The sequence below is a fragment of the Gorilla gorilla genome, chromosome 14 (genome assembly GCF_029281585.2).
Source record: "Gorilla gorilla gorilla isolate KB3781 chromosome 14, NHGRI_mGorGor1-v2.1_pri, whole genome shotgun sequence".
In the NCBI taxonomy this organism is placed as follows: domain Eukaryota; kingdom Metazoa; phylum Chordata; class Mammalia; order Primates; family Hominidae; genus Gorilla; species Gorilla gorilla.
The window spans coordinates 31473870-31540707 of NC_073238.2; the positions used below are offsets into that span (position 1 = coordinate 31473870).

At 41.9% G+C, this 66838-nt stretch overlaps 2 protein-coding genes across 6 annotated transcripts in view; both read right to left on the bottom strand.

The window, feature by feature from the left end:
- The window catches only part of LOC129526434 (tubulin alpha-3 chain), an 8827-nt gene extending 5994 nt beyond the window's left edge, over positions 1-2833 (bottom strand). Inside the window, exon 1 of the mRNA XM_055360610.2 lies at positions 1968-2833. Coding sequence (XP_055216585.1) covers positions 1968-1970 — 3 coding nt within the window. The 5' untranslated portion in view covers positions 1971-2833. The remainder of the gene's footprint in view (positions 1-1967) is intronic.
- An 18806-nt stretch (positions 2834-21639) lies between these two features.
- Positions 21640-60519, bottom strand: LOC129527240 (paraspeckle component 1-like). Of its 5 annotated transcripts, none has more exons than XM_063697149.1 (8): positions 60401-60519; positions 59734-59984; positions 47525-47721; positions 39902-40060; positions 31170-31247; positions 28781-28838; positions 24641-24810; positions 21640-22135 (listed from the first exon to the last, which is right to left on the bottom strand). In XM_063697149.1, exons 4-8 carry the CDS (start codon positions 39923-39925, stop codon positions 21950-21952), a joined length of 516 nt encoding a protein of 171 aa, XP_063553219.1. In that variant the 5' UTR covers positions 39926-40060; positions 47525-47721; positions 59734-59984; positions 60401-60519; the 3' UTR covers positions 21640-21949. The 5 variants fall into 5 exon arrangements, with proteins under 5 accessions (XP_063553219.1, XP_063553218.1, XP_063553220.1 ...); XM_063697148.1 differs by adding an exon at positions 59340-59581 and having other exon boundaries at positions 59734-60500; XM_063697150.1 differs by lacking the exons at positions 28781-28838; positions 31170-31247; positions 39902-40060 and having other exon boundaries at positions 60401-60505.
- Between the last annotated feature and the right edge of the window lie 6319 nt (positions 60520-66838).

A 66838-nucleotide genomic window follows, 5' to 3' on the forward strand; every position in this document is an offset into this window, starting at 1 on the left:
ATGTTTGCCACTACACAAAAATTAGATTATTTTAAAACTTGGAAGCCATGTAATATCAGTAATCAAACCCACATTATAGCCAGTCACAGTAATTCTCTGAAGAATACATAGCAGTTTTTGATTATGTCCTATCAAAGGATAAGGTAATGGGGTTGGGTAAGGAAATAGAGAGTAGGTCCCAGGTCACTGTGGTCCAAGCCCAGGTGTTCAGTATGTGTCCTCTCTCTGCACCCCCAGATCTACCCTCCATCATTCACCACCCGCCCTGTGCTCTCCGAGGCTGACCCATGAGGACAGCATCAGAGGCCTTCCTTGCTCTCTGGCTTCGTGCTCGTTTGTTCAATGACAGGCAGCAGCAGGAGACCAGGAGGCTGGAGGAGAGTGGCGTCAGGGTACTCTCCCCTTGGCCCCTTCCTGCTCTACTTTCATGGGCGATACAAATCCCTCCATCAAGGCCACACTTTTGGCAGGTAGCCCTCTTCATAAAGTTACCCTCTCAATTTTTCGTAAGCACTCCCTCCCCTCCACCCCTTGAAGCCTAGGAGTGTAATGGCTCCCAGACGTCATCAGTACTGGGACACTGCACTGTCCTTTGGTGGTTTCTTTAAGCCCTGCCAAGCCAGGTGTGGTGGCTCATGCCTGTAATTCCAGCACTTTGGGAGGCTGAGCTGAGATCGCTTGGGACCAGTTTGAGACCAGCCTGGGCAACTATGAAAAAAATTTTTTTTTTTTTAAACAGAGTCTTGCTCTGTCACCCAGGCTGGAGTGCAGTGGCACAATCTCAGCTCACTGCAGCCTCTGCCTCCCGGGTTCAAGCAATTCTCCTGCCTCAGCCTCCCATGTAGCTGGGACTACAGGCCACTATGCCCAACTAATTTTTTGTATTTTTAGTAGAGATGGGGTTTCACCGTGTTAGCCAGGATGGTCTTGATCTCCTGACCTTTTGATATGCCCGCCTTGGCCTCCCAAAGTGCTGGGATTACAGGTGTGAGCCACAGCGCCCGGCCGAAAAATTTAAACATTAGCTAGCTGTGGCAGCACACACCTGTAGTCCCAGCTACTCAGGAGGCTGAGGCAGGAGGATTGCTGGAGCCCAGGGGTTCAAGGCTGCAGGGAGCCGTGATCATGCAACTGTGCTCCAGCCTGGGCAACAGAGCTGTTGTTGAGCCGTTTCAAAAAAAAAAAAAAACATACTTGACAAACCACGGACACTGCTATTCGGACTTGGGACTTGGAAATCTATTCTTTATGTGAATGCGTTGGTTGCTTTTTTTTTTTTTTGGGGGGGGGCAGGGTCTCTCTCTCTCTGTCGCACAAGCTGGAATGCAGTGGCACCATCATGACTCACTGCGGCCTCGAAGTCCTGGGCTCAGCTGACCCTCCCACCTCAGCCTCCCGAGTAGCTGGAACCACAGATCCCCGCCTCCACCCCGGGAATTTTTCTATTTTTAGTAGAGAAGGGATTTCGCCATATTGGCCAGGCTAGTGAGGAGCCCCTGACCTCAGGGGATTCCCCGCCTCCAACTCCCGTCTGAGCTTTAATTCCTGATCTGACCAATGTCCACAGCCCTTGCCTCCATCAGCAAGGCTCCTGGGGCTCCTCAGTGGTTTCCAATAGGACAGAGACGTTTGGAGACCGGAAAGCGGGAGCAGCGCCCTTCTGTCTTCAGGAGGCGGCACCACCACTGTTTGCTCTCTGGGGGACAGGACACGGTCAATGCTCCCCGTCCACTGACTCAAGGCCGGCAGCTTCGTCTAAAACAAAAGCTGCCGTCCCTGCCCTGGAGCCCGCAGACCCAGCAGACGATCCCGTGTCCTCGTGTCCCGCCCTGAGCCCCGCATCCTTCTCTGACCTCCTCTCTGCACCCTGGCCCGCAACAGCATCCCTCCATCCAGCCACCTCAGGAGGCCAACTTCGTCCACCCTCCAGCCTGGGCGTCTGCGGGGTGGGAGTGACCTGGCCTTACCATGTCGAGCTCCTCCGCTGCCGCAGCCCAACGCTACTACTTGACCTCAACCGCTGCTGCAGCTGCGCACGTCCAACGACAGCCTCCCGCCGTGCGCTGTCTGGGATTGGCCTGCTGGTGCCAGGCCACCATTGGTCCGGATCTCCTGGGAGGCGGGCCAAGGCTCGGATCCTAGTTTCGATTGGCCGTTGTGCAAACCACGTAGTGGGGGCGCCCTCTGATTGGATGCAGGATTGGCGGGAAGGCAGCGGGCTCAGAGAGGGCCCTCTGACTGGATGCAGGACTGGTGGGAAGGCAGTGGGGTCAGAGGGCAGTGCGTGGGCTGAGACGTTTCCGGGGGTCCTCTGACCCGGGTTGGAGCAGCTACTGCATCTTTATAGGTGGAGGAACATTGCTTTGTTAAGTAAGCTCCCAGCCTTGCAGTGGCTTGACCACGAACTTGTGCCGCTGCCTCCTCCCCAGTTTCCCCAGGCCGGTTCCTCTGGAGGTGCCTTATTCAGATCTTTGCAAACATGGCCGCCTTTGAGAGGCCTTCATGGCATCTACCCAAGTCACAGCAGCACGGCAATCACCGCACCTTCCCACCCAGCACCCGGGAAGTGGCGGGATTCGATCACTTTTGTGATCTAAAAGGAAAAAGTGAGTGGGTTTCGGTGGCTCACGTCTGTAATCCCATCACTTCGGAGGCAGAGGCAGGCAGATCACCTGAAGTCAGGAGCTGGAGACCAACCTGGCCAACGTGGTGAAATCCCGTCTCTACTAAAAATACAAAAACTATCCGGGTATGGTGGGCGCGCCTGTAATCCCAGCTACTCGGGAGGCTGAGGCAGGGGAATTGCTTGAACCCGGGAGGCAGAGGTTGCAGTGAGCCGAGATCGCACTGCAGCCTGGGCGAGACTCCGTCTTAAAAAAAAAAAAAAAGAAAAGAAAAGAAGAAGCAGAGGTAAAATTAATATAGGTGGAGAGGTTGGGCCGGGCGCAGTGGCTCAGGCCTGTAATTCCAGTGCTTTGGGAGGCCTCTGCCAGAGGATTGCTTGAGGTCAGGAGTTTGCAACCAGCCTGGGCAATGTGGTAAGACCCGTCCTGCCCCCGTTTCTACAAAAAATAAAAAATGAATAAAATTAACCGGACATGGTGATGGGTGCCTGTAATCCCAGCTACTCGGGAGGCTGAGGCACAAGAATCGCTTGAATCCGGGAGGTGGAGGTTGCAGTGAGCCGAGATTGTGCCACTGCACTCCAGCCTGGGTGACAGAGGGAGATTCCGTCTCACAAAAAATAAAAAATAAATACAGTTTATTTGGGCCAAGTTTGCGAACTGCAACCTTGGAGATGCAAGTTGCCTTAATATACACTCTAATTAGCCGCAGTTACAAATGGGTTTTTAAAGGAAAAGAAGGGGCAGTTTCTAAATTGTTTACCAAGAATTTTACAAATAGAGACAGAGTCTTGCTGTGTTGCCCAGCCTGGTCTTGAACTCCTGGCCGGAAGGGAGCCTCCCACCTTGGCTGGCCTGGCCAGAGGAATGTATATGAAAATAACATAAGCTATTTATTGGCTCTATATTGTCTTTTGTATCACAAATTCTAGTAACAGGAAGATAAAGCTAGTCAGGAACAAAATGCCTTTACACAGCTGCTGGGGCATGGGTATGAGGTGTGTGACTGAAGTCCCATATTCCTGTCTCTCTGGGCCTGATACATTCTGCACACCTCGCATAACTCAAAGTGCTTTGAACACTTTTTCTTTTCTCTCTTCTTTAGTGAGAGGGACTGGGTTTATGGCCACCAGGAAAGGGGAAGGCACAGCCCTGTCCTGGGAAGAGCAGAGTAGGGACACAATGCCCATTTTGGAGGAGTCTGGAACAGTCACCTGATTCTTCCTTATTTATTTATTGCTTATTTATTTATTTTTTGGACACTGGTTCTCACCATGTTGACCAGGCTGGACTCAAAACCCCTGGGCTCAAGTGATCCTTATGCCTCAGGCTTCCTTGTAGGCTGGGACTACAGGCGTGTAATTCTTCCCAGTTTGATTCTTCCATTTCTAAAGATCATCTTAACAGTGTGTATTCAGTTCTGAGAAAAGGCCTGGAGGAGACTTGCTGGCTTACCCCCAGCTCATCACCAGGATGCAGCACCCCATCATGGCATCTCCCTAGAGGGTGGCCAAGCAGGCTCTTAACTTTCCCTCCTGAGAGGAGAGCAGAGAAGAGAGAGGGAGCTCCCCCAGTGGGATGGGACTCACGAGGTCCAGGAGTTGAGACTTTTCTGTGGGCTTTGGGGACCTCTGAACAGTGCAATCAGGTCTGCCCTTAGAAGGATGTTTTGGCACAAAGAGGAAGAGCAGGGAGGGAGATATGTGGAGAGCCAGGGAAACCAGAGGAGGCCTCTTGCCTCCTGCCTCTTCTCCCCAGAAGGGTGAATCCTTCCATCTTAGTCAGCTCCGGGTGCCCTAAAAAAATACCATTGACTGAGTAGCTTAAACAACAGAGTTTTATTTTCTCACAGTTCTGGAGGCTAAAAGTCCCAGAGGCCTCTTGTCCTGGCTTGCACACAGCCACCTTCGCACCATGTCCTCCCACAGGGTGGGGGAAGGCAGCACTCAAGCTCCCTGGTCTCTTATAAGGACACGAATCCTACTGGATCAGGGCCCACCCTTATGACCTCACATAATCGTCATCATTTCCTTATAGGCCCCATCCCCAAATACAGTCACATTGGGGATCGGAGCTTCAGTGTCTAATAATGGGGGGACACAGTTCAGTCCACAGCCCTCCCCTTCCTCAGGGCTCCAACCACATCATGCACAGAACTCAGCTGTAGCCCATGTCACCCCATGCTCTTCAGTACAGTCATGCGTCCCTCAGAGGCTGGGATACGCTCTCAGAAAGCCATCATCAGGCAATTTCGTTGACGTGAGAACATCATAGAGTGTACTTAGATCAACCTACATGGAGCAGCCTACTGCACACCTAGGCCACATGGTACAGCATATTGCCCCTCAGCTACAGACCTATACAGTAAGGATTTGTGTATCTAAACATAGAAAAGCTACACAAAAAATAATGGTATTATAATCTTATGGGGCCACTGTTGTATATGCTGTCTGCTGTTGTCCAAAACATCATTATGTGCCACATGACTGCAATATTTATTTTTCTGATTATAAAAGTAACACATATTCCCAGTAGAGAGTGTGGAAAATTAGGAACAAAATATTTATTCTACTGTAAATAACAAAATAAAAATTGAGTCTTGGACGTGCCCATTTTTACTGTAAGTTATGATTCCGTAACTGACTTGTAGTAAACAGTATTTCTGGCCTGTAAGTATTGCTGCCTTCTGTATTTTATTTAGTATACAGTACTAAAAAAAAAGTGTTGTCAATTATTAAATCCTTGCAGTAAGCCAGCTAACAAAGTTTACATATAGTCACTACACAGAAAGGAGCACAAATTATTTCCTCTTTTGCTCAGATTCAAACAGGCTTGAGTGACAACTTGAGGACAAGGACACTTTGCCAAGATTTTACGCAGCGGCTGGCAGGGCCAGAGAGGCAGCATGGTGTGGCAGGAGAATGAGGACCTGCGCAAGGTAGGTGGCTCAGTTCTGGGTGAGAAAGGCTTATGAGACTTTGCAGAGTTTTGTAAGGTTGAGTTCATACAGATTTTTAAAGACCTCCTTGGGACTCCTACTCATGGACTGTCCCTGCTGCATGCAGGACACCAGGGCCAAGCCTGGTTCTAGGGACCAGCCGGTTGCTGCATAGCTTGTGTCAGCTGGCTGAGCTTGGCTCCCAGTCATGGCTACCTACTAGCGCCTTGCCTGCAGCAGGCACCCACTTCACAGTCATCTGCCATCTCCAGTTCAACCCCACAAAGTAAGCAGCAACTCCCCCACCCCTGCCAATTTTGAATGAGGAACTATGTCTGTGTTATCTGCAGTGACACGCTGCGCCTGACACCAGTGACTCCCCCTTCTCTCTCTACCATGTGATGACAGGGAGCTGCAAAAAAGACCATTTGTTAAAATGTGGGTAATTCCCCCATAACTTCTTCATAAATTTGGTTTTTAGTAAGATGTGTGAAACTTGATGTTCAAATGCCAGTATAGTAGTAATAACGCAAGTAGGTTCTGTTTTCTAAAATACATTCATTTATACACTTAAGTCCTTGGACCTATAGTTTGTGGTCTGTCCTCTAAAATGTGCCAGATTGTAAACCGAAATTGCTACTTAAGATCATCTGTGGTGTCATTCACCTGCATGACTTGTCTGGGACTGCAGTGTGGGCTGGGTGGTGTCTCATTGCTTAATGTAGTCACAATAACTCTGAGCCGGGCAGAGAGGCCTGGGGAGGCCTTTCCTCCCCATGCGGGAGCTGCCCTGCCAGCTTGCTCCACCTCTCCTCACTTCCAGTCACAGTCCAGCAGGTGTGACAGTGACTAAACAACCACATTGTTGACCAGATTGGCTGCGGGGAGGTCAGGGTCATCAGTGCAGCAAGTGGTAAGGTTGGGTTGTCAGTACAGCTGACCTCACGGTAAGTCCAACTGTGGCTCTCCACCCAGGGAGATTTTGATTTAAATCTTTTTCTTCTTAATTTTCTTTTCTTTTCTTTGTTTTCTTTTCTTTCTTTTCTTTCTTCTTTCTTTCTTTCTTTCTTTTCTTTCTTTCTTTCTTCCTTCCTTCCTTCCTTCCTTCCTTCCTTCCTTCCTTCCTTCTTTCCTTCCTTCCTTTCTCTCTCTTTCCTTTCTTTCCTTTCTTTTCTTTCCTTTCCTTTCTTTCCTTTCCTTCTTTTCTTCTTTCTTTCTTTTCTTTCTTGAGATGCGGTTTCACCATTGTGCCCAGGCACTGGTCTTGAACGCCTGGGCTCAAGTGAGCCTCCCACCTCAGCCTCCCAAACTGCTGCAATTATAAGCATGACCCACTGTGCCTGGTCCGATTTAAATCTTAAGTAGTGTGTGTGTTTGTGTGTGTGTGTGTGTGTGTGTGTGTGTGTGTGTGTATTTATGTTTCCGTTCATGTTTAAGTAACTAGATTGAGCGCCCAAATGCCTTATTCACCTTTGCAATTGTGTAGATGACATCAGGCAGAGGTTGACGTTACAGAGCCAGGTGTCCTGCTGTAAGCTATTCCATGCAGTTGCAGGGTCTTGCTTGGTGTGGAGTTGGTGCTCATCACCTGAGCCCAGGTGGTCTTCCCATTGAATGTTTGGCTGGGGTGAGGTGACCACAGGGCTTTTTCCAAGCAGGGGATTTCTCCGATCTTTGGCTTTAATCTGTAACCAGCATTGGCTGTCACTTGTAACTCTTTAATATAGTGTAAGACTAAACCTTCCAGGCCTTTGTTAAGCAAACATAAAACATCTATAATTGTGATTTTTTTTTGAGCAATTGGTTGAAGCCTCAGAGTTATTGAAATCCCAGGCCAAAGAACTCAAAGATGCCCATCAGCAGCAAAAGCTGGCCCTGAAGGACTTCTTGGAGCTCGGTGAGCTGGTAGCAGAGCTCTGCTCCCAGAGGCAGAATGTGTGGGACAAGGAGGGGGAGATGGAGGTGGCCATGCAGAAAGTCAACACGATGTGGCAGGAGAGCTGAAGATCCAAGAAGCTCAGAAAGAGGAAGCTGTTTATATGGTTCAGTGATGGTATTGATTGGACTTTTTAAAATGTTTCATTATTACACTTTAAGTTCTGGGGTACTTTGTATGACCTTAATAAAACATCTTTGAGGCCGGGCGCGGTGGCTCATGCCTGTAATCCCAGCACTTTGGGAGGCTGAGGCAGGCGGATCATGAGGTCAGGAAATCAAGACCATCCTGGCTAACATGGTGAAACCCCAGTCTCTACTAAAAATACAAAAAAAATTAGCTGGGCCTGGTGGCGGGCGCCTGTAGTCCCAGCTACTCAGGAGGCTGAGGCAGGAGAATGGCGTGAACCCGGGAGGCGGAGCTTGCAGTGAGCTGAGATCACACCACTGCACTCCAGCCTGGGCGACAGAGTGAGACTCCGTCTCAAAAAAAAAAAAAAAAAAAACTTTGAAAACTTGAGCTGTATTACGTAAATTACTTTAAAATGGATCTTAAGTTTTTGTGAAACCAAGTAAGTTGATCTGCCGAGCATTTATTTTGTTCTCATCCCTCAATATCTGTGAAATTATTAAAAGAGGTTCCTGTGGTACTAAGTTTTAAAAATTCCCTTGTGGCCGGGCATGGTGGCTCACGCCTGTAATCCCAGCACTTTGGGAGGCTGAGGCGGGCGGATGGCCTGAGCTCAGGAGTTCGAAACCAGCCTGGGCAACATGGTGAAACACCGTCTCTACTAAAAAATACAAAAAATTAGCTGGGCATGGTGGCGGGAGCCTGTAGTCTCAGCTACTCGGGAGGCTGAGGCAGGAGAATGGTATGAACCCAGGAGGCAGAGCCAGCAGTGAGCTGAGATCGCTCCACTGCACTCCGGCCTGGGCGATAGAGTGAGACTCCGTCTCAAAAAAAAAAAAAAGAAAAGATTTTGGGGGACATTTGAGAAGGCCTGATTGTATTTTGCAACGTAAGGACATGAGATTTGTGGGGGGAGGGGGCAGGGGCTGAATGATATTGTTTGGATATTTGTCCCCACTGAAATCTCTTGTTGAAATGTACTTCCCAGTGCTGGAGGTGGGGCCTGGTGGGAGGTGTTTTGGTCATGGGGATAGATCCCTCATGGTTTGATGCTGTTCTCAGGCTAGTGAGCGAGTTCTCATGAGATCTGGTTGTTTACAAAGTGTGGCGTCTCCCCTGCCACTCTTGCTCCCCCTTTGTCTGCTGCCATGATTGTAAGCTTCCCGAGGCCTCCCCAGAAGCAGATGTTGACACTGTGCTTCCTGTATAGCCTGCAGAACCATGAGCCAATTAACCTGCTTTTCTTATAAATTATCCAGTCTCGGGTATCTCTTTATATCAATTCAAGAACCACTTAATACACTGCATACTACATAGAGATACAAGCATATGTACTAAAGGTTTGAAGTATGATGGTTATAAACCCTAATTTCATGGTGGTGTTTATCTGTTTGTGGGAAGGTCAATATGCAGCCTGGGACTGGGTCCCCAGAGGGCTTCCAATGTACTGATAATGTTTTATTTTTTCCATTGGATGGTGGATGCACAGTAGTTCATTGAATTTTTCTATATCCCTTGTGTACATTTTAAATATTTCACATTATTTCCAAATAAATATTGAATTACTTATAAAATGAAAAGCAAAAAGAGGAAGCAATAAAGGGAACTCCAATTTGGATTTATTGTTGATCTATGAAGATGAATTCTGTAAGAATCTTGGCAGAAAGGAAAATTTCAGAACAGATTCATGGTGCTGACCATATGTACATATACCCTAGACTTTGGGGAAATAAATTTTAAAAAAGAAAATATGTAAGGGTTACGTTGACAGAGACTCAAATTTAAATTACAAGTATTCAAGTCCAAGGGATGTAAAATCCAACCAAGTGGTCGACACACAGCCCTTCTCCAGTGCCCCTAACAACCCCTGGGGGTTTGTGCAGAGCTTGGATTTTACAGGCCCTCTTCATAAGATGGAAACAGGGCATCACCAAAAAGAAGCAAAACAGAGGCAGGAGCGACAGAGCAAGAAGACTAAGCCGAGAATAAGCTGATGCTCGCCAGAATACTGGAGCCCACAGAACATCCCTGCAGAGCAGAAAGCCTCCTTAAAGGCCCTGGCACCTGCCCGGGGTGTGGGAAGGTCTGGTGACCTCCAGTAGCTCACAGAGGCTGAGAGCGGTCACCTGGCTCCTGGTGGCCCCTGGGGAGCTCTTCCAGCAGAGAGAGGGCAGAGTCTTCAAAAGCCCATCACCAGCCAGCTGGCCCGAGAGACAGCAGTTCCTGAGTGGCTGTCTGCTTTCAGGAACTCAGATCAGACGGCACGGAAGGACCTCACAGCAGGATCACGCTGCTGTCATCTGGATACCAGGGGCCAGGACATGGGCCAGGAAGCTGGTGTCTGGCAAGTGTCATTTTGTTTCAAAACAGGCAAATAAAAAGAATGTAAAAATTTGATTTTAATTTTTTGGCAGAATCCTTTCTCCCTTCTTCCTGTCCTTTTTTCCTCTTCCTTCTTTCCCTCCTCCCATCCTGTCATCCTTCCTTTTTCCCCTTCTCATTCCCTTCCATCAGCACTTTCTGTGCCCAGAAAATGACAGCAAGCTGCCATGCACCACTGTGCGAGTCCTCTTGCTCCTTGCATTGTCAGCTGCATTTCCATATCGTATATCTAGACTCCCAGTTATAGACCCAGTGCTGTTTTTCTGTATTATCTCCAGTATCTGGCACAGTGCTAGTCATGAAATACACTTTCCGAATATGTTTGTGGAAGGGAGGGAGGGAGGGAGGGAGGGAGGAAGGAAGGAAGGAAGGAAGGAAGGAAGGAAGGAAGGAAGAAGGAAGCAACCAACCCTCCTGGGGTTAATGCTGCCTGTGCTCCCTGAAGTTCATGAGGCTATGAATAAAGAATGAGGACCCCCTGTTCCCCACCCTCCCAGCCTTGTAGTGGTGGCTGGGTGTGCACGGATGGAGGCTGTGTCTTTTGCAAAGTGTCCTCCACCCAAGGGCAAAAACTACGTCATAAGTCAAAACCAGCAGGGGGGCCTCCTGAGCCATCAGTGCACGTAGCTCCATGCAGTGCTCTGTGAATGCGCCTCTGGATGTGTGCAGGTGCATGTGATGGAATCCATTTGATGCTATGAAGGGTGGTAACATTTGAAAAGGGATGAAGGGGAAGGAGAAGAAACACCTGTACTCCTTTGTAGAAGAAGCACCCTGCTTCCTTTGTAGGGGTAGTTTCAGAGGAGGCTGCTCAAACTGAAGGTTTAAAGAAGACCCAGGATCTCATTATACCTAAAATGTCCAAAATATAATAAAAAATCATCATACCAAGAACCAGGAAAGTGTCCATTTGAATGACAAAATACAAGAGGCACCAACCCAGATGTTGGAATTATCTGACAAGCAGCCTTCATAAAAATGTTACAATGAGCAATAACAAACACTCTTCAAACAGGTGAAAAAGAAAATCTCTGCGAAGAAATCAGACACATAAAGAACCAAATGGAAATTTTAGAACTTAAAAATACAATAATCAAAATAAAAACACTTAATGGATGGGCTCAACAGAATGAAGGGAACAGAAGAAAGAATTGATGAAGACAGAACAATAGGAATTAGTCTAAACAACAGAAAAGGCTGAGTGGGGTGGCTCACCCTTGTAATCCCAGCACTTTGGGAGGCCGAGGTGGGTGGATCACCTGAGTTCAGAAGTTTGAGACCAGCCTGGCTAACATGGCAAAACCCCGCCTGTCTCTACTAAAACTATAAAAATTAGCTGGGCATAGTGGCAGGTGCATGTAATCCCAGCTACTCGGGAGGCTGAGGCAGGAGAAACACTTGAACTTGGGAGGCGAAGGTTGCAGTGAGCTGAGATCATGCCATTGCACTCCAGCCTGGGTGACACAGGGAGACTGTGTCTCAGAAAAAATAAAATAACATAAATTTTAAAAATGGCAGAAAATAGACCGGGCATGGTGGCTCACGCCTGTAATCCCAGCACTTTGAGAGGCCAAGGTGGGCGGATCACGAGGTCAAGAGATGGAGAACATCCTGGCCAACATGGTGAAACACCGTCTCTACTAAAAATACAAAAATTAGCTGGGCGTGGTGGCGCGCACCTGTAGTCCCAGCTACTTGGGATGCTGAGTCAGGAGAATCACTTGAACCTGGGAGGCAGAGGTTGCAGTGACCTGAGATCGTGCCACTGCACTCCAACCTGGCGACAGAGCGAGACTCTATCTTAAAAAAAAAAAAAAAGCAGGAAATAGACCTGTGGCTAGGGATGGTTGGAGGTTGGAGAACATAGCCTCCAGGGACCTGTGGGACTGTAACAAGAAATCTAACATTCTCATCACTGGAATTTGAGAAGGAGCAGGGAGAGTGGGAGCTGAAGAAGTATTTAAAGAAATATGGTTGAAAGTGGAGGCTTACACTTTGGGAGACCAAGGTGGGCAGATCACAAGGTCAGGAGTTCGAGACCAGCCTGGCCAATATGGAGAAACCCCTTCTGTACTAAAAATACAAAAATTAGCAGGGCGTGGTGGTGGGCGCCTGTAGTCCCAGCTACTCAGGAGGCTGAGGCAGGAGAATCCCTTGAACCCAGGAGGCAGAGGTTGCAGTGAGCCGAGCTAGCGCCATTGCACTCCAGCGCGGACGACAGAGCAAGATTCTGTCTCAAAAAAAAAAAAAAAAAGATATATATATATATATATTGCTGAAAATTCCCCAAATTTAGCAAAAGATATAGACCTCCAGATTTGAAAACCTGGGTGAACCACAGACAAAATAAATACAAATAAATCCAAGCCAAGACCCAGCATAAACTTCTGAAAACTAAAGACAAAGGGGAAAATATCAAAAGTGGTTTGAGAGAAATGACACCCTACTTATAGGGCAAAAACAATGTGAAAGACAGTGGATTTCTCATCAGAAAACATGAGGCCAGAAGGAAGTGGCACCTTTCTCAAGTGATGAAAGAATAGAACTACCAGGGTCAGGCGCGGTGGCTCACACCTGTGGTCCCAACACTTTGGGAGGCTGAGGCGGGCAGATCATGAGGTCAGGAGTTTGAGACCAGCCTGACCAACATGGTGAAAGCTCGTCTGTACTAAAAATACAAAAATTAGCCAGGCGTGGTGGTGCGTGCCTGTAATCCCAGCTACTCAGGAGGCTGAGGCAGGAGAATCACTTGAACCCGGGAGACAGAGGTTGCAGTGAGCCGAGATCGCGCCACTGCACTCCAGCCTGGGTGACAGAGCGAGACTCTGTCTCAAAAAAAAAAAAAAAAAAACTAGAACTACCAGTGTGTAACCTGTATCTGATGAAAATACTGTTCAGCAATGAAGGGGAAATAAAGACATTTTTGGACAAAAGAAAACAGATAATTGGCCCAGTGCAGTGGTTCATGCCTGTAATCCCAGCACTCTGGGAGGCCAAGGTGGGAGGATCGCTTGAGCTCAGGAGTTTGAGACCAGCCTGAGAAAGATGGTGAAACCCCATCTCTACCAAAACCACAAAAATCAGCTGGGCGTGGCAGCACGCGTCTGTAGTCCCAGCAACTCAGGAGGGTGAGGTGGGAGGTTTCATTGAGCCCAGGAGCTCAAAGCTGCAGCAGGTTGTGATTGCTCCTCAGCACTCCAACCTGGGCAACACAATGAGACCTTGTCTAAAAAAAAAAGATGTTTTCTTAGAGTTGGTTCCATTTTCCATGTGATTGGAAAACTGCACAGCCATAGTTAATCTTCGAAGGTTCATATCCAATAGAAACACAAAGTGTCCTTATCTCAGCATGCCACAAAAAAGCATCATCATACCAAGGACTTTGAATGGATCATATAGCCATCCCTGAAGCAATCACGGTAGTCACAGAAATGTGATTTGCTAATTGGCTGAGCTCCATTCTTGAGGCAGAGGAAAAGCCCTATCTGAAGCAAAGGGCTGAAAAAGGAGGAGGGGAGATTCCTGGAGGAAAATCAGAGATGTTAGCAGAGAAAGTATGCTGGAAAACAAACGACAGATGTTTCACTATGATGAATAAATAAATGATGAATGCTAAAACAAAATCAAAAACAAAAAACTTCCCCACAAAGGCAACACCAGGCCCAGATTGTTTCACTGGTGAGGTCTATTAAACATTTAAAAAAGAAATAATACCAACCTTACATAAACTTCTCAGACAGTAGAGAAAGGAGGAAAGCGAGGCCAGGCACAGTGGCTCAAACCTGTAATCCCAGCACTTTGGGAGGCAGAGGCAGGTGGATCACCTGAGATCAGGAGTTCAAGACTAGCCTGGCCAACATGGTGAAACCCCGCCTCTACTAAAAATACAAAAATTAGCCAGGTATGGTAGTGCAGACCTATGGTCCCAGCTACTCTGAGGCAGGAGAATCGCTTGAACCCAGTAGACGGAGGTTGCAGTGAGCCAAGATCGTGCCACTGCACTCCAGCCTGGGCAGCAGAGCAAGATTCCGTCTCAAAAAAAGGAAGAGGAAAGCTTCCAGTTCATTTTATGAGTACAACATAAAGCTAACACCAAAATAGATGGTGGATAAATTTCGTGTATGTATACCACAATTTGTGTATCCATTCATCAGTTGATAATGATACTTCTTGCTTTTAGTTTTTTACTATTATAATGGAGCCGATAGAACATTTAAGTACAGATCTTTTTCCTTTGCTTTTATTTATTTATTTATTTTGAGACGGAGTCTCACTCTGTAGCCAGGCTAGAGTGCAGTGGCGCTATCTCAGCTGACAGCAACCTCCACCTCCCGGGTTCAAGCAGTTCTCCTGTCTCAGCCTCCCGAGTAGCTAGTACTACAGGCACACGCTGCCACACCTGGCTAACATTGGTTTTTTTGGTTTTTTGAGATGGAGTCTAGCTCTGTCACTCAAGCTGGAGTGCAGTGGCACAGTCTTGGCTCACTGCAACGTCCACCTCCCTTGTTCAAGCAATTCTCCTGCCTCTGCCTCCCGAGTAGCTGGGATTACATGTGCCCACCACCACGCGCAGCTAATTTTTGTATTTTTAGTAGAGACAGGGTTTCCCTGTGTTGGCCAGGCTGGTCTCGAGCTCCTGACCTCAAAGTGCTTGGATTACAAGTGTGCGCCGCCTCGCCCGGCCAATTTTTGTATTTTTAGTAGATATGGGGTTTCACCATGTTGGCCAGGATGGTCTCAATCTCTTGACTTCATGATCCGCCCGCCTGGGCCTCCCAAAGGGCTGGGATTACAGGCGTAAGCCACTGTGCTGGGCTGATAATGTCAGCCTTTTACATTTGAGACCTTCTAATGGATGTGTATATCATGGTGGTTTTAATTTGCATTTTCCTCACGACTAATGGTGTTGAATTTGTTTTCATGTGTTTTTTTTTTTGCAATCCGTATTTTTTTGAAGACTGTTAAAATATTTTGCCCATTTAAATGTTTTTGGTTTTCTTTTATTATTGAATTTTGAGAATGATTTATATTTTCCAGATATGAGGCTTTTATCCGATATTTTTCTCCCAGAGTGTGGCTTGTCTTTCCATTCTTTTAACAGTGTCTTTTAAAAAGCAGACGTTAATTTTATTGACGTCTAATTTCTCAAATGTTGGTTTAATGAATCACTTTGGGTCATATTTAAGAAATCTTTCCCTAACCAAAGGTCACAAAGATTTTTCCCTTATGTTTTCTACTAGAAGTTTTATAGTTTTAGGTTTTCTATTTAGTTCATAATCCACTCGAGTTAATTTTTATATATAGCATGAGGTACAGATCAAAGTTCATTTTTTGGCTGGGTGCGGCGGCTCATGCCTGTAACCCCAGCACTTTGGGAGGCCAAGGTGGGTGGATCACCTGAGGTCAGGAGTTAGAGATCAACCTGACCAACATGGTGAAACCCCGTCTCTACTAAAAATACAAAAAAAAATTAGCCAAGTGTGGTGGCACGTGCCTGTAATCCCTGCTACTCAGGAGGCTGAGGCAGGAGAATCACTTGAACCCAGGAGGCAGAGGTTGCAGTGAGCCGAGATCGTGCCACTGCACTCCAGCCTGAGCAACAAGAGCGAAACTCTGTCTCAAAACAAACAAACAAACAAAAAACAAAGTTCATTTTTTGTTTAAGAATACCCATTTGTGGCTGGTTGTGGTGGCTCATGCCTGTAATCTCAGCACTTTGGGAGGCCAAGTGGGTGGATCACCTGAGGTCAGGAGTTCAAGCACCCTGACCAATATGGTGAAACCCTGTCTCTACTAAAATTACAAAAATTAGCCGGGAGTGGTGGGGGGTGCCTGTAGTCCCAGCTACTTGGGAGGCAGAGGCAGGAGAATCACTTGAACCTGGGAGGTGGAGGTTGCAGTGAGCTGAGATAGCACCACTACACTCCAGCCTGGGTGACAGAGTGAGATCTCGTCAAGAAAAGAAAAAAATTTTCAGAAGGAGGTCGGGAGCAGTGGCTCACATCTGTAATCCCAGCACTTTGGGAGACCAGGATGGGAGGATCACTTGAATTTAGGAGTTTGAGACCAGCCTGGGCAACATAGCAAGACCCCATCTCTAAACAAAAAAAAAATTTTTTAATTAGCTAGGCGTGGTGGCACATGCCTGTGGTCCCAGCTACTTGGAAGGCTGAGTTGGGAGGATTGCTTGAACTTGGGAAGCGGAGGTTGCAGTGAGCTGAGATCACACCCCCCTGCACTGCAGCCTGGGCAACAGAGGGAGACTCCGTAAAAAAAAAAAAAAGAATACCCATTTGTTTCAGCACATTTTTTTTTTTTTACAAAAGACTGTCCTTTCCCCACTGAATTACCTGTGTATCTCTGTTGAAAATAGCCTGTATATGAGATGACCTACTTCTGAACTCTGTTTTATTCAGTTGCTTTTTTTTTTTTTTTTTTTTTTTTTTTGACAAAGTCTCTCTCTGTCGCCCAGGCTGGAGTGCAGTGGTGCCGTCAGAACTCATTGCAACCTCGGCCTCCTGGGCTGAAGCAATCTTCCCACCTCAGCCTCCCAAGTAGCTGGGACCACAGATGCTGTCACCATGGCTGGCTCACTTTTTTTTTTTTTAGTAGAGTTTGTAGAGGTGGGGTTTCACAGCGTTGCCCAGGCTGGTCTTGAACTCCTGAGCTCAAGTGATTCACCCATCTCAGTCTCCGAAAGTGCTGGGATTACAGGTGTGAGCCACCGCGCCCAGCTATTTGTCCGTCTTTATGCCAACATCACACTCTCTTGATTACTGTAGCTTTACATTTTGTCTCCAAATTGAGTAGTGCAAGTTTTCCAACTTTTTTTTTCAAAGTTGTTTTTGTAATTCAAGGTCCTTTGAATTTCCACATGAACTTTAGAAGCAGCTAGTCAATTTCTACACCCCATAACCCCACAAAAACACCTACTGGATTTTAGCTTGGATTGCATTGAAAGTGTAGATCAGGCCGGGAGCGGTGGCTGACGCCTGTAATTCCAGCACTTCGGGAGGCTGAGGCAAGAGGATCACTTGAGGTCAGGAGTTTGAGGCCAGCCTGGGCAACATGGAGAAACCCCATCTCTACCAAAAATACAAAAATCAGCCGGTCGTGGTAGAACGCACCTGTAGTTCCAGCTACTCAGGAAGCTGAGATGGGAGGGTCGCTTAAGCCCTGGAGATGCTGCCATTAGGGCGCCACTGCACTCCAGCCTGGGCGACAGAGTGAGACTGTCTCAAACCAACAACCAAACAAACCCAAAACAGTCATTTTAGCTGTCAAATGACTAAATGATTAGTCATTTAGTCATGATTGTGTGTGTGTGTGTGTGTGGTAATAAGGTAAATTAGAGTGATTTGCAAACACTAAACCAACCTTGCATTCAAAGGATAAACTCCATTTGATCATGATGTTGTAATGTTTTTACATATTGTAAGGATTCAAATAAAATTTTGTTTAAAGTTTTGCATCTATGTTCATAAAGGATATTGTTCTGTAGATTTTTCTTGATAAGTCTTTTTAAAGTTTTCATATCAGGATAATACTGGCTTCTTACACTGAGTTGGGCAGTATTCTCTCCTCTTCAATTTTCTGTTAAGAGTTTATATATAATTGGTGTTATTCCAGAAATGTTTGGTAAAAGTCACTAATGAAACTGTCTGGGTCTGGAGTCTTCCTGGTGGGAAGGTTTTTAACTACAAATCCAATTATTGAACATGTAAGTCCGTTCAGTTTATCTGTTTCTTCAGTGGGCTTTGGTAGTTTGTGTTTTTCAAGGAATTTGTCTATTTTATCTAAGTTGTCCAGTTTATTGGAATAAAGTCATTAATATTTTGTTATGTTTTTTAAATCTGTAAACATTTTAATGATGCCATTTTACTAATTTCTGATAATGGTAATTCATGTCTTCTCTCTTCCTGATTATTCTGGCCAGAGATTTATCAATTTTATTGATGTTCAAAAATATCCTTTTATTTTTCTATTGTTTTACTTTTCTAATATCATTGGTTTCTGCTCTGACCTTTATTGCTTCTCCCTACCCCACCTTACTTTAAGGCAGACAGCTTTTTAAAAAGCTTTCAGGCCAGGAACGGTGGCTCACGCCTGTAATCCCAGCACTTTGGGAGACTGAGGCGGGTGGATCACCTGAGGTCAGGAGCTCCAGACCAGCCTGACCAACGTGGAGAAACCCCGTCTCTACTAAAAACACAAAAAAATACAAAATTAGCCGAGCGTGGTGGCGGGCACCTGTAGTCCCAGCTACTCAGGAGGCTGAGGGAGGAGAATGGTGTGAACCCAGGAGGCGGAGTTTGCAGTGAGCAGGGAGCAGTGATTGCGCCACTGCACTCCAGCCTGGGGGACAGAGTGAAACTCCTTCTCAAAAATAAATAAAATAAAATAATAAATAAAATAAAATAAAATAAAATAAAATATAAAATAAAATTAAAATAAAATAAATAAAATATAAAATAAAATAAAAAATAAAATAAAATAAAATAAATAAAATAAAATAAAATAAAAAATACTTAGCCAGGCATGGTAGTGCATGCCTGTAATCCTAGCTACTTGGGAGGCTGAGGCAAGAGAATCGCTTGAACCCGGGAGGCGGAGGTTGCAGTGAGCCGAGATCGCACCACTGCACTTCAGCCTGGGCAACAAGAGCAAAACTCTGTCTCAAAAAAAAAAAAAAAAAAAAAGTCATGTTCCCCTGTTGGCTTGTATGGTTTATGTCAAGAAGTTTGTTGTCACTCTTTCCTTGGATTTCCTGTACACTTATCTTTTTTTCCACCTCCTTTACAATATTCTTTTTTCTTTTTTTTTTTTTTTTTTGAGATGGAGTCTTGCTCTGTCACCCAGGCTGGAGTGCAGTGGCTCGATCTCGACTCACTGCAACCTCCGCCTCCCGGGTTCAAGCGATTCTCCTGCTTCAGCCTCCCAAGTAGCTGGGATTACAGGCGTGCACCACTGCACCCGGCTAATTTTTGTATTTTTAGTAGAGACTAGGTTTCTCCATGTTGGTCGGACTGGTCTTGAGCTCCTAACCTTTGGTGATCCGCCCACCTCAGCCTTCCAAAGTGCTAGTGTTACAGGCATGAGTGACCACACCAGCCCAATTCACTGTTTTCAACAGGAACCCAGGCAGGGCATTTGAAAGGAGGGTATATCCTTGATATCAACAAAGGATTGAAGATGAGGACAGACAGAGGCTTAGGTGTTGTGAAGGTGAAGGGGATCCACAGTGATGAGATTCCATGTTATCAGGGTATATGAGGTTAGGTCACAGATGGGGATGATGATGGAGGAGGGCCTGAAAGCAGAAGGCTACTGCAGGGAGGAAAAGGTATGAGTTATCTCAATGAATAGGAAATTACACCAATTCAATCAAGCATGGTGTTATGAGCTGAACTGTGTCCCACAAAATTCTATAGTATGTTGAAGTCCTAACCTCCATCACCTCAGAATGTAACTGTCTTTGGAAATAGGTCTTTAAAGGAGGTAATTAAGTTAAAATTAGACAGTTGTGGTGGCCCTTAATTGAATATGGTTGGTAGCCTTTTAAGAGGAAAGTTGGAAATACAGATTTTTTATTTATACAGATCTTTATTTTTATATCTACCACTTTTAAGCAGATGATATTCAAAAATCTTCGTTGGTATACTGATTCACAAGAAAAAAATATTGACTGAACCAGCCACCAAGTTTAACTATACAAAAACACTAAAAACACGGAATAACTGGGAGTTCAGAGATGCTCCACTTGACTGTCACTCAGAAGCTGACTGCTCCCAGCGTAAACTTGGTAAAGCCGGAACAAGGATTTTCTTGATGCCGGGAAAAAGTTGTGTAGAACTCTGTTCTTGGTGCCAGAGTTGAGCCTGGACACTAGGATGTTCAGGAGATTAAGACATTGTTTTGTGCACTGGCCTTCAAGTGTTCTTGAATGAATCACACAGAATTTCACAGCCTTGGCCAAAGGTACCTTGGTTTAACATCAAAGGATCAAGTTTCTCCCAATCATATTTCAGCTTTGAAGTGAAATACAATGCTAAAAATTACCTGAGAATTATATGAATAAAATATAGATGACGGGAAAGGTAGATTTAAGTGAAATAGATATCACTGAAAAACTGTAATCAGTGTTAAAACTCCCTATACCCCAATTAATGTCACAAATTAAAGCAAATCCCACTCTCCATCACCTCATACTTATGAGAAACGTGAGAATAGTCTTTGGCTATTATCTTACAATCTCCAAATCATGTTTTCAAAGAACTGCCAAAAACAAAAGCCTATGAATACCGCAAATTTTAGAAAATAGTTCCATCCACACTGTGTATCAAAAAAAATAGCAGAACATGAAAGAGTACATATGAAAATTTTAATTAGTATAAAAGAATGCATCAATTATGCTTTACAACCAACTGCTTTTATGCAAAATTTAAATTGTTTCTTTCCAAACTACACCTTCCAGCAAAACAGACACCACTATTTACATACTGTTTATTTTAAAATAGCATATTATCTTTCAGAAAGGTGCTGAAAGCATGATATAGCAAACCATAGTGATGTTTTATGAGAAATAGCCATGCTATGATCAGTGTCTGATGAATTACATTTGTGGTATGAGTCATATGTGATTCCTTAAATGTAATTTTAAATAAACATGACCAACATACACATTTTTAAATATAGTTATGACTTTGTTTTGCAATAAACATTATAATGTGATAAAATCAGTTTCTCCCTAGTATTGAAAATCAAAATAGGTATTTGATAGTAAAGGGAGCTAATCAGATTCCAATGACTCTAGCCATTCTCAAGTAATTATCTGCTTTTTAAAATCACCTCTTGAACTGTACTCCTTGGATGTCTCAGCATTATCTTGAGAAAAAAAAAAACAATAAAAAAAAAAAAAACACCGCCATTCCTTGAAGACAAATGGTCCTAACCCATCAGACAAGTTTTACTGGAGAAATGTCCAAACTTTGGGGAAATATTTACAACAATGCAGAGTCAAGCCATCTTTTAATACTTCTAGAAACCTACAATCTCAAGAAATGCCTAATTCACCACAAATCACACAACAAATCCTCACTTAACATCCAACCCAACAGTATTGTTTTATTTTAAAGAATGTTTAACACTAACTGTATGATAATAACTGGGTAAGGTCTAGATATTGAAACCAAATAAATAATGGCAGATATGTTTAAAACTAGACATTATTTTTTATAAGCAAAAGAGATTTGCCTTCAAACAGTTTTTTTCAAGATGAAAAAGATTTATTTGGAAAAGTCAGCACAGGACAAAGATATCCTTAATAATCTGTCTCAGAATACCTGAATATTCAGAATCTATATGAAATGTAGCTGGAAATTCCGATTTCACAGAACATCAGTGGTTTATACAAATTAAACTCCCATACCCTCCCACCCCCACATATACTACTCTATCTACCCCTTATTGACATTAGCTTTCATTAATTAAGCTTCTATCTTCAGTGCTGCTTGCACAAATTAAAAAGCAAAATCATTTTCATTTTTAATGATAGGATTAGTTGAAGCAACCAAAGCATTACTGTTACAGCAAAGTTTAGTAAGACCGTAAGAGAATACCACTAATAACAGTTTAAATTATCCAAAATGATTTCTTTATTGAGATTAAGTAACTACATAGATTTCACAGTACTATGGAATACTTATATTTAGCTAAAGTCACAAACACATTTCAACATTCAAAATGATGAGCATCATTACCATTCTAATCTACAAAGCTCACGAATAAAGAAAAATACAAAAACCTCAAGTTTTACAAAAAAAAAACTTTTAAGTCTACATACATTAACAATAAAACCATTTCTTCCAGATAACAGGTAAAAGTATAAAGGCATACCACTGACTTTTTTTTTTTTCTAGATAGCCAGGAATGAACGAACGTTTAATATCTACGACGCTTATTAGGGCCTTCAAAGTTGCCCCCTTGACTTCCTCTACCAAAGCCACCAGGACCACCACTCACAGGACCTACACCAGTCATTGGTGCTTGAGGGGTTTCAGAACCTGTTCTACTCCCCATAGGTGAACCCATCTGAGATGGCGGTCCTTGAGGAAATCTGTCATTGTGCTATGATACCACACAATAAGGAATAGAATATGAAGTCCATTTGGAACACGCCAAATATAAGTGACAAGAAAAATTAGCAAAATCCCAAGTGGTGGTGTCATGAAGTTCGGCAGAAAGTCCAGCAGAATCAGGATCACACATAGAAGGAAGAAAGGAGCAATTTAATTAGTTACTATGTTTTTTTTTAAAAATGCAGCATCTGAAGGTTTACACATTGCTAATGCTATGCCCCAATTTCAAGAACAAAGAACTGATTTCATGACAGAAGCAAATGTAATCTTAAGCCTAAACAATATTATAATACATCTCTGATTCCTTTTTTCAAAAGTTTATATTGCATGAAACTATGCTATGTAAGAAAAATACTTTTTTTTTTTGGAGACGGAGTCTCGCTCTGTCGCCCAGGCTGGAGTGCAGTGGTGCAATCTCGGCTCACTGCAAGCTCCACCTTCCGGGTTCATGCCATTCTCCTGCCTCAGCCTCCTGAGTAGCTGGGACTACAGGCGCCTGCCACCACGTCCGGCTAATTTTTTGTAAGGAAAATACTTTTTTAAAAAAATCAGAGAAATAAAGCTGGGGAGCAGCATCAATTCGGTTTTTTAAAAGTAAACATTCTAAAAAAAAATCTTTACATCAATTCCTTGAAGATAGAAAGCACTAATACAGACATACACAAAGAATTATGATTTCAGTATGGAAACTTCTGAGAGTGTTTTCCTTGAAAGATTATCATGGGAAAAGTTTTAAAAATTAATGTAATAACATGCACTAATAAGCATAATTAAATATCTGGATTAAATGTTTTGAAAAACTTCACAATAATCATACATATTAATCTGAAAGGTTGGATAGAACTCCCTGAAGTGTAGCAGTAAAATGTCAGTGCAAAACAGACCAAGGGTGATATTTAAATAAAGTTTACAATTTCAGGGAGACAATAAAAAAATGGGACAGTTAATGTTACTTCTGTGTTTCTATTGATGATTATATGCCACACAAAAACTTAACCAAAGTAGTATAAGTTTTTACTAGCTTTCAAACATATCACTATAAAATAAAGCTTCTACTGAAGGAAATAAATGCAATCACCGTGTTAAGCGCCATCTGTTCATAGTAGCCGTGCACTGCCTCTTTATCTCCCTGTATAAACTATCATTTTAAAAAATCCAACTGCCAGCATGTCCAATTTATCCAAATTCTTAAAAGACTACATTTGAAGCAAATAAAATAATGATAAATGCTGCATTCAACTCTAAGACATACAATGCATTGCTTTTAACGTCTCTGATCACGGTGGATTTACAACTGATGACAGGTCTGAGTCTAACAGGCAGTGCTCTTTCTTTCTTAGCAGCATTGGCGCCTCAAGATTTCATACAGTAGTTTCAAAACTAAACTGCTTTTTCAAAATAGATAACCAAACAATTTCCCTTTCAAAATGTTATTTAGAACAAGCATTAACGAACACTAAATGAGAAAACGGTTTGCCTAAAGTCCGATTTATATAGTGACAGACTTTAATAGAAATGATAAAAGGTATCATTCTTGCTACTAATATATTTAAATATAATAAAAATTACAACTGAAAAACCTTGTTTTCATAGTATTTAATCCACACAAAGATATCTTCACACTCTCAGATCAAGATAAAAAACTGTCTACTTTAAATTTACTAAATATAATTTAAAATTCTGTGAAAAGAATGCCACAATGGTGGTTTGGAAATACACAAACACTTTAATGTTAATTTATAGCTAAATAATTTGCAATAAATCATGACAGGTAATATTTTTATCAAAAATATTTACTGAAAACTGTGTTCATACATATTGGACTTTTGTCCCCATCAAACATAAGGAGTCCACACAGGAAGAGAACACTATCATAAAATGCTCGAACATTAGAATGCTGGTAAAAGATGGAAACAAATTAAAAAGCACAGAAAAATAACTGTAATTAACATATGCATTTGCTATATATTGAGGTACCACAGCATGCCACAGACAGTAATCCTAATTCTTGGACTACTTAAAAACTATCTCAGCTGGACGCGGTGGCTCACGCCTGTAATCCCAGCACTTTGGGAGCCTGAGGCGGGCGGAACACCACGTCAGGAATTTGAGACCAGCCTGGCCAACATAGTGAAACCCTGTCTCTACTAAAAATACAAAAATTAGCCGGGCGTGGTGGCGCACGCCTGTAGCCCCAACTACTCCAGAGGCTGAGGCAGGAGAGTTGCTTGAACCTTGGAGGCAGAGGTTGCAGCAAGCCGAGATTGCGCCACTGCATACCAGCCTGGGTGACAGCGCGAGACTCCATCTGAAAGAAAAACAAAAACAAAAACAAAAAAACTGTCTCTAATAAATCAACATATGATGTCACAAAATTTTCTTCTTCATTGGCTGCCAAAACAAATGATACCAAATTATATTAAGTGTGAAGTTATCCTTGATGCAGAAGTGTACATTACTGAATACAATCAAAATAATGTTTATGATACATTACCACTGCTCCATTATCTGGCATCATTGGAGTTCCCATATTTGCGGCTCCTTCTGGTCCCATGGCAGGACCAGGACCCATTGGTGGGCCAGGTATAGTTGCTCTGTTGTTCATATTCATACCCATCACTGGAGGAGGACCTTGGTTACCAGCAGGGGCTGGGCTAAACGCATCTATGTAAAACAATCTATACTTAGAGCTGTCCTATATTAGTTTAGTAAACATTAACAATTTAACAATATTTATGCAATCTATATACCAAGACCGTTATCAAAATTATTTTCGCTCCTTGAGAATGGGATATGCGTTATCTACTCTGTAGTAGGGCATTACCTACACTCTAGAATTAGAATTTTCATCCCCAAGCCAAACGTACATAAAATCAAGGAGGAAACTATCAATTATTTTAGAGCATTTGAGACTGTAACAGTTTGAAAGCTTTGAGACATCACTATTATTTGTTATACTAGACTTTTTTTTTTTTTTTTTTTTTGAGACAGAGTCTTGCTCTGTCGCCCAGGCTGGAGTGCAGTGGCGCGATCTCGGGTCACTGCAAACTCCGCCTTCCCGGTTCACGCCATTCTTCTGCCTCAGCCTCCCGAGTAGCTGGGACTACAGGCGCCCGCCACTACGTCCGGCTAATTTTTTTTCTCTTTTTAGTAGAGACGGGGTTTCACCGTGTTAGCCAGGCTGGTCTCGATCTCCTGACCTTTTGATCTGCTGGCCTCGGCCTCCCAAAGTGCTGGGATTACAGGCGTGAGCCACCGCGCCTGGCCTACAGTAGGCTTTTAAACCAAATAATCCCTAACAATGGGGACTACATTTTACAGTTTAAATGAGTAACAAATGATTAGCACTTACAAAACCACTTAATTTTTTTTAAGCCATGGCTAAAAATATTAGCAGTAAATTATGCTAAGTTGCCAGAGAGGAAATCATTTCCTGCAATATATAAATAAAGATCATTATAACTAGCCTCTCATCTTAGTTTTTTGTTTTTCCTCCCTGAGTTTATGGAATACCTTGCTAAATTACATGAGGTACTCTTTTTTTAACTTTTTATATTGAAATATGGAATCTAAACAAAAAAATTAAAATGACTTATAACAGAACTTATTTTTAAAAGCAACGGCAACCAAATACAGATAAAACATTAATATAGCTATCTGGATCTTTCTGACAAGCTTACATTCCATAAATGGGGACAATCTGATAATATTTCAAGTTTTTTCATTAGAAAATCCACCTTACCTCATATTAATTTTAATAGTGTTTGTGCTCTAATACTACATATATGATGATCTCAGATACAACACATTTTTAGGTATCTTCTTTGAAAAATTTTTTCCCTTTTAAGTGTTGGTACTTGTTTATTATTAAAAATTCACGACAAAGCCATTCTAATTTAGGATTTTATTCTAGTATTTCATTACATAGGTCAATTTTCTGATAATAAGAACTCAATTTCTCAAATATACATTATAATGCAGCTAAAATCTCTATATGGCTGGGTCCCTACCAGCCCCTGGCATCATACTTCTGCTCTTTGAATCCAATCCCCAGAAACCTAGCAAATTCATAGGAAGGAATTATTTCCTTCATCCCCAAATGCTCTTGCCAATAAATATACTTTATCCAAGAGTCTTTCCACTCCCTCAGTGTAGCTCTAAATAGCTATTTTTAATACTTTCTACAACTAGAAATGAAGAGAGTATAAGAATAGTATCTAAGAGGTGTCTTACCTCAACTATCCCCTAGAAAACAAATTAAGTTTTCTTTTTCCTCTCTTTCTCTTTAATAGAATGTAATTTTACAATGGTGGGTTCAGAATATATACAACTATGGGTATAAAAAATCAAAAATAATATTTCCAACTAACAATAGTTAACTTAGAGCTTTACTTTTAGTACTCACATCTTCCACCACATAGCTATAAATAAATTTAAAGATATAAAAAATGTTAGCATTATCTGATTACTAGAAAGGTAGCATTATAATGTAGGTTTCGCTTGGTTATACACACTAGTGATACACCAGAAAATCTGCTGCCACTTTCCATCAATGTAACTTGATGAGTTATGACAGTTTTAACTTCTCAACAACCCAACTGGATGATAATGATTAATAGCTCTACAAAACCATTATGATGAAGTCTCACATTGAATGAAGACCGAAGAGAAAATTAGATAAACGGGCTTTAGGAGAGTTAAGTGCTAAAATGTAAGTAAATCCTCTGGTGAATAAAATGTCACAAAAATTTTAACTTATCTTCAATTCCTAACTAAATAAGGACTCTAAAGGCATATTCTGATATTTCTTCTGATAAAATTGCAGAGTATCTCCGCACCATCAGAAATGGTTTTAAGTTTTATACTATTTTAAAGTTTAGCTCTGATGTTAATGTCACTCTAATAATGATAATGGCCTTTTAAACTGCCTATAATCGACAATAACCTTATTCCTAAAATCCTTAAAGTTACATGGATTATATTAAATAGCATCCCAGCATTTACTCTAAAAGAAAGACATAAATATTGGACCACTTGGACATCATTATACTCAATTATGCTTCATAATTTAGAACGCAGCCGCTCTTGGTTCATTAATTATTTCACGTATCCACTATAGTAATTTCACAATTAAGTTCTTTATGGGCGAGGGCCATGTTTCTTGCTTCCTGCATATACCAGAGATATTCACTGACTACTCGTTGGTAAAAAGTGACCAAGTAAACAGCAATATATGACTCTACATTATCTGATTAGTAGTATTGAAAAACTGGCAACAGAAGTTTAAGAAAAAAAAGCTGATCATGGAAAATGTTCATTCCACACATGACTTAAGTTTCATTTGATAGACTATATATGCTAAGAACACACTTGATTTTGTAAATGGGTGTGCATGTTAAGTATATTGTTTGCCATGGTAGTGTAATCTTTAAAACAATATGTACGTTTAAGTTATGTAAAGATTTTCAGCTTCATAACAGCTTTTGTGGGACAATTTAATGTGGGACAGCTTTTGTGTGACAATTAATTTCATAAAATTTAATTCCTTACCCAATTTTTAAATGTATGACATTTCAAATTTCAAATTTAGTAAGGCCTACGATATGCCACACTTGCTTTTCCTTCAGGTTATTTACTTGGCATTATTTCCCTTGCAACTTGGCTGTATGGGCAAATCCATACTAAAGTTGCTAATATGCTTTCTTAAAAGCTTAGTCAACTCTAAAACATGCATTGGCGACACACATATAATTCCCTTGATGAGTTATAGACTACAGACACTGAGTGCACTTCTGTGCACAACACTGCAGGTTAAAGGAAAAAAGTTCAATATTCATTAAAGTGAAGGAAAACAGCTTCAAAGTTACACAAAAAGCTAGTTTAAGATAGAAATGTATAAAACGCTCTCTACCTAAAAACACAACTCAGAAACTATCAATTTCCAACTCGGAAACTATCAATTTCCAGTGTCCAATTAGGACAGGCGAGGTGGCTCATGCCTGGAACATCAGCACTTTGGGAAGCTGATGTGGGTAAACTGCTTGAGCCCAGGAGTTCGAGACCATCCTGGGCAACAAGGCGAAATCCCGTCTCTACTAAAAATACAAAAAATAAGCCAGGCGTGATGGCGCACGCCTGTAGTCCCATCTACTTGGTAAGATGGAAGGACCACTTGAGCCCAGGAAGTCGAGGTTTCAGCAAGCCGAGATTGCGCCACTGTACTCCAGCCTGGGCAACAGAGTGAGGTCCTGCCTCAAAAAAAAAAAAAAAAAAAGCCAATTAGAAGGCACATAAATTGATTTTAAAACGGCAAAGACAGCTGTATTACACAATGCAATGACTAAACTACCTTCAGGCTGTATTGCAACCTGGTTTATATGTTTCTTTCATTAAGCCTATGAATGTATAACACATCTTTTAGCCTTCAAACAAAAACAAAATGAGAATTTTCTTCCCAGACATATATTTTTAATATAATTGTATTGTATTCCAGTTTAATGGATGTAATAGATTTCACCTTTAGAAATGTTGGTTCCGTATTTTAGTTTCTTACTGATATGTAGATACCATAAACAGCATAAACAGTCCCCCCAAAAATGATAAATTACAAAAGCCTTTTGCTTCAAATCCCTACCTCCCATGTTTATTGCTCCACGGGGACCCATATCACCCATTCTCATTTCCTGTTCTCTCTGTAAGTAAACATAGTTGTCACAGTCAACCTATCGATCTTATGACTTTACATTTCCCATCTAAAATCAAAAGGAAAAGAGTGAATTGGGACATCATTTTCCATTAAAGATTTTGAAAAGTTTCCATCATCATAAACTTAATAAGAATGCTGAAAAGAAACTTCAGTCTCCCAGGCTTAATATACTACAAATGCTTAATGCACCCAGTTTATATTGCAAGATTAGATTACTAATGAATCAGATTATATAAAATATATCACATATTATTTTTAATGTTTTTATTCCAACAGATGAAAGATACATGCCTAGATTCCAAGCAAAGGAAAATCTAGTAATGATAACCACCAGAGCCAATTATTTTCTCCTCCCAGGTCACTGAAGTCTTAAAATAGAAATGACTGTTACCAAGTTCATATTGAAATGTATTTGAACATATAACACAAATAGCTTTAGGGAATTATGCTAAAAATAAGGTTACAATCTTCATTGTCTAAATATTATAATTCATTCATGTATTTGTATTCATCTACTCAAGCATTATTTCATCCAGGGACTATAGATAGCCCACACAAGCAATTACTGAAAGCTCGACATAACATTGCTTTCCTTTAACTGCGCAGTAATTGTATTTGAAAACCTGAATGAAAGTATTACACAGTTAACTATAAAACAGAAATATTCAGAACATTTGAAATTTCATTACAGAAACTGCTTCCTAAAAGCTGTTCATTTACCAACAACGGTGACATAGAATTAACTTCAATGAAATCTCTAAGTGAAATTTCTCAAGATAACATATGAAAATTGCAATTTTCACTTTGACTTGATGACCATTTCCAGTCACAGAAAACTGTTAAATGTAGCAATCATGAAAAACATTCCATTATGAGACAAATGCAGCAATGTTTAAAGAAAGCATAATTACTGTACTTTTGAAAAGCAATCTTATTAAAATCTAAATGTTCATTTAAAGTTCCATTTTATAATACAAAAGACTGTTGAAGAGCACCTATAAAGCTGGAAATAAAATAAAAGCCTATGATGGAAACGTAATTGCCATTAAGCCACAAGAGGCTCCTTAAAAGAAAACCTGCCTGTCTAACTTAAATGGAGATGTCCAAAGGTAATCTTAATGAAGCTACGGTACAATGAATGAAGCTATGGTACAACAAAAACACCATCATGAAGAGAGAAAATGCTTTCTCACATGATATCAATCTTTTTAAAGCTTCTTTAAAAAAATTTTTTTTCAGAGATCCTCGCTATGTTGCCCTGGCTGCAGTGCAGTGGCGTCATGATAGCTCACTGCAGCCTCGAACTCCTGGGCTCAAGTGATCCTCCTGCCTCAGCTTCCGAATAGATGGGATGACAAGCATGCACCATCATGCCTGGTGAATTTTTTCATTATTTTTTTGTAGAGATAGGGTCTTGCTATGTCAACCAGGCTGGTATCTAACTCCTGGTCTCAAGCAATTCTCCTCCCTCACGCTCGCAATGTGCTGGGATTATAAGCATAATCAGGAGTTTAAGACCAGCCTAGTCAACATGGTGAAACCCTGTCTCTATTAAAAACGCAAAAAATTAGCTGGGCGTGGTGGCGGGTGCCTGTAGTCCCAGCTACTCGGGAGGCTGAGGCAGGAGAATGGCGTGAATCCAGAAGGTGGAGGTTGCAGTGAGCCGAGATCAACCCACTATGCTCCAGCCTGGGCGACAGAGCAAGACTCCATCTCAAAAAAAAAAAAAAGTAAATAAGGGTCAGGCATGATGTCCAGTGCCTGTAATCTCGGGGTTTTGGGGGACCAACGCAGGAGGATCCCTTGAGGTCAGGAATTACAGGTACGGTAGCCTATGATTGCGTCACTGCGCTCCAGCCTGGGTGACAAAATGAGACCTCACTCCAAAAAATTTTTTAAAGTTTTGAACTGAAAAGGAAAAAAAAAATACATTTCTATTGATACAACTCGATAGCATGTAAACTTTCCAACCTAACCAAAAGTGAGTGCTTGGAAAACTTAACATTTTAAATTCAGGGAATTAAAAACAACAATTTCCAATATACTGTGTTATTCACTGCTAGTTAGTGAGGGGTAGTTTAAAAAATATAAGGCAATCTCTTTATATATATATATATATATATATATATATACCCAAAGGCGGGTTTTCTCCCCTCAATACATGCATTCCTAAATATCTTCACCCATGAATATCTGGGAAAATATTCCTCAGTTACATGATTGTTAAAATGAAACTTTACATCGTATGCCATTGATAGAATTGCAAATTACATTGACGGAGCTGAAAATTAAAATGAGATAGCACTACAAAACCTACTAGAATGGTGACGATCCGAAACACTGACAAAAACAAATGCTGGCCAAGATGCGATGCAACAAGAATTTCAACGTATTGCTGAAGGGAATACAAACAGGTGTAACCATTTTGCAAGACAGTCTGGCAGTTTCTGATAAAATTAAACATACTCTTAACATCTGATACAGCAATATCACTCTTTGCATTTTACCCAAAGGAGGTGCAAACTTATGTCTACACAAAAACCTACACATGAATGTTTATAGCAGCTTGATTCATAATTGCTAAAACCTGGAAGCAACTAAGATGTCCTTTAGTATATGAATGGGTGAGCTGTGGTACAACCAAAATATTATTCAGTGCTAAAAAGAAATGAGCTATCAACCCATGAAAAGACACAGAGGAAATTTAAATGCATATTGCCCGGTGACTAGAAGCCAATCTGAAGAGGCTGTATACTGTATGATTCCAACCATATGACATTCTGGAAAAAACTAAACTATGGAGATGATAGAAGGATCAGTGGTTGCCAAGGGTTAGGAGGAAGGGATAAAGAAGCAGAGCACAGAAGATTTTTAAGGAGGTGAAAATACTCTGTATGATACTATAATCATAGGTTCATGTCATAGATTTGTCAAAACCCTCAGAATGTACACCCAGAGCAAATCTAAAGGTAAACTATAGACTTTGGTTGATAAGCACGTGTCAATGTGGCTTCAGCAATTGTTATAAGTGTATCATTCTGGTAAAACATTTTGATAGCAGGAGAAGCTGTATGCATGTGGCACGGGGTAGACGGGAAATCTCTGTACCTTCCACACAATCTTGCTGTGGACCTAAAGCTCTTTTGAAAAAGGCTACTAAAATATTGAAACTTTAAAATGAATCCTTTTGAATAATTAATTACATTAAAAAAATAATAATAAATAAAGACGAGTCTCACTATGTTGCCCAGGCTGGACTTATACTCACCGGGCTCAACGGATCCTCCTGCCTCAGGCTCCCTAGTAGCTGGAACTACAATCATGCCACTGCACCCAGCTAATTACATCTTAATTTATACTGCAAGGTTTAGTCACGAAACAAAAAGTAGTTGTTACTTGTTAAATACTAAATTAGAAATGGAGGCAATGACAAATAGAAGTAGGGAAACTTACTGTGTTCATTAACATGACATGTGTCTCTTAAACCAAATACATTCAACAATGTATTTTGAAAGCCTCGGTCAGGTAATTGAGTGAATAGATTGCTCTGATATTACTGTCAAATTCAACTGAATGTGTAACAAAATTAATGGCTGTTTTTTAATACATAGGGTGGCTTTCTAACTGAAGATCAGTTAAATGTAAACACAATCTAGCACACATCAAGGGACAGAAGGAAATAAGTATTTTACATAAATTAATTGTTAAAGAAGCTTCTATTCGGCTGAGATTTTAAGAGACGGGCCTTGGTCAGGCACGGTGGCTCATGCCTACAATCCCAGCACTTTGGGAGGCCGAGGCGGGAGGATCATGAGGTCAGGAGATCAAAACCATCCTGGCTAACACAGTGAAACCCCGTCACCACTAAAAATACAAAAAAATTAGCTGGGCACAGTGGCAGGCAACTGTAGTCCCAGCTACTCGGGAGGCTGAGGCAGGAGAATGGCGTGAACCCGGGAGGTGGAGCTTGCAGTGAGCCGAGATTGCGCCACTGCACTCCAGCCTCAGCGACAAAGTGAGATTCTGTCTCCAAAAAAAAAAAAAAAGAGAGAGAGACGGGCATCTCACTATGTTGCCCAAGCTGGCCTCGAATTCCTGAGCTCAATTGATCCTCCCACCTCAGCCTCCCAAGTAGCTGGGACTACAGGGCACACAACACTGCTCCTAAGAATTTTATTTGTAATGCATACACCTGAGAGCATTTTCAAGATTACCAGTTTCAATTGTCAGGTGTAAACTCACTCTGAAGAGGTGCTTTTAAAACCTAAAATTTTTGCCCATTCAGTATGATATTGGCTGTGGGTTTGTCATAGATAGCTCTTATTATTTTGAGATATGTCCCATCAATACCTAATTTATTGAGAGTTTTTAGCATGAAGGGTTGTTGAATTTTGTCAAAGGCCTTTTCTGCATCTATTGAGATAATTCTGTGGTTTTTGTCTTTGGTTCTGTTTATATGCTGGATTACATTTATTGATTTGTATATATTGAACAAGCCTTGCATCCCAGGGATGAAGCCCACTTGATCATGGTGGATAAGCTTTTCGATGTGCTGCTGGATTCGGTTTGCCAGTACTGTATTAAGGATTTTTGCATCAATGTTCATCAAGGATATTGGTCTAAAATACTCTTTTTTGGTTGTGTATCTGCCCGGCTTTGGTATCAGGATGATGCTGGCCTCATAAAATGAGTTAGAGAGGATTCCCTCTTTTTCTATTGATTGGAATAGTTTCAGAAGCAATGGTACCAGTTCCTCCTTGTACCTCTGGTAGAATTCGGCTGTGAATCCATCTGGTCCTGGACTCTTTTTGATTGGTAAGCTATTGATTATTACCACAATTTCGGAGCCTGTTATTGGTCTATTCAGAGATTCAATTTCTTCCTGGTTTAGTCTTGGAAGGGTGTATGTGTCGAGGAATTTATCGATTTCTTCTAGATTTTCTAGTTTATTTGCGTAGAGGTGTTTGTAGTATTCTCTGATGGTAGTTTGTATTTGTGTGGGATGGGTGGTGATATCCCCTTTATCATTTTTTATTGCATCTATTTGATTCTTCCCTCTTTTCTTCTTTATTAGTTTTGCTAGCAGTCTATCAATTTTGTTGATCCTTTCAAGAAACCAGCTCCTGGATCCATTAATTTTTTGAAGGGTTTTTTGTGTCTCTATTTCCTTCAGATCTGCTCTGATTTTAGTTATTTCTTGCCTTCTGCTAGCTTTTGAATGTGTTTGCTCTTGCTTTTCTAGTTCTTTTAATTGTGATGTAAGGGTGTCAATTCTGGATCTTTCCTGCTTTCTCTTGTGGTCATTTAGTGCTATAAATTTCCCTCTACACACTGCTCTGAATGTGTCCCAGAGATTCTGGTATGTTGTGTCTTTGTTCTCGTTGGTTTCAAAGAACATCTTTATTTCTGCCTTCATATCGTTATGTACCCAGTAGTCATTCAGGAGCAGGTTGTTCAGTTTCCATGTAGTTGAGCGGTTTTGAGTGAGATTCTTAATCCTGAGTTCTAGTTTGATTGCACTGTGGTCAGAGAGACAGTTTGTTATAATTTCTGTTCTTTTACATTTGCTGAGGAGAGCTTTACTTCCAAGTATGCGGTCAATTTTGGAATAGGTGTGGTGTGGTGCTGAAAAAAATGTATATTCTGTTGATTTGGGGTGGAGAGTTCTGTAGATGCCTATTAGGACTGCTTAGTGCAGAGCTGAGTTCAATTCCTGGGTATCCTTGTTAACCTTCTGTCTCGTTGATCTGTCTAATGTTGACGGTGGGGTGTTAAAGTGTCCCATCATTATTGTGTGGGAGTCTAAGTCTCTTTGTAGGTCACTCAGGACTTGCTTTATGAATCTGGGTGCTCCTGTATTGGGTGCATATATTTTTAGGATAGTTAGCTCTTCTTGTTGAATTGATCCCTGTACCATTATGTAATGGCCTTCTTTGTCTCTTTTGATCTTTGTTGGTGTAAAGTCTGTTTTATCAGAGACTAGGATTGCAACCTCTGCCTTTTTTTGTTTTCCATTTGCTTGGTAGATCTTCCTCCATCCTTTTATTTTGAGCCTATGTGTGTCTCTGCACGTGAGATGGGTTTCCTGAATGCAGCACAATGATGGGTCTTGACTTTTTATCCAAGTTGCCAGTCTGTGTCTTTTAATTCGAGCATTTAGTCCATTTACATTTAAAATTAATATTGTTATGTGTGAATTTGATCCTGTCATTATGATGTTAGCTGGTTATTTTGCTCATTAGTTGCAGTTTCTTCCTAGCCTCGATGGTCTTTACAATTTGGCATGATTTTGCAGTGGCTGGTACTGGTTGTTCCTTTCCATGTTTAGTGCTTCCTTCAAGAGGTCTTTTAGGGCAGGCCTGGTGGTGACAAAATCTCTCAGCATTTGCTTGTCTGGAAAGTATTTTATTTCTCCTTCACTTATGAAGCTTAGTTTGGCTGGATATGAAATTCTGTGTTGAAAATTCTTCGCTTTAAGAATGTTGAATATTGGCCCCCACTCTCTTCTGGCTTGTAAAGTTTCTCCCAGGAGGATCAGCTGTTAGTCTGATGGGCTTCCCTTTGTGGGTAACCTGACCTTTCTCTCTGGCTGCCCTTAATATTTTTTCCTTCATTTCAACTTTGGTGAATCTGACAATTATGTGTCTTGGAGTTGCTCTTCTCGAGGAGTATCTTTGTGGCGTTCTCTGTATTTCCTGAATCTGAATGTTGGCCTGCCTTGCTAGATTGGGGAAGTTCTCCTGGATAATATCCTGCAGAGTGTTTTCCAACTTGTTTCCATTCTCCCCGTCACTTTCAGGTACACCAATCAGATGTAGGTTTGGTCTTTTCACATTGTCCCATATTTGTTGGAGGCTTTGTTCGTTTCTTTTTATTCTTTTTTCTCTAAACTTGCCTTCTTGCTTCATTTCATTCATTTGATCTTCCATCACTGATATCCTTTCTTCCAGTTGATCGCATCGGCTCCTGAGGCTTCTGCATTCTTCACGTAGCTCTTGAGCCTTGGCTTTCAACTCCATCAGCTCCTTTAAGCACTTCTCTGTATTGGTTATTCTAGTTATACATTCGTGTAAATTTTTTTCAAAGTTTTTAACTTCTTTGCCTTTGGTTTGAATTTCCTCCTGTAGCTCGGAGTAGTTTGATTGTCTGAAGCCTTCTTCTCTCAACTCGTCAAAGTCATTCTCCATCCAGCTTTGTTCTGTTGCTGGTGAGGAACTGCGTTCCTTTAGAGGAGGAGAGGCACTCTGATTTTTAGAGTTTCCAGTTTTTCTGCTCTGTTTTTTCCCCATCTTTGTGGTTTTATCTACTTTTGGTCTTTGATGATGGTGATGTACAGATGGGTTTTTGGTGTGGATGTCCTTTCTGTTTGTTAGTTTTCCTTCTAACAGACAGGACCCTCAGCTGCAGGTCTGTTGGAGTTTGCTAGAGGTCCACTCCAGACCCTGTTTGCCTGGGTATCAGCAGCGGTGGCTGCAGAACAGCGGATTTTCGTGAACCGCAAATGCTGCTGTCTGATCGTTCCTCTGGAAGTTTTGTCTCAGAGGAGTACCCGGCCGTGTGAGGTGTCAGTCTGCCCCTACTGGGGGGGTGCCTCCCAGTTAGACTGCTTGCGGGTCAGGGGTCAGGGACCCACTTGAGGAGGCAGTCTGCCCGTTCTCAGATCTCAAGCTGCGTGCTGGGAGAACCACTGCTCTCTTCAAAGCTGTCAGACAGGGACATTTAAGTCTGCAGAGGTTACTGCTGTTTTTTTGTTTGTCTGTGCCCTGCCCCCAGAGGTGGAGCCTACAGAGGCAGGCAGGCCTCCTTGAGCTGTGGTGGGCTCCACCCAGTTCGAGCTTCCTGGCTGCTTTGTTTACCTAAGCGAGCCTGGGCAATGGCGGGCGCCCCTCCCCCAGCCTCGCTGCCGCCTTGCAGTTTGATCTCAGACTGCTGTGCTAGCAATCAGCAAGACTCAGTGGGCATAGGACCCTCCGAGCCATGTGCGGGATATAATCTCCCGGTGTGCCGTTTTTTAAGCCTGTCGGAAAAGCGCAGTATTGGGTGGGAGTGACCCGATTTTCCAGGTGCCATCTGTCACCCCTTTCTTTGACTAGGAAAGGGAACTCTGTGGCCCCTTGTGCTTCCCGAGTGAGGCAATGCCTCACCCTGCTTCGGCTCACACATGGTGCGCTGCACCCACTGACCTGCGCCCACTGTCTGGCACTCCCTAGTGAGATGAACCCGGTACCTCAGATGGAAATGCAGAAATCACCTGTCTTCTGCATCACTCACGCTGGGAGCTGTAGACCGGAGCTGTTCCTATTCGGCCATCTTGGCTCCTCTGACCTCGAATTTCTTAATCCTGAGTTCTAGTTTGATTGCACTGTGGTCTGAGAGACAGTTTGTCAAATTTCTGTTCTTTTACCTTTGCTGAGGAGTGATTTACTTCCAACTATGTGGTCAATATTGGAATAGGTGTGGTGTGGTGCTGAAAAAAATGTATATTCTGTTGATTTGGGGTGGAGAGTTCTGTAGATCTCTATTAGGTCTGATTGGTGCAGAGCTGAGTTCGATTCCTGGATATCCTTGTTAACTTTCTGTCTTGTTGATCTGTCTAATGTTGACGGTGGGGTGTTAAAGTCTCCCATTATTATTGTGTGGGAGTCTAAGTCTCTTTGTAGGTCTCTAAGGACTTGCTTTATGAATCTGGGTGCTCCTGTATTGGGTGCATATATTTTTAGGATAGTTAGCTCTTCTTGTTGAATTGATCCCTTTACCATTATGTAATGGCCTTCTTTGTCTCTTTTGATCTTTGTTGGTTTAAAGTCTGTTTTATCAGAGACTAGGATTGCAACCCCTGCCCTTTTTTGTTTTCCATTTGCTTGGTAGATCTTCCTCCATCCCTTTATTTTGAGCCTATGTGTGTCTCTGCACGTGAGATGAGTTTCCTGAATACAGCATACTGATGGGTCTTGACTTTTTATCCAATTTGCCAGTCTGTATCTTTTAATCGGAGCATTTAGCCCATTTACGTTTAAGGTTAGTATTGTTATGTGTGAATTTGATCCTGTCATTATGATGTTAGCTGGTTATTTTGCTCTTTAGTTGATGCAATTTCTTCCTTGCCTCGATGGTCTTTACAATTTGGCATGTTTTTTGCAGTGGCTGATACCGGTTGTTCCTTTCCATGTTTAGTGCTTCCTTCAGGAGGTCTTTTAGGGCAGGCCTGGTGGTGACAAAATCTCTCAGCATTTGCTTGTCTGGAAAGTATTTTATTTCTCCTACACTTATGAAGCTTAGTTTGGCTGGATATGAAATTCTGGGTTGAAAATTCTTTTCTTTAAGAATGTTGAATTTTGGCCCCCACTCTCTTCTGGCTTGTAGAGTTTCTCCCAGGAGGATCAGCTGTTAGTCTGATGGGCTTCCCTTTGTGGGTAACCTGACCTTTCTCTCTGGCTGCCCTTAACATTTCAACTTTGGTGAATCTGACAATTATGTGTATTGGAATTGCTCTTCTCAAGGAGTATCTCTGTGGCATTCCCTGTATTTCCTGAATCTGAATGTTGGCCTGCCTTGATAGATTGGGGAAGTTGTCCTGGATAATATCCTGCAGAGTGTTTTCCAACTTGGTTCCATTCTCCCCATCATTTTCAGGTACACCAATCAGACGTAGATTTGCTCTTTTCACATAGTCCCATATTTCTTGGAGGCTTTGTTCATTTCTTTCTATTCTTTTTTCTCTAAACTTCTCTTCTTGCTTCATTTCATTCATTTGATCTTCCATCTCTGATATCCTTTCTTCCAGTTGATCGATTCGGCTACTGAGGCTTGTGCATTCGTCACATAGTTCTTGTGCCTTGGTTTTCAGCTCCATCAGGTCCTTTAAGCACTTCTCTGCATTGGTTATTCTAGTTAGCTATTTGTCTAATCTTTTTTTAAGGTTTTTAACTTCTTTGCCATGGGTTCAAACTTCTTCCTTTAGCTCGGAGTAGTTTGATCATCTGAAGCCTTCTTCTCTCAACTCGTCAAAGTCATTCTCCATCCAGCTTTGTTCCATTGCTGGTGAGGAGCTGCATTCCTTTGGAGGAAGAGAGGCACTCTGATTTTTAGAATTTTCAGTTTTTCTGCTCTGTTTTTTCCCCATCTTTGTGGTTTTATCTACCTTTGGTCTTTGATGATGGTGACATACAGATGGGGTTTTGGTGTGGATGTCCTTTCCGTTTGTTAGTTTTCCTTCTAATATTCAGGACCCTCAGCTGCAGGTCTGTTGGAGTTTGCTGGAGGTCCACTCCAGACCCTGTTTGCCTGGGTATCAGCAACAGAAGCTGCAGAACAGCGGACATTGGTGAACAGCAAATGTTGCTGCCTGATCGTTCCTCTGAGAGTTTTGTCTGAGAGGAGAACCCGGCCATGTGAGGTGTCAGTCTGCCCCTACTGGGTGGTGCCTCTCAGTTAGGCTACTTGGCGATCAGGGACCCACTTGAGGAGGCAGTCTATCCATTCTCAGATCTCAAGCTGCGTGCTGGGAGAACCACTGCTCTCTTCAAAGCTGTCAGACAGGGACATTTAAGTCTGCAGAGGTTTCTGCTGCCTTTTGCTTGGCTATGCCTTGCCCCCAGAGGTGGAGTCTACAGAGGCAGGCAGGCCTCCTTGAGCTGCGGTGGGCTCCACCCAGTTCGAACTTCCCAGCCGCTTTGTTTACCTACTCGAGCCTCGGCAATCATGGGCGCCCCTCCCTGAGACTCGCAGCTGCCTTGCAGTTCGATCTCAGACTGCTGTGCTAGCAATGAGCGAGGCTCCATGGGCATAGGACCCTCCAAGCCAGGTGCAGAATATAATCTCCTGGTGTGCCATTTGCTAAGACCATCAGAAAAGCACAGTAATAGGGTGGGAGTGACCCGATTTTCCAGGTGCCCTCTGTCACCCCTCTCCTTGGCTAGGAAAGGGAATTCCCTGACCCCTTGTGCTTCCCGGGTGAGGCAATGCCTCGCCCTGCTTCGGCTCATGCTTGGTGCGCTGCACCCACTGTCCTGCACGCACTGACAATCCCCAGTGAAATGAATCTGGTACCTCAGTTGGAAATGCAGAAATCATTCGTCTTCTGCGTCGCTCATGCTGGGAGCTGTAGAATGGAGCTGTTCCTATTCGGCCATCTTGGCTCCACCCTCTGCAACTCTTGATTTCTGAGTTCTTCCAAGCATCTGAGTTCTTCTTGATGCCTCATTAGATCTACAAAATAATGACTACACAGTAATATTTTTAGTTTCCCTTTCCATATTTTTATACCAATAAGCATAGAAGTTCTCTGTCACTGGCAATATATTGGTATATTACTCATTTTATAATAAATTGTAAGCTAGGTAATTAATCAAATAAATATCCTTTCTGAGCACATTTCTTCATGTATATAAAAAAGAGTATTCAAGTTCATTCTTGGCCAGGTGCGGTGGCCCATGCCTGTAATCCCAATACTTTGGGAGGCCAAGGCAGGTGGATCACTCCAGGCCAGCAGTTTGAGACCAGTCTGGCCAACAAGGCAAAACCCCAACTCCACCAAAACTACAAAAATTAGCTGGGCATGGTGGTGCGTGCCTGCAGTCCCAACTACTCAGAAGGGTGAGGTAGGAGAATCACTTGAACTCGGGAGGTAGAGGATGCAGTGAGTCGAGATTGTGCCACTGCACTCCAGCCTGAATGACAGAGCAAGACTCCATCTCAAAAACAAGTTCATTCTTGTTGGGGAAAAAAAGCATAATAAACTCCTCTTGGCTGGGCGTGGTGGCTCATGCCTATAATCCCAACAGTTTGGGAGGCCCAGGTGGGCAACAGAGTGGGTTGCATAGCAGGACTGTCTCTAAAATAAAATGCAACAGAGCAAATGCAACAGAGTGAGTTGACTCCATTTCAAAAAATAAATAAATAAATAAAAATTCATCTTTATGTCAAGAAATTAAAGAGGCTGGCTTGTGCCTGTAATCCCAGCACTTCAGTAAGCCAAGGCAGGCAGATCACTTCAGCTGAGGAGTTCGAGACCAGCCTAAGTAACACAGTGAAACCCTGTCTACAAAAAATACAAATATTAGGGCCAGGTGTGGTGCCTCACGGCTGTAATGCCAACATTTTGGGAGGCCAAGGCAGGTGGATCACCTGAGGTCGGGAGTTCGAGGCCAGCCTGACCAACATGGAGAAACCCCGTCTCTACTAAAAACACAAAAATTAGCTGGGTGTGGTAGCGCATGCCTGTAATCCCAGCTACTCAGGAGGCTTAGGTGGGAGAATCGCTTGAACCCGGGAGGCGGAGGTTGCAGTGAGCCGAGATCACACCATTGCACTCCAGCCTGGGAAACAAGAGCAAAACTCCGTCTCAAAAAAAAAAAAAAACAATTACTTAAATACCTTTTTTTTTCCTCTCAGAGACAGGGTCTCACTCTGGCACCTAGGCTGGAGTAGAGTGGCATGATGGTAGCTCACTACAGCCTCAAAAACCTGGGCTCAAGAGATCCTCCCACCTCAGTCTCCCCAACAGCCAGGACTGACAGGCTTTTAACCTCTCAGATCTTATCACCTTACCTGTAACATTGGTATAATTAGCTCAAAGGCTCCAACAATCAAATTATCAAATAAACACAATTACCTAATACTTAAAAGAACTATAAACTTAAAACTACCATTTTATGCTCACTAAATTATAAATTTTTTAAAGTTTCTAATACCCAAAGTTCCTGAAATTTCACTAAAGCTTATACATCTGTACACTGCCATGATAACATCTTTGTAAGGGAAAAAACTGTAAAAAGTACATAACTAGAGATGTCTTTATCTTTTGATCCAGGAAATTACACTCAGGAATTTTTCTTAATAAATTAAAACAAAGCCATCTACAGACATGAAGGCATCATCTACAGTATTACTTATTACTTACTAAATCAAATAACACTTTGAAATGCTTTCCTGGCTGGGCACAGTGACTTACCAAAGTGGGAGGCTGCCTCGGCCTCTGAAAGTAATCCCAGCACTTTGGGAGGCCAAGGTGGGTGGATCACTTGAGGTCAGGAGTTTGAGACCGGCCTGGCCAACATGGCAAAACACTGTCTCTACTAAAACTACAAAAATAAGCCGGGCATGGTGGCACACGCCTGTATCCCAGCTACTCAAGGAGGCTGAGGCAGAAGAATCACTTGAACCTGGGAGGCACAGGTTGCAGTGAGCAGAGATTGCGCCAACGCAGTCCAGCCTGGTTGACGAGTAAGACTGTCTCAAATTAATTAATTAATTAATTAAAATGCTGTCCTAACAAATTTAATGATAAAATTACATGAAATTATATGCTATAATTTCAATGTATCATAAATACAGGTACAGAAAAAAGGAATATAAACAAACTAAAATTTTGATTTGCTAGACTGTGAGACAGTGTTTTCTCAATTTAAAATTGCACAAGTCATGAAAACTGAATGTATAAGTTCTGATCTAACAATTCTATTTTCTAAAAATACTAGTCTCTTTATTTTTCTTTCAGTTTTTATTTTACCTCTGATCTGTCTGGATTTATGACACTGAATTAATTTTTTTTTTTCGAGACGGAGTCTTGCTCTGTCACCCTGGCTGGAGTGCAGTGGCGTGGTCTTGGCTCACTGCAACCTCCACCTCCTGGGTTCAAGCAATTCTCCTGCCTCAGCTTCCCAAGTAGCTGGGACTACAGGCGCATGCCACCAGGCCTGGCTAATTTTTTGTATTTCCAGTAGAGATGGGGTTTCACCATGTTAGCCAGGATGGTCTCGATCTCCTGTTGGCATTAATGTTCTTTAATCATAAACCACACATGTATTTAAATCCTAATATCTCAAGTAGGTCCAGGCATGACTGTTCTGTTCTTCACTTGTCTGATGTTTATCCTCTTTTGATTTCTTTAAGAAGGGCTCAGAGCAACATATTTGTTTTGTTTGGTTTGTTTTGTTTTTGTTTTTTGAGATGGAATCTCGCTCTGTCGCCAGGCTGGAGTGCGGTGGTGCGATCTCTGCTTACTGCAACTTCCGACTCCCTGGTTCAAGCGATTCTCCTGCCTCGGCTTCCCAAGTAGCTCACACCTGTAATCCTAGCACTTTGGGAGTAATCCTAGCACTTTGGGAGTGCTCAGGGATCCACCTGAGGCAGGCAGATCACGAGGTCAGGAGTTCAAGATCAGCCTGACCAACATGGAGAAATATCGTTTCTACTACTAATACAAAAAGTAGCCAAGTGTGGTGGTGCGCACCTGTAATACCAGCTACTCAGGAGGCTGAGGCAGGAGAATCACTTGAAATGCAGAGGCAGAGGTTGCAGTAAGCCGAGATTGCACCACTGCACTCCAGCCTGGGCAATAGAGAGAGACTCCATCTCTAAATAAATAAAAGTTAAAAAAAAAATGTAATGGAGCCAGGCACAGTGGCTCATGCCTGTAATCCTGGCACTTTGGGAGGCTGAGACGGGCAGATCACTTGAGTCCTGGAGTTTGAGACCAGCCTGGCCAACATGGCGAAGCCCCGTCTCTACTAAAAATACAAAAATTAGCCAGGTATGGTGGCTCATGCCTGAGGGAGGAGAACCACTTGAACCCGGGAGCTGGAGGTTGTAGTGAGCTGAGATTGTGCCACTGAACACCAGCCTGGGCAACAGAGTGAGACTCCATCTCAAAAAAAAAAAATTTTTTTTATGTAATGGGATTTGAATCTAGAAAGGACTAAATAACTATCAGTAAAGTATAAATCAAACAATTATTATTGTAAGGCACCCACGTGTTCAATAAGAATCAACATTTACGGCTGGGTGTGGTGGCTCACGCCTGTAACCCCAACACTTTGGGAGGCTGAGGCAGGTGGATCACTTGAGGTCAGGAGTTCGAGACCAGCCTGACCAACGTGGAGAAACCCCGTCTCTACTAAAATACAAAATTAGCCAGGCATGGTGGCGCATGCCTGTAATCCCAGCTACTCAGGAGGCTGAAGCAGGAGAATCGCTTGAACCCAGGAGGTGGAGGTTGCAGTGAGCCAAGATCGTGCCACTGCACTCCAGCCTGGGCAACAGAGCGAGACTCTGTCTCGAAAAAGAAAAAAAAAATTTACAAAAATTTTCTGATACATGCATATATATTCTTTGCAGCACTGCTTTTAAAAACAAACTGAAAAGAGAAATTGTTATTGAAAGAGGATGAACTAAACTAATTATACCCATATAAAAGAATATCATACAGCCATTAAAAATATAAGGCAGATATTTACATATATATTCATGTTGAAAGTAAAAAAGTTACAGAAAAGGTAAACAGCTTTATTTTTGGAGACAGAGTCTCGTTCTGTCACCCAGGCTGGAGTACAGTGGCATAATTACAGCTCACTACAGCCTCAAGCTCCCAGGCTCAAGTGATCCTCCCTCCTAAGCCTTCCCAAGTAGCTGCAACTACAGACACATGCCACCATGCCCAGCTCATTTCTGTACTTTTGGTAGAGTTGGGGTCTCACTATGTTGCTGAGGTTAGTCTTGAACTGCTGGACTCAAGCAATCCTCCCACCTCAGCTTCCCAAAGTGCTAGAATTACAGGCATGAGCCACTGTGCCCAGCCAGTTTGTTTTTTCGTTATGAATTTTGTTTTTTTTTTGCTTACAAATACACACAAACATCTAATGACATATGCAAATTTTTTTTCATTAAAGGATACAAAAGAGACTTAAAATACAGAAGAGTGATTCCTACAAAAAAGCAGAAGGTAGGTTACAGTGAGCTGAGGTTGCACCACTGCACTCCAGCTTGGGCGACAGAGAAAGAGTCAGTCTCAAAAAAGAAAAAAAAAAAGAAATATGAAACTGTAGAACAAATGGGAGGAAGTTGTAACTTTTTAAATTTTTAAACAAACTACAACTGAAATTTACCAATTGCAGACTTTGGATCAAATAAGTACAAGTACTTCCTCACAAGTGAACCCAGAAGCAGGGAGTAGGATTCAATAGGCAATGTGATTTTCTAATATTATAAACTAAGATATTGTTAACAGAGACTTTAAATGAACACACATGATAAACAACAAAACTTAAACTCAGGGGAAATAATTCTGCAAAATTACTCTACTTCAAACATCAAAATACCTTCAGGCAAAGTTTTCTAAGAGCTCAAGAAAAAACTGAAGTCTAAGGAAATGTTCTTTGCCATCAATATATCCTCAGTACCTCAGACGTGTCTCCCATAACTGACATTAAAGATGTGCTAAATTAGTGAATGTTATACCACTGTTTGTAGCATCAACACAAATCTTTAGTACAGATGCTTCCACATCTAATCAACATTATTATCTAACTAGGGCACAACTGTAGGTAGGTGGGAAACAAAATGGCAGAGAAGTGCCTAGCAGGCTAAGAGAAAACAATTCATATTGAACAGAAGGGCTAGGGCAACCACAGAGCCCAGGAAACAAAATTTCAAAAATTTCCAAGATGATTCTAATGGGTAATAAAATTTCAAAACCACTGGACTGGACAAACTTTAAGATCTCTTGGCTGGGCACGGTGGCTCATATCTGTAATCCCAGCACTATGGGAGGCCAAGGTGGGTAGATCACTCGAGGCTAGGAGTTCAAGACCAGCTTGGCCAACATGGAGAAATCCCATCTCTACTAAAAATACAAAGAAACTGGCCAGGCACGGTGGCTCATGCCTGCAATCCCAGCACTTTGGGAGGCCAAGGCGTGTGGATCACCTGAGGTCAGGAGTTCAAGAGCAGCCTGGCCAACATGGTAAAACCCCATCTCTACTAAAAATACAAAAAATTAGCCGAGTGTGGAGGCACACACTTCTAATCCCACCCACTTAGGAGGCTGAGGCAGGAGGATCACTTGAACCCCGGAGGTGGAGGTTGCAGTGAGCTAAGATCACACCCGTGTACTCCAGTCTGGGCGACAGAGTGAGATTTTGTCCAAAAAAAAAAAAAATGTCTCTCTTCCAGCTCTAACAACTAATGAACGATTCAGTACCTTTATCTCAAATAACAACTTGCAAATTTTCCACAAAATAAAAGACAGTTTATCTTTTTTTTTTTTTTTTGAAATGGAGTCTCGTTCTCTCGCCCAGGCTGGAGTTCAGTGGCGTGATCTCGGCTCACTGCAACCTCCACCTCCTGGGTTCAAGTACTTCTCTGCCTCAGCCTCCCGAGTAGCTGGTATTACAGGCACCTGCCACCACAGCCAGCTAATGAGAGTTTATCTTTAAATCTACTATAAGATAGAAATGAGTTCAGTTTTGTTAGAAGAGTGAACTGATAGAACTACCAAGCTTAGGGTCCAAATTAAACCAAAACACCTAACTAGTTTCTATTGTTTGCTGGGCTCAATTTTGTTTTAACGTATGTGGCATCAGCACAGTTACTGAATGACTTGATCATAATTGCTCAATAAACATTTACTGAATAGTGATGTATGAAATACTAGAACACACATACCAAAAAAAACCTACACTTCATTCTAAAGTAAATGAGAATTTACCCAAAAGGATTTAGAGAAGAATGATCAAATTTTCACCTGCTAAGAAAAATACTGAATCTAGTACACAGAGTGGTTTAAAGAAAGCCAAGATTAGATGGCAGAAACGTTCAGCAGGAATGCTGCTGCAGAAACTCAGGCAGGCAGCTGTGGTATCTTGATCTCTGGGGACAGCCAAGAGAAGGTAAATACAAAAAAATTAGCCGGGCATTGTGGTGTGTGCCTGTAATCCCAGCTACTTAGGAGACTGAGGCAGGAGAATTGCTTGAGCCCAGGAGGCAGAGGTTGCAGTGAAACAATATCACACCATTACACTCCAGCCTGGGCAACAGAGCAAGACTCCACCTCAAAAAAATATATATATACACACACACACACATATATATGTATATATATATGTATATATTCTTGCCAATTACTAACTTTCCCTAAATCCCCATATGAGTCTCCCATGAATCTTTTTCTTCTCTACCAGATTATCCATCGGTACTCTTTCAAACATGTAATAATAATCTTAAATAGCCAGCATTTGTCCAAATTCTTCTTCTCATCTAATAAAAATTCCTGTATGTGCCACGTCTACCTACCAAAATTCGCCCACTATGTTTCTGTTTGCCAAGAGAATCATGTATTTGGTACTGGCACAATTTAATATCCTCAAATTACCTCCAACAATACTACTTGCATAAGTAAAACTAATTTTTTTTTGAGACAGAGTTTCGCTCTTGTTGCCCAGGCTGGAGTGCAATGACACGATCTCAGCTCGCCGCAACCTCCACCTCCCAGGTTCAAGCGATTCTCCTGCCTCGGCCTCCCAACTAGCTGGCATTACAGGTGCACACCGCCATGCCTGGCTAATTTTGTATTTTTAGTAGAGATGGGGTTTCCCCATGTTGGTCAGGCTTGTCTCGAACTCCCGAGCTCAGGTGATCCACCTGCCTTGGCCCCCCAAAGTGCCGGAATTATGGACATGAGCCACCACGCCCGGCAAGTAAAACTAACTTTTAATAAGTTGTGTTTTTTTTTAAGGTAAGTTATCTGGGAAAAGGGAGATTTTCACACCTAATATGTTGAGTTCCAACTTTACCTCTAAACTCCTAAATGGCACTTTACACAGTAGTACATGAATGGTACACACACTTAAGGGAAAAAAAAAATCATACCACATGTACATGAAAATCCATATTTACCTTGCCTCATTAGCATTAATTGGTGTTCATGCCTAGCTGCTTCCATTTCTGCCTCCAGTTTCTCTTTGGCTTCTCTGATGTTTCTATCAACCTGCTCACGCTGCTGCTTTTCCATTTCATCAAGAGCCTTCCATCGAGATGCATACTCAAATTCAAATGTCCCAGGTTGAGCAAAACGTGGTGGTTGTTCTCTTTCCCTAAATTAACATTAAAACATACAGAAATGTATGCTTAAAAGGTAAAACAACAACAAATGAGAACAACAAGCACTTACAATGTCCAAGACACCGTGTGAGACACCGTGTCTACATGAATTACCTCGTGACAATATTGTGATTACAGGCCTGAGTTTAAGAACTGCCCAAGAATGTTCAACTAATAATGGAACAATAATTCAAACGTACACAATCTGATGCTACAACCTGCATTCTCCTAATTATTACCTGCAAAATTTCTGCTTTTGGAGGTTTCATTTTCTGGTTTTCAGTCAATGAAATATTTTACAAAGGAAAGTCTGGAACATATGAATTAACTGTCTGGATCAGATGTTTTTCTAGTAAAACCAGCTAGATTTTACTGAGTGTTATGTGCCAATTAATTGGGTAGGCCCCAAAAATCAAGGCCTAACTTACTACCATTGTAGTTAATTATTTAATACCTCTTTCCCTTGATAGACTATAAACTCAATTGACGACATCAAATGTGGCTGTTAAATGCTGTACCTCAAGTACCTAGAGTGCAGTATATACATTTAATATATATTTCTTGAATGATAAATTAGTAAACAAATTACCAAATAAAAGGCTATGAATGTATTTGAAAGTCTTCATTTTTTTCATATATACATATATGTGTATATGTAAATATTTATTTTAGAGACATATAAAAAATATGACTGATCTCAAACTCCTGGCCTTAAGTAATCTTCATTCCTCAGCCTCCAAAAGTGCCAAAACTACAGGTGCAAGACACCACACCTGGTCCCCAATCAATTTTTTTTTCACTTTTAAGAATTTTTGTTGTTGTTGCTTTGGGTTTTTTGAGACAGGGTCTTGCTCAGTTTCACAGGCTGGAGTGTAGTGGCATAGTTAAGACTCACTGCCAAGACCAGGCATGGTGGCTCACGCTTGTAATCCCAGCACTGTGGGCTTCCAAGGGGGGCAGATCACAAGGTCAGGAGTTCAAAACCAGCCTGTTCAACATGGCGAAACCCCATCTCTACTAAAAATACAAAAACTAGCTGGGAGTGATGGCAGGCACCTGTAATCCCAGCTACTCAGGAGGCCAAGGCAGGAGAATCGCTTGAACCTGGGAGGCGGAGGTTGCAGTGAGCCGAGATCCTGCCATTGCACTCCAGCCTGGGCAACAAGAGTAAGACACCGTCCCCCAAAAAAAAAAAAAAAGGCTCACTGCCAAATCAACCTCCCAGGCTTAAGCAATCCTCCCACCTGAGGCTGCAGAGCACCTAAGACTACAGGGGCATGCCACCATGACTGGCTAATTTTTGTATTTTTTGTAGAGATGAGGTACCAGTATGTTGCCCAGGCTGGTCTCAAACTCCTGGAAGCAATGCTTCTGCCTCCCAAAGTGCTGGAATTACAGGTGGGAGCCACCACACCCAGCCAACTTTCAAGAAATTTTTGCATAAATATCTTCAATTAGTCTCACCTATAACAGCCTGTATTTAAAAGTACTCATGGGAAAACAATTCCCACTCCATGAATAAAAGCATAGATACCTTGCTATAAATGTAAATTTTAACTTTTATTTTGGGGTAGGGAGGTGAGGAGGGGTGGGTATGACAAATCTAGGAGAGAGAAGAAGTCTGTCACAGAGGGAAAGATGTAATAACAAGAGAGGGAAAGATATTCAGAAGCATATGAAGAAAAACCAAAGACAGCCATGATCCTAGGGACTCTATATCTGAAAACCCTACCGGGATTTTTCTCTGTTTAAAGCACCAACTGGTAAGTGGGAAAGATTGGGAGAATCTACCAACCACTAATTTTCCTAAAAGAATTGTTTATTAGTCAGCAGTTCCGAAGTCAAAGATTGACTATATTTTTAAATTATTTGTTTTCTCCCACAGGAAAAAAACACTGAAATAACATGCTTTTTTGAACTTGCAAGTGAATTTGAATCTTGGCTCTTATGCTTTGTGAACATTTTCTTTTTTCTTTTTCTTTTTTTTTTATGAGACAGAGTTTCATTCTTGTAGCCCAGGCTGGAATGCAATGACGCGATCTCGATTCACTGCAACCTCCGCCTCCCGGGTTCAAGCGATTCTCCTGCCTCAGCCTCCCAAGTAGCGAGGGTTACAGGCACCTACCACCACACCCAGCTAATTTTTTGTATTTTCAGTAGAGACGGAGTTTCACCATGTTAGCCAGGCTGGTCTCCAACTCCCGATCTCAGGTGATCCACCCACTTTGGCCTCCCAAAGTGCAGGGATTACAGGTGTGAGGCACTGCACCCGGTCCTGTAAGCATTTTCTTCTGGGAATAAATCTTTAGTAATAAAAGTGGGAATATAACTAACTCTTTTTTGGGGGGCGGGGTGGGGGGCAGGGGACAGAGTCTTGCTCTGTCACCCAGACTGGAGTGCAGTGGCGCTGTGTTGGCTCCACCTCCCGGGTTCAAGCAATTCTCCTGCCTCAGCCTCCTGAGTAGCTGGGATTACAGGTGCGTGCCACCGCATCCGGCTAATTTTTATAGTTTTAGTAGAGATGGGGTTTCACCATGTTGGCTGGGGTGGTCTTGAACTCCTGACCTCAGGTGATCTACCCACCTCGGCCTCCCAAAGTGCTGGGATTACAGGCGTGAATCACCGCGCCCAGCCATAACTAGCTCTTATTAAGGTTTGCTGAGATCATTAACTATATAAACAAATGTTGTCTATAAAGTCTATTCTTGTAACAACCTTGTACTTCTAGTTCTCTAACTCCCAAATCCAAACGTATGCTCTATTTCAAATTTGTAATGGTGACCTATAACAAGGAAAAAGTTAAGTGAAGAGGAAATCACAGGAACCCTTTAAAAAAATGGCATTGTGGCCAGGTGCAGTGCCTCACACCTGTAAACCCAACACTCTGAGAGGGCAATGCGGGCAGATTATGAGTCCAGGAGTTCAAGACCACACTGAGCAACATGAGATAACTTATAAAAAAATTTAAAAATTAGACGGGCATGGTGGCCCACATCTGTAGTCCCAGCTGCTTGGGGAGTGCTGAGGTGGATCACTTGAGACCAGGAGGTAGAGGCTGCAGTGAGCCATGACCATGCCATTGCACTGCAGTCTGGGCAACAGAGTCAGACCCTGTCTCAAAAAAAAAATGCGAGAAATAGCATTGTAAAGGAAATAAGAATAGATATTAATTAGGCCGAGTGTGGTGGCTCACGCCTGACTTTGGGAGGCCGAGGCAGGTGACAAGGTCAGGAGTTCCAGACCAACCTGGCCAACATAGTGAAACCCTGTCTCTACTAAAAATACAAACATTAGCTGGGCAAGGTTGCATGCGCCTGTAGTTCCAGCTACTTGGGAGGCTGAGGCAGGAGAATCATTTGAACCTGGGAGGCAGAGGTGGTGAGCCGAGATGGTGCCATGCACTCCAGCCTGGGCAACAAGAGCGAAACTCCATCAAAAAAAAAAAAGATAGATATGAATTACAATCAATGCTAATGCTAATGCTTCCTCCCTGAAATACTCTCCTCCCTTGCTTCCAGGACACAGTCTGATGGTTCTTCCCCCATTCCAATGAATGAATGCTCCCTTCTCAGTCGTTATTGATTCCTTCTGATCTTCCCAATCTCTACTCACTAAAGAACTCCAAGGTTCAAGGTTTGGTCCTTTGACTTTAAAATATCATGTTCATAAATCCAGCCAGGACAGTTGCTCTAAATCTTAGGTATAAATCCAACAACCTGCTTGACTACACTGCTAGCACCTAGAACAGTGGCTAACACAAAGGCACTCCAAGTTTTATTCATCTAATAAACAAGTGAACCAGGTGCAGTGGCTGACACCTGTAATCCCAGCACCTTGGGAGGCTGAGGCGGGTGGATCATCTGAGGTCAGGAGTTCAAGACCAGCCTGGCCAATATGGTAAAACCTCATCTCTGTGACAGACCATATGTTAGGCCATAGTAAAGGGCTCTACAAATTTTAAAACCTCAAAATCATATACAGTATCTTCTCAGACCACAAGAGAATTATAGATATCAATAACAAGAGCAACTTTATAAACTGTACTGTTACATGGAAATTAAACATGCTTATGAATGAATACTGGGTCAATGAAGAAATTAAGAAGAAAATAAAAAAAAGTCTTCAATGAAAGCAAATAAAAATGAAACACAAAATACCAAAACCTATGGGATACAGCAAAAGCAGTGTTAAGAGGAAAATTTATATCAACAAACACCTATATCAAAAGGCTAAAAAGCCTTCAAATAAACAACCTAATGATTCACCTAAAGAAACTAGAAAAGCCTCATGCCTGTAATCCCAGCACTTTGGGAGGCCGAGATGGGTGGATCAGCGGAGGTCGGGGGTACAAGACCAGCCTGACCAACATGGAGAAACCCTGTCTCTACTAAAAATACAAAATTAGCCACGCGTGGTGGTACATGCCTGTAATCCCAGCTACTTGGGAGGCTGAGGCAGGAGAATCGCTTGAACACAGGAGGCAGAAGTTGCAGTGAGCCGAGATCATGCCATTGTACTCCAGCCTGGGCAACAAGAGCGAAACCCTGTCTCAAAAAAAAAAAAAAAAAGAAGAAGAAAAGCAAGAACAAAGCTAACTCAAAATTTGTAGAAGGAAAGACATAGTAAAGAGCAGAACAGAATGAAATAGAGGCAAACAAAAAATACAAAGCATCAACCAAATGAATGGTTTTTCAAAAGATAAAGAAAACTAGTAAACTGCTACTCACACTAAATAAGAAAAACAGAGAAGAGACCCAAGTAAATAAAACCAGAAACAAAACAGGAGATTTTGCAACTGATATCATAGAAATAGAAGTGATTATTAGAGACATTTATGAAAAACTATATGACAACAAATTGGAAAACCTAGAGGAAACTGATAAATTCCTGGACACATTAACTTAAAGGATTTGACAAGGAAAATCTAGAAGACCTGATCAGAGGAATCACAGGTAATGAGATTGAACCAGTAATAAGAAGTTTACAAAAAAGTCCCAAACCAGATTATCTTTACTGCCAAATTCTACTAATTCTTTACATTAAAACTAATACCAATTCTTCTCAAATGATTCCAAAATCTTCCTAGTTTATTCTATAAGGTCAGTTTTACCCTGACACTAAGACTAGACAAGAACACATCAAAAAAAAAAAAAAAAAAGAAAGAAAGAAAGAAAACTACCGGCCAATATCCCTGGTGAATATAGATGCAAAAACCCTCCACAAAATACTAGCAAACTGAATCCAATAACAAAAAAATTAATACACCATGATAAGTTGGGATTTCTTCCTGGGATGTAAGGATGGCTCAATATATTCAAATCAATACATCTGCTAAATCTCATTAACAGAATAAAGGGAAAAACACACAGAAGTATCTCCACAAATGCAGAAAAGCATTTGATAAGATTCAACATACTTTCATCAGAAAAACTCTCACAAATCAGGCATACAAGGAACAACCTTCAACATAATAAAGGTCACGTATGACAAAGCCACAGCTTACATCATACTGAATAGAGAAAAGCTGAAAGCCTTTCTTCTTAGAACTGGAACAAGACAAGGATACCCACTTTCACCATTCATATGCAACACAGTACTAGAAGTCCTAGCCAGAGCAAGTGGGTGAGAGAAAGAAATAAAGGGCATCCACATTGGAAAAAAAGGAAGTCAAATGGTCCCTCTTCGTAGATGACCTCATCTCACAGAAAAATAAACCTAAAGATGCTACCAAAAAAGACTTCGGACAGACACACAAATTAGCAAAGTTGCAGGATACCAAATCAGCATACAAAAATCAATCGTGTTTCTATACACCAATAATGAACTAGCTGAACAACTATCAAGAAAGCACTCTCACTTAAAATAGCAACAAAAAGATCAAATATCTAGTAATAAATTTAACCAAGAAGAATAAAGACCTCTACGGGGAACACTAAACAATACTAATAAAAGAAATTAGAAAAGATACAAACAAATGGACAGACATCCCATGGTCGTGAATTGGAAGAAATCATACTGTTAAAATAACCATACTACCCAAAGCAATCTACAGATTCAATGCAATCCTTATCAGAATAATGTTGTTTTTCTCATAAATGCAAAAAACAATCCTAAAATTTGTATGGAACCTAAAAATGATTCCGAATAGCCAAACCACTCCTGAGCAAAAAGAAAGAAGCTGAAGAAATCACATTACCTGACTTCGAAATATGTTAAGAGGCAATATACTCAAAACAACATAGTGTTGATATGAAAAGAAATACACCAGTGAAACAGAACTGAAAACTGAGAAATAAATCCAGGTATTTACAGCCAACTGATTTTAAACAAAGGCACCGAGAAGATACACTGGGGAAAGAACACCATTTTCAATAAATGGTGGTGGGAAAACTGGATATCCATAGGCAGAATAATGAAACTGGGTCCTTACCTCTCACCATATACAAAATGCACTCCGAATGGGTGCATTCAACACTATAAAATTACTAGAAGAAAACTCAGGATAAATGCTTCAGAACATTGGTCTAGACAATGATTTTATGGCTAAGACTTCGAAAGCACAGGCAAAAACCCCCAAATAGACCATTGAGACTACAGTGGAATAAAAACCTGCAAACAAAGAAAACAACCGACAGAGCGAAGAGGCAATCTGAAGAACAGGTATAAGTATTTTCGAATGAGTCATCCAACAAGGGACTAACATCCAGGATATACAAGAATCTCAAGCAACAGTAAAAAACAAATAATCTAATTAAAGATTAAATCAAGGATCTGAAGAGACATTTGTCAAAAGAACATGTACAAATGGCTAACAAATGGGTGAAAAAATATCCAACATCGCTAATTATCAGGGAAATGCAAACCAAAACCACTATGTGATACCATCTCACATGTGTCAGAATGGCTATCACTGAAAAGTAAAAAATAACAGATTCTGGTGAGGCTAAAGAAAAAAAGGGAATGCTTAGACACTACTTGTGAGAATGTAAGTTAGTTCAGCCACAATGAAAAGCAGTTTGGTGATTTCTCAAAGAACTTAGAACTACCATTTGACCCAGCAATCTCATTATTGGGTATATACCCAAAAGAAAATAAATTGTTCTACCATAAAGACACATGTATGTGTATGTTCCTTGCAACACTATTCACAATAGCAAAGACATAAAATCAATCTAAATGTCCATCAATGACAGAGGGGATAAAGAAAATGTGATACACATACACCATGGAATCCTTTGCAGCCATTATAAAGAATGAGATAATACTCTTCACAGCAACATGGATGGAGATGGAGGCCATTATTCTAAGTGAACACACACAGGAGCAGAAAACCAAACATCGCATGTTCTCACTTCTAAGTAGGAGCTAAACACTGAGTACACGTGGACAAAAAGAAAGGAACAATAGACACCAGGGCCTACTTGAGGCTGGAGGGTAAGATGAGGATAAGAATTGAAAACCTACCTATCAAATTCTATGCTTATTACCTAGGTGACAAAATAATCTGTACATCAAACCCCTGCAACACAGAAGTTATCTGTAGAACCAACCTGCACATGGACCACTGAAAGGAAAATAAAAGATAAAAGATTATATTTTAAAAAGAGTCCCCAGGAACCTAGCTCCCCAGGTACATTTTATCCAGGTGGTCTTCAGGTCTGTCTGTAGGTTTGTGTAGATTTGGCTACAAATGGCCAGAACAGGCTTACTCAAGACCGGGTAGACATCAGCATCTGGGCCCATTTTTCTGACCCTCCAAAAGGCCCCAATAACCCTCAGTGCACATCTCCATGGCCTGGCTGTCCTACCTTCCCAGTATCAGGTTCTGTCTCCCACACTTGCAATGTCCCCAACATATCCTGAGACCAATGTCCCCAACATATCCTCAGACCAAGCCTTGCTGCCTCTCCATTGTCTGCCCCATCATTGGTGTCCAATAGAAAACCACCTCTCCTGACTTACAGGTTCAGGATAGGTGGACAGCTTTCCCACCAAGGAATGTTAGTCCTTTGGCTTTGTCTGTTTGAAATTGCTGGCCTGCTCTTTGCCAGGGGAATACGGTCCCATAGAACTTGCCAGGAAGAACTCCAGCGGCCTTTTGTTGTCACTTCAGTTACAGGAGAGGACCCAGTTACAGGAGAGGACCCAAAGGCCGGCCAGAAAGCTTGCAGAGCTTCAGGCCTTTGGCCAAATGTTTGGCCTGTGGCCTCAGGGCTCTTTGCATCTCTAAGGCTTTCATGTGCACAATACACATCCATCGTGCTGAAGCCACCCCACCACACAAGGTAGACACTAGTTTTCACACTAGGATCATCCATCCACCTGGGTAGGCAGTGTCCAACAGTCTGCTTTAGACATGGGGTTCATGCATTTATTTAATTTTATCTAATTTTATGTATTCTTTTGCCTCTCATCTTCTTTGGAGTCCAGAAGTGTTTATCAAGCCAGCTTCCCTTTTTCCCATGCTTCTCATGCTTATCAAGGAGACCACAGGGAAAATATTTTTTACAGTATGTTTTTAATTCAGGCATTCTTCAGATGTGTGAATGTTTTGTTTGTTTGTTTGTTTTTTGGATTTAGTTGTGAACAGCCCGCATAGACTTACTCAAGACTCAGTAGCCTTCAACACCTGTGACAATTTTTCTGGCCTCCAAAAGGCCCCAGTGGCCCTCACTGCAGCCCTGCGATGGCCTGGCTGTTCTTCCATACTGGGACCACATTCTGCCATCCACACTCTCAATGTCTGCAAGGACTCAGACCTAGCTTTTTTCCTCTCCACGGAAAGCCTGTTCTCCATCCACACAAACTGAAACACCTCTGTCTGCACACACCTCAGATGTTCAAAAGAAGAGTACCTGTCCTGACTGAAAGGGAGAAGTGAACAGCCTTTCCACTGTGGGATGATGGCCCTTTAAATGAGTCTGGTTAATATCTCTGGCCTGGTAGTTTTACTAATTTGTGTTTTCCTCTTGATTGTAAATGCCTACTAGTTCAAGACACCATCTTTTTTTTTTTTTTTTTTTTTTTTTTTTTTTTTTTTTTGAGACAGAGTCTCACTCTCTCACCTAGGCTGGAGTGCAGTGGCATGATCTTGGCTCACTGCAAGCTCCGCCTCCCAAGTTCACACAATTCTCGTGCCTCAGCCTCCTGAGTAGCTGAGATCACAGGCTTGCGCCACCACACTTGGCAAATTTTTTGTATTTTTAGTAGAGACGGGGTTTCACCATGATGGCCAGGCTGGTCTTGAACTCCTGACCTCAAGTGATCGACCTGTCTTGGCCTCCCAAAGTGTTGGGATTACAGGCATGAGCCACCGTGCTGGGCCCATCCCCATCTTAATGAATGCCATGCAGAGCAGATCTTTGCTTTCTTTTTATCATGGTCACTTCTCTCTGACATATTGCAAACAATGTAAAGTCAAGGGAGTTTAGACATCACCTATTTCCATGGCTGTGAAAACTAAAAGAGACACCAGTCATTTCAAGCCTTCTGTGCCCAGAATGCAGGGCCGTTCCAGGTGTTCTGGGCCACTGAGCTCCCTGAGGAAGAAGCTGCATCTGGCTAACAGGCTACAACCCCTCTGGACCAGTCTTGCAAAGGGAGGGATGCCCAGCTGCCATGCCAGCACAGGAACTCATACCATAGTCTTCTCAGTGTTCTGAGAGTGGGGGAGCTCCTCCCATGCTTGAGCTCAGGCCACAGACCTCAGCCCAATACCCCTACACAGTGTGCTTGACTCCTGGGGCATTGAGACAAAGCCTGAAGTTTTGTGTTTGACCCCTTGGGGTTGAACAGTGACCATCCAAGGGTCCAAACTGCTCCCAGGCCTTTGGTAAAATGCTCAGGCTGGGCAGTGGAGGCTGTGCTGTGGGGTGAGGATGTGGAGAAAACAGAATCCTCATACACTGTTAGTGGGAATGTAAATGAGTACAATCACCATGGATAATAGTGGGCAGGTTCCTAAAAAAACCCTAAGCCTAGAACTACCATATGATCCAGCAATCACACTGCTAAGTATATACCCCAAAGAAAGGAAATCAGTATATCAAAGAGATATGTGCACATTTATGTTTATTGCAGCATTGTTCACAATAGCTAAGATGTGGAAGCAATCTAAGTGCCCATCAGCAGACGAATGGATTTTTGAAATGTGGCGCACATACACAACGGACTACTATTCAGCCATAAGAAGAATCAGATTCTGTGATTTGCAGCAATACAGATGGAACTGAAGGACATTATGTTAAATGAAATAAGCCAGGCACAGAAAGACAGACTTATCATGTTCTCATTCATTTGTGAGAGCTAAAAATTAAAACACTTGTACTCGTGGAGGTAGAGAGTAGAACGATGGTTATCAGAGGCTGGGAAGAGGATTAGGGGTTGGGGAGAAGTGAGGATGGTTAATGAGTATAAAAATATAGTTACATAGAATAAGACCTGCTTTATAGCACAACAGGGTAACTACAGTCAACAGTGATTTATAGTACATTTAAAAATAACTAAAAGAGTGTAATTGGAATGTTTATAACACAAAGAAATGATAAATGTTTGAGGTGATGAATTTAGCCTGATGTGATTACAATGCATTGTATGCTTCTATCAAAGCATCTCCTGTAGTCCATAAATGCATACACCTACTATGTACCCACAAAAATTAAATTAAGAAAAAGAAATAGAGTACAAGAGATAGAGGTTACAAGTTAGACTACTTTGAATATACTTGTTTTACAGATTGATTTTGAAATTATGTAAATATTCCACATAATCATAAGACAAAATTAAATCTAAAAGAGTAATCGCTATGACTTGAAAGTAAAATAAACTCATACCCACTTGGTGTCATAAGTACTCACAGAAGGGCTATTCCTTGTGCTTTTATTTAAACACATAACAATTTGGAGAAAATGTCTAAACTGTTCATAGTAATTATATGTTGTAGTATTGATATTTTGAGACTCATGCATGTATTATGGATAAATCAAAATATTAGGATGATATCACTAAGACAAAAACAAAAATCTCAACACAATTAAACTAGAAATTGATAAAACCAAGGTAGCTGGAAAATCCCCAAATACTTGGGAATTAAGGAGCACACTTCTAATAACACATGGGTGAATGAAGAAATCTCAAGAGAAAATTTAATGAAAATGAAAACACAACTTTTCAAAAATTGTAGGAAGTAGAAAAAGCAGTACCTCATGAGAAATGTAGAGCAGGGAATGCATATATTAAAGAAGAAAGTTTTAACACCAATAATCTAAACTTCCACAGCCCAAAAAGGGAAAAGAAGAGCAAATAAAATTTAAAGCAAGCAGAAGAAAAGAAATAATTAAATTTAGAAGAGACTCATTACAATTCAAAACAGGAAATCAAGAGAGAAAACAAAAGCTAGTTATTTGAAAAGGTCAAAAAAACCAATAAGCTAACTTAGAAAAAAAGAGAGAGGACACAGATTACTATTGTCAGAAATGAAACATCACTACATCACTCGTTCACCTCCTCCATGAACGCTAGGGTTGGTTTCCGGAGATTCATTTCCCCGGCTTCATACTGGGGCAGAATTTCACCAACAGGCCTGGCTAGATATTCTGGGGGCCTCTCTAACCTTTGTGGGGATACATCTTCTCTGGTCTTGTGCATGTAATTTTCCAGTTCCAGAGGTTTGCCACTTTTTCAGAATCTCATAATCTCTTGCTCCTTCTGGTGTCTGCCTGCACACAGGCTCTCTGGTACTGCAACAAGATATTGAACTCTCTGTTCTCCGTGGCCCCCAGTTATTCAAAGTAGGTGGATTTTCTGTCAGCACTCCACGTCATACAACACACAATCCAGTCCCTCAGGTAGCCCCTGAAAAGTCAGAATGTTACCCTTAGGTTCCCTTCTTAACTTCTATTCCTGAGGGAGAAGCCAAGAGTTGAACATGTTCTCCTGATCAAACCAAACTATGCCCACTTGAGGAAAGGGCTATATCATGGGTAAAATGCAACATCTTTTCTCACCCATTCGAATGCAGCTGTTCTTGGTTTTGCACTGGCCTGGGTTACTGCTGGTTTCTGGAGCCTCCTAAAGGCTTGCAGGTTGCAGTCAAGATGTCAGCCAGGGCTACAGTCATCTCGCAGGTGGAGGGTTCACTTCCAAGATGACTCAGTCATGTGCCTTTGGCTGAAGGCCTGTCAGTTCCTTGCCACATGTATCTCCCTGCAAAGCTGCCTGAAAGTCCGCACCGCATAGCAGCTGGCTTTTGCTAGAGCTGTTGATCAGAGAGAGGGAGAGAGAGTTAAAGAGGTGGAGGAGGAGGAAGAGGAGGAAACAATGGTGCCTTTTATTAACTAGCTTTCTTCTTTTATTTTTTTTCACCATCATGTTCATCTCTGATATTGTCTAGTCTTCCAACATACACATTGTCACATCCACATCCACTTTCTCTGTTCATTAGAAATGTGCTCATAAGTCTAGCCCATATTCAAGGGGAGAAGTATTAGGCTTTACCTCTCAAAGGGGAAAAAATGAAATAATTTTAACATATTTAATAATACATTTTAACATCACCACAAATATAAAACTTTAGTCATAAACATATTTCAATTTTTTCCTATTCTTATGCATTATCAAATGATTTATATATTAGCAGAATGTCCAAAGGTTTGACTGATTTTTAATACATACTTGTTTTGTTATCTTAACATCAATAAGGTAATCTAAAGTGTGTACTTGTAAATTATCATCTAGGCAATCCTTGGATTCCTGTCGTCTTTCGAGTTTTCTCTGTGACTGAAGAAAACAAGAGTTAGTTGTTTTAAATAAAGGTGGTAATTAACAGAAATAATTAAGACTATAGTTGTATACTAACTACAAAACTTTAATATGTAAACAGTCAAAGGTAATGGTAAAAGAAGATGGTTTACTAAAGGGAATAATTTAAACATAACAATGTATTTTTATTTAAATTCAGGTAAGATGAATCATATCTTAAAATTAAAGTCCAACTTTTAAATTCATTATCCACTTACATTCTTATGAGTTTATACATGTCTGAACACATATAATTGTCTACTAAAATAAATTTTGTAATTTCTGTGTAGACGAATAAGAAATATGGAAAACTCAATGTTAGTGATTTTATTCATTTCTAATAGTCTGATTTATAAAACCTTAACTAAAAATTATTATATGGAGTATATATAAAATGAGTAGATGTAGACTTGGGGTTTTCTTTTGTATTGTGACCAAACTATTATGTGCTCAGATAAAAGAGATCCCCATTTAACAACAAAATAGTATGGCAACTCTCTTGACTTCTGATAAACTCTTAAATGGTTTTGAAAAATATGTTTTTTACTTTCTAAAATGAGTAAAGATCACTGCTACTGATTATTTTGAAATATTACTCATAATAACTGCATTTTGTTTATGCAACTATGACTTACATCATGACTGCCCCACCTAACAATTATTCTTAACTTTGTGTTTCCTGTATTTGGCCCTAAATTTTCAAAAGTAAAATCACCCAAATGTCTTTTATGCTTATAATATCATTGGATTTGCTGAAATGACCAGCAGGTGACACCAAATTTTGCTCTTTTGCCTTATAAAAAGAATGAATAAGAAAATAATTAGATGTGTTTTGGCATTTTCCAAATTTAATAAGCTTAAAATTATCATAAACACTCTTCTTTTTACTTTTAAAAATTTAAGATGTATCCTAAAAAGGAACATCAAGCTTAATCCATTTTATTCCTGAGTTCTACCAGAGTTCAAGAAAGAAATCATACGTTACTTTAATTTTAAGAATACAGAAAAAGATGAAGCATTTTTAAACTCATGCGAAAAGACTAACATGACCATGACTGCAGATAAAGTAAGTATTCAAAATATCAATAGCTTTCCTTACTTTGCCATAACAAATCACAAAAGAAGATTACAATCACAATAGGAAAAATTAGTTATTAAATTTATAGAAATGGACTAAAAATAAATAAGATGCACTCACTTAAGCAAACTGCAAATCTTTTATGAAAAATCTAAATCTAAATCCTGGGTGAGAAACATTTTTAAAAAATGGAGATAATCTTAGTCCCGAAATTTCTATCTAAAAAGATGGAAATTTCAGGGAGTCAGAGGAAAAGGGTGGATTGGAGACAGGACCAACCTGCAGGTCCCACTTGGACGGACAGAATAGTGTGTAGAGAATCACACTGTGAACTTTTGCTTCAAGAACAACTTCAGAAAAGAATTCACAGACCCTTTGAAAGCAGCATCTTGCTGCTGCAAACTCCATGAGATGGCTGAAAACCTGTGAGCTCCCAAAGTGTGAGAGGGGGAAAAGTCAGCCTCTGAACACACATCCTCACTGGGGAACTTGAAAATCCCGGTCTTGAAAGAAGGATCTGACCTTACCTATAGCTGAAATGGATTTAGGTAGCTAAGTGAAATATACAAGTAGAAGAAGCAGCAGGGAGAGCCCTGTAGGCACTCCCTGTCCACAGCTTAAGACCAGGGAAGCCATTCCTGGCCATGTCTCACAGGGATCCTTGGGGAAGGCAGCCAGCAAAACTCGGGAGGGGCACAGAGTGAAGGACACTCCTAGTTGAACTGATAATAATTTCCACTGAGCAAAAATTTTCTTGAGCAGAATTGGGGTGGGGGAGCAAACGGGAAGTGCAGATACCAGCATAGAAGTTGCAGCCAAAGGTGCAGGCAGGTGGGGAGAGGTGAGGCCTGGGAGCCATGCTTGCTTTCTCAGTGGGGAGGCTTGTAGCCTGGGGCAAGATTTCAGCCCTGCTTGCCGGCTGCCTGGATGTAAACTCAGTGCTGTGAGTGGGGCACAGCGAGAGTGAGATGGCCTTGCTGGCTGTGTGGGAGCTGGGTGAAGCCTGTCACTGCCAGCTTTCCTCCACTTCCAGGCAACCTTTATGATGTAGCAGAGGCAGCCATAATCCCCTTAAGAACATAACTCCACTGGCCTGGGAACCACACCCCCATCTGCCACAGTGGCTGCAGCAAGCACCATCCAAGGAGAGTCTGAGCTCAGACCCACCTAACTGTGCCCTCACCTGATGGTTTTTCTCTACCCACCCCGATAGCCAAAGACAAATGACAAACTCTTGGGAGCTCTATGGCCCCACCCATCACCTAAGAAACCCGAGTACTTATCCTGGCCAATCTAGGGCAAGCTTACATCCCCTTTCTCCTACAGCAGCTGGTGCTCTCTTGCAAGTGCCACCTGCTGGTTGAAGGCCAGCCAACTCAAGCTATTACAGCAACTCATACCAGAACAATCCTGCTCCAAAGAAGCTAACCAGAGCTGTGTCCCAATCAGCTTCACTCCTAGCATAACCAGCATTCAATAAAGCCAGTGCACTAAACAAAACTACAACCAAGGACTCCCACAGAGTCTGCTTCACTCCCCTACCACCTCCACTGAAGCAGGTGCTGTTATCCATGGGTGGGAGACTCGAAGACAAATCACATCACAGGACTCTGCAGACATCCCCAGTACCACCATGGAGGCTGGTAGCACTGCTGGGTAGCTAGACCCAGAAGGGCAGTAACAATCACTGAAGTCTGGCTCTCAGGAAGCTCCATCCCTAGAAAAAGGAGGAGAATACCACATCAAAGGATCACCCTGTGGGGGAAAAAAATCTGAACAACCGCCCTTGAGTTCCAGATCTTTTCACTGAAACAGTCTACCCAAATAAAAAGAAATCAGAAAAGTAATTCTGGTAATATGACAAATCAAGGTTCTATAACACCCCAAAAAGATCACACTAGCTCTCCAGCAATGGATGCAAACCAAGAAGAAATCTCTGAATTGCCAAATAAAGAATTCAGAAAGTTAATTATTAAGCTACTCAAGGAAGCATCAGAGAAAGGTAAAAACCAACTTAAAGAAATTTAAAAAACAAGCTCTGAGGGAAAAATGGCAGATGGGAAGCAGGACTAGATTCCAGCTCCCACTCAGATAGAGAGAGCAGTGTGTGGAGACTTGCATCATGAATTTTTGCTCCAGAACTACTGCAGGAATAATTCACGAAAGTCAAGAAAACCCACAGACCTTCTGAAAAAAGTGGATTGCTCCTGCAGGACCAGGAAAATAACCCAAATACTGTGAGTGCCAAGCTTTGAAAGTGAGAAAGGGGGAGCATCTGCCCCTGAACACATACCCTCACTGGGAAACCTGAAGGTCTAGATCATAGGAGAAGGATCTGATCTTACCTGGGGCTGAGTCAATTTAGAGATTTGAGCAAAACATAGAGGTAGATGAAGCAGCAGAAAAAGCCCTGTGGGCTCTCTGGGTCCCCCAGGAAGCTATTTCACACCTGTCTCACAGGGGTCCTTGGGGAGAGCTGCCAGAGGTGCGTAAAGACCACAGTAAGAAGGAAACCTCCAGCTGAAAGTTGTTAACAATTCCAACCGAAGGCGAAGACTCCTGGCCAAAACTTGGGGGAGGGCATGAATCCTGTGTGCACACTCAACAGTGGGGAAGCATGAAAACCCTGCTTGCTTTTGCACCTGGGAGGCTGGTAGCCTGGGGCAAGTTCTCAGCCTTGCTCACCTACTGCCTGGAAACAGACTTAGAGCTGTTGGTGGGGGTGCACAGTGGGAGTGAGACTGGTCTTTTGGGTTGCGTGGGAGCTGGGTGAGGCCTGTGACTGACAGCTTTCCCCAACTTCCCTGACAACCTGCATGACACAGCGGAGGCAACCATAATCCTCCTAGGAACATAACTCCATTGACCTGGGAACCACACCTTCATCTCCCAGAGCAGTTGCAGAAAGACCTGCCCAAGGAGAGTCTGAGCTCAGACATGCCTAGCCCTGCCCCAACCTGATGGTCCTTCCCTACCCACCCTGGTAGCTGAAGACAAAGGACATGTACTCGGGAGTTCTAGGGCCCCACCCACTGTCTATTCTCCTTATACTACCACAGATGCTCTCTTGAAAGCATCACCTCCTGGCAAGAGGCCAACCAGCACAAAAATAGTGCATTAAACAACCAAAACTAAGGACCCTCACAGAGTCCATTTCACTCCCCTGCCACCTTCACCAGAGCAGGTACTGGTATCCATGGCTGAGAGACCTGCAGGCAGTCTACATCACAGGACTCTGTGCAGACACCTCCCAGTACCAACCTGGAGCCTGGCAGCCCTGTTGGGTGGCTAGATCCAGAAGAGAGATAACAATCGCTGCAGCTCGGCTCTCAGGAAGCCACATCCCTAGGAAAAAAGGGAGAGTACTACATCACAGGAATAGCCTGTGGGACAAAAGAATCTGAACAGCAGCCTTGAGCCCTAGATCTTCCCTCTGACATAGCCTACCCAAATGAGAAGGAAACAGATAAACAATTCTGGTAATATGACAAAACAAGGTTTTTTAACACCTCCAAAAAATCACACTAGCTCACCAGCAATGGATCCAAACCAAGAAGAAATCCCTGATTTACCTGAAAATGAATTCAGAAGTTCAGTTATTAAGCTAATAAAGGAGGCACCAGAGAAAGGTGAAGTCCAATTTAAGGATATCCAAAAAATGATACAAGAAATGAGGGGAGATATCTTCAGTGAAATACATAGCATAAATAAAAAACAATCACAGCTTCAGGAAATAAAGGATGCACTTCGAGAAATGCAAAATGTTCTGGAAACTCTCAGCAATAGAATCAAACAAGCAGAAGAAAGAATTTCAGAGCTCGAAGACAAAGTTATTGAATTAACCCAATCCAACAAAGACCACAAAAAAAGAATAAGAAAAAGTAAACAAAGTCTCCAAGAAGTTTGGGATTATGTTAAGTGACCAAACCTAAGAATGATTGGCATTCCTGAGGAAGAAGAGAAATCTACAAGTTTGGAAAACATATTTTGGGAAATAATCAGGGAACACTTCCCCAGCCTTGCTAGAGACCTAGACATTCAAATAAAATAAGCTAAAAGGACATCTGGGAAATTCATCATAAAAAGATCATCACCTGGGCACATTGTCATCAGGTTATCTAAAGTCAAGATGAAGGAAATAATCCTAAGAGCTATGAGGCAAAAGCACCAGGTAACCTATAAAGAAAAATCTATCAGATTAACAGATTTCTCACCAGAAACCCTACAAGCTAGCAGTGATTGGGGCCCTATCTTCAGCTTCCTTAAACAAAACAATTATCAGCCAAGAATTTTGTATAAGGTGGACCAGATGGCTCTCGCCTTCCCATGACTAAGGTGGACCAGATGGCTATTGCCTTGCCGTGTCTAAGTTGGATCAGATGGCTCTCGCCTTGCAGCTTCATAAATGAAGGAAAGATGTAGTCTTTTTCAGACTAACAAATGCTGAGAAAATTCACCACTACCAACCCAGCACTACAAGAACTGTAAAAGGAGCTCTAAATCTTGAAACAAATCCTGGAAACACATAAAAACAGAAACTCTTTAAAGCATAAATCTCCCAGAACAAGGTCGACTAGATGGCTCTTGCCTTGCCATGTCTAAGGTCGACCAGATGGCTCTTGCCTTGCCATGCCTAAGGTTGACCAGCTGGCTCTTGCCTTGTCATGGCTGAGGTTGACCAGATGGTTCTTGCCTTGCCATGCCTAAAATTGACCAGATAGCTCTCACCTTGCCATGCCTAAGGTCGACCAGATGGCTCTCACCTTGCCATGTCTAAGGTTGACCAGATGGCTTTTGTGTGCCTATGTCTAAGGTCAACCAGATGGCTCTCACTTTGTTCTATGTAAGGTCAACTAGATGGTTCTCACTTTTCCATGTCTCATAGGACCTATAAAACAATAACACAATGAAAAAAAACATGGTATACAAGCAACAAATAGCGTGATGAATGGAATCGTACCTCATATCTCAATATTAACGTTGAATGTTAATGGTCTAAATGCTCTGCTTAAAAGATATAGAATTGTAGAATGGATAAGAATTCACCAACCAACTATTTGCTGCCTTCAAGAAACTCACCTAACACATAAGGACTCATGTAACTTAAGGTAAAGGGGTGGAAAAAAAACATTCCATGCAAATGGACAACAAAAGTAACCAGGAGTAGCTATTCTTACATCAGACAGAAAAAACTTTAAAGCAACAGCAGTTAAAAAAGATGAAGAACATTATAT

Coding starts and splice junctions, on each gene's coding strand:
- LOC129527240 (XM_063697147.1), bottom strand. CDS start 59,374: ATGCACAAGACCAGAGAAGATGTATCCCCACAAAG. Junction 47,722..59,339: donor GAAGATGTATCCCCACAAAG/GTTAGAGAGGCC, acceptor ATGTTAATTTAG/GGAAAGAGAACAACCACCAC. Junction 22,136..24,640: donor TGCCAGATAATGGAGCAGTG/GTAATGTATCAT, acceptor GTGGTATCATAG/CACAATGACAGATTTCCTCA.